At 40.2% G+C, this 72089-nt stretch overlaps 1 long non-coding RNA gene across 11 annotated transcripts; it reads left to right on the top strand.

Annotated features, from left to right (window-relative positions):
• Nucleotides 1–24152: 24152 nt before the first annotated feature.
• On the top strand, nucleotides 24153–53495 carry LOC109560576 (uncharacterized). Of its 11 annotated transcripts, none has more exons than XR_011567223.1 (6): nucleotides 24153–24366; nucleotides 26737–26909; nucleotides 32434–40215; nucleotides 43458–45052; nucleotides 47730–47914; nucleotides 50984–53495. It is a non-coding gene; the product is annotated as an uncharacterized lncRNA (long non-coding RNA). The 11 variants fall into 11 exon arrangements; XR_011567222.1 differs by having other exon boundaries at nucleotides 32434–40254; XR_011567227.1 differs by having other exon boundaries at nucleotides 26723–26909; nucleotides 32434–40254.
• The last annotated feature ends 18594 nt before the right edge of the window (nucleotides 53496–72089 follow it).

The raw sequence follows: 72089 nt of genomic DNA, 5'->3' as shown, positions 1-72089 counted from the left end.
GAGCAGGGGTTACTCTCTAGTGGCAGCGCTCAGGCTTCTCATTGTGGTGGCTTCTCTTGCTGTGAAGCATGGGCTCTAGGGACACAAGCTTCAGTAGTTGTGGCTCCCAGGTTCTAGAGCACAGGCTCAATAGTTGTGGCACACAGGCTTAATTGCTCCAGGTCATGTGGGATCTTCCCAGACCAGGGATCAAACCCATGTCTTCTGCATCAGCAGGTAGATTCTTTACCACCGAGCCACCAGGGAAGCCTGGATATGAAGTTCTTCAGTCAACTTTGAGGCTTTGGCCCACTGGTGGTCCAAGATTCGTGAATGGAGACTTTGAAACAGAAAGTAAAATTAGGGGTAGCCATAAGCGCACAATGGAGGCAGGAGCCAGTTCTGTGTTTTAATGCCCTTCCTGTTTTATATGCTGGGCTTCCCTTGTAGCTCAGTTGGTAAAGCATCTGCCTGCAATGTGGGAGAGACCTGGTTTCAATTCTTGGGTTGGGACGTTCCCCTGGAGAAGGAAATGGCAACCTACTCCAGTATTCTTGCCTGGAGAATCCCATGGACAGAGGAGTCTGGTAGGCTACAGTTCATGGGATTCCAAGAGTCAGACATAACTTAGCGCTATCTTCCTTTCCTTTCTTCTATTTTCTTCTTGCTCCTTTTTGATGTTTACCAAACTAACATTAGGATGGTGTGGAACATGGACTATATTGTTTCCTCTTTTCCAGAGTAAGGGTAGAGTTCTAAGGATGTTGTTGCAATTCTTGTTCAAGTGCCCTTTAATATTCTAAAAATCCTGAAACTTTACTGTCTATTTTCTTGTCTAACAAAGTCCAGTCCCAAGGCTGAGTTGCCCCAAAATAACACAGCGGTGGGGGGAGTGTTAATGAATAATAAAGGTGGAGGTTGGACTCCCTTCCATTTTCTTCTGCCTTAGAATGCCCATGGAGAGCTGGAGGTATGTATTTTTACAAAAAAAACAGAATTTTCACAGAAGATGACCTAAAAAGCTTGGGGGAACTCAAAAGAGTTATGCACCCTTATGACCAATTATTTCCCCATCCTCTCAATAAACACAGCCTGAAGGCATCTGTCCACTGTGCGTTTTCTCATTTATTCTGGAAGCTCAGTGTCTAGGTAATGTATTGTAAGCAACCCATTATAATGTAATATAAACATGATGTAAAATTCATGGTTCATTTTTGAATCTAACTAATGCTTTAGAAATCTTGTTGAAAATTCACTTAGCAGAGTAAGACTTCTAATTAAAATTAACAATGCCCTTAGGATTAATAATTCAAGTAACATCTAATTTGGCATGACTGTCTGAGAACACAAACCAGGTGAAAATTTCAATCATAAAAACTTAATAGGGACTTTCCTGGTGATCCAGAGGGTAATCCAAGCTTCTAATGCAAGGAGGCCCAGGTTCAATCCCTGGTCAGGGAACTAGAACCCACATGCCAAAACTAAGAGTTTGCATGCCACAACCTAAAGATCCTGCATGCTGCAACAGAGATCAAAGACCCAGCATGCTGCAACTAATAAATATTTTAAAAACTTAAGAATAAATTCTGCTAAAATGTAGCCAAAAAATAAATTTTAAGCCATTAATATTGCATAACTCATAAATTACATATCTTTATTTTGTATGCATGCTAACATGATTGGTACAATTACAGAACACCCAGGCTTGTGAAATAATAAAATTCAGTTATCTTTGCTATTTTATGGACTCTCATCATGTAAAATCCATAAGTTTTATTTACTTTTAAAATGCTTTTGGTATATATTTGCCAAGGTATATTTGTCAAGGTAGGAGGATAAAACTATTTTATTTAACATTCTGTTAACTTCTTTAGAAAGCTTCAAATATTTAGGCAGGGGAATGTGGGGCCTTCTTTGAACCTTCCCCCAAGACCCCACAATTATTAGAGATGGGCCCAAGTGTATAGATAATTTGGGGAAGGATTTCAAAAGTATCCTAGAGCAGATAATTGAAGAAATGAATTTTGGAAAAAAAGTTGAATATTATAGTCATGTATTTAAATTTGTGCTCATGTTGATGCCCCCTTAGAGGACTTATTGCTCTTTGGAAACAATATTTACTCATTTACATTTTTATTGACACAAAGTTCATTTTATAGTGCTTGGACTGCAACAGTGCTTAATGACTTGAAATAGGGCATTCTTGGGAAGGAAGAAGAACAGAAACAGATACGTTTTATTGGCTAAGACTTCAGATGAGAAAGTTATACTAAGGGATGTAATAAGTATCTATCTTTAAATATAATTTCTTGATCAATTATTAAGTGCTATTTTAACTATAATCAACTTTTGATGATATAATACAATAAGGCATTGTTGGGAAAAGCAGAATTGCTATCTTACTTTCAGTGATTCCTCAAAGTATCCTTAAAAACTTGTGCAATCAATGGGAGATGGACTTACTTTTTAGCTTTTTAAGAATCTAACCTACACTGTACACTTATCCTATATTAATTTGGCCTCATTTTAAGCATACCTCTTTTATAATTAAATTTAAAATGCTGGTTTGTTCCATTTATTGAAGTACTGCAAGTTGTAGAAATCTCAACAGCAGGAAGGAAGTTTATTTCCCAGTTTGCTCTTATTACTCAAGAGACATCACATTGCTCATAAATAAATAGCAGGACTGCAATTGCCATTTCCTGATGTGAGACTATCACAGTTAGGGCAGAATGTCTTGGGAATATGTTCTCAGACAGCTGTGCCTCATGTTCAGTTTAGGGAAGCAATGTGACTCTATTAAATAGAGGGGAATCCAGATCTTAGAACAAGGATGTGAAGTCAGAGGGTCTTGTCAAGTACGTCTTTGGTGCATAACTTTGGCTACAGCTTCTCATTGACTGGCATTGCCACAGGAAATGCTGTTTTGTGGTTTACATAACTTGTAGGAATCATGGCTCAGCAAACTAAAATATCAGCAAAATGAAATAGTATTGCGCAATGTGCTTTACTTAGAACACACAATATTGGGGGAAAAAAAATCAGCAGGACTCAGCCTGCAGCCTCATATTTGCTAACCTAGAGTCCACTAAAAGGAACAGAAATGAAATAAGAGGAGGAACAGTCTGATCTTGGCAGGAAAGGCATCAAGATGCCTACAGACTCAGGGTCATGTTGTTTATCCTCTTCTATTGTAACAGTGAAACCAAGCAGGACTCTGTGGAGCTCCTGGGCATGGAAGCCTTTCTGTGTCCTCCATTTCTTGTTTGTGAGAAATAGGCTTCAGCTTCCATGACCTTCACTCAGTTCCAAAGGGCAGGTTCAAACAGCGCTAATCAGGGATGGGGGTATAGAGACAAGGGAGGAATAGTCAAGAAACAATAGGGCAGAATTCCCTGGCTGTTCAGTGGTTACAACTTCCTGCTTTCACTGCCCAGAGCCTGGGTTCAATCCCTGGTTGAGAAACTAAGATCCTACAAGTGGTGCAGTGTGGCCAAAAAAGAAAAAAGAAACGACAGCGTAGCCGTGGGACAGGATCCTGGTTCTGTCTCAAAGAATACAATGTCTTCGAGCTCTTCTGCAAAACTAAAACTCCCAAAAAATGGAAGATGTTAATTGCTTGATGGTTTTCAGTCTGTCTGTCCTCTGATTATCTGCCCTCTGAATTCTTAAAAAGATGGGAATACCAGACTACCTGACTTGCCTTTTGAGAAATCTGTATGCAAGTCAAGAAGCAACAGTTAGGACTGGACATGGAACAATAGACTGGTTCCAAATCAGGAAAGGAGTATGTCAAGGCTGTATATTGTCACCCTTATTACTTAACTTAACCAAAATCACTGCAGATGGTGACTGCAGCCATGAAATTAGAAGACGCTTACTCCTTGGAAGAAAAGTTATGACCAACCTAGATAGCATATTCAAAAGCAGAGACATTACTTTGCCAACAAAGGTCCGTCTAGTCAAGGCTATGGTTTTTCCAGTGGTCATGTATGGATGTGAGAGTTGGACTGTGAAGAAAGCTGAGTGCCGAAGAATTGATGCTTTTGAACTGTGGTGTTGGAGAAGACTCTTGAGAGTCCCTTGGACTGCAAGGAGATCCAACAGTCCATTCTGAAGGAGATCAGCCCTGGGTGTTCTTTGGAAGGAATGATGCTAAAGCTGAAACTCCAGTACTTTGGCCACCTCATGTGAAGAGTTGACTCATTGGAAAAGACTCTGATGCTGGGAGGGATTGGGGCCAAGAGGAGAAGGGGATGACAGAGGATGAGATGGCTGGATGGCATCACCAACTCAATGGACATGAGTCTGAGTGAACCCCAGGAGTTGGTGATGGACAGGGAGGCCTGGCATGCTGCCACTCATGGGGTTGCAAAGAGTTGGACATGATTAAGCGACTGAACTGAACTGAACTGAACTGATGCAGAGTACATCATGAGAAATGCTGAACTGGATGAAGCACAAACTAGAATCATGATTGGCAGGAGAAATATCAGTAACCTCAGATATGCAGATGACACCACCATTATGGCAGAAAGTGAAGAACTAAAGAACCTCTTGATGAAAGTGAAAGACAAGAGTGAAAAATTTGGCTTGAAGTTTAACATTCAGAAAACTAAGATCATGGCATCCAGTCCCATCACTTCATGGCAAATAGATAGGGAAACAGTGGAAACAGTGACAGACTTTATTTTTTGGGACTCCAAAATCAGTTCAGATGGTGACTGCAGCCATGAAATTAAAAGACGCTTATTCCTTGGAAGAAAAGTTATGACCAACCTAGACATCATATTAAAAAGCAGACACATTACTTTGCCAACAAAGGTCCATCTAGTCAAGGCTATGGTTTTTCCAGTAGTCATGTATGGATGTGAGAGTTGGACTATAAAGAAAGCTGAGAGCCGAAGAATTGAGCTTTTGAACTGTTTTGTTGGAGAAGACTCTTGAGAGTCCCTTGGACTGCAAGGAGATCCAACTGGCCCATCCTAAAGGAAATCAGTCTTGAATATTCATTGGAAGGACTGATGCCAAAGCTGAAAATCCAATACATTGGCCACCTGATGTGAAGAGCTGGCTCATTTGAAAAGACCTTGATGCTGGGAAAGATTGAAAGTGGGAGGAGAAGGGGAGGACAGAGGATGAGATGGTTGGATGACATCACCGACTCAATGGACATGAATTTGAGTAAACTCCGGGAGTTGGTGATAGACAGGGAGGCTTGGTGTGCTCAGTCCATGGGGTCGCAAAGAGTCAGACACAACTGAGCAACTGAACTAAATTGAATTGCTTGATGAAGCATTCTTCATTCCACAGAGAGATCATGATTTGGTAACCTCAAGAACCACAGGAAACTGCCTGAGGCCAAGTTAAAGGAATGCAGGCCCTGCACACACCCTAATGTTATCAGAAGCCCCACCATTGAACCATTATTACGTACCTCCTCACCAACTCCTCTGGGTTGGGACACACAGTTTTGAGGGTATTAGCCATCTGCAGTCCCCTTTGCCTGCCAAAGCAATAAACCTATTCTTTTCTACCTCACCCAAGACTCTGTTCCCAAGATTCAATTTGGCACCAGGGCCCAGAGGCTGAACTTTGGCATCAATGGCAGGCCCGTGACAAATGTACACAAAAATAGCATGGAAAAAAATGTCTCCAAGACAACTTTGTTGCAAATATTTCCTTGATGTTCTTTGGCCTAGACTATGGATAATAGTTAACTTATTTTAGAGTCTAGCTCTTCCAGTTTTCCTCCAAGCTAGTGCATTCCACGAAGCACTGGGAGTGCGAGAGGCCAGAGGGCAGGGTGAGAATACAGGACAGTGACCCTAATACTCCATTCCTTTCTCCCCTCCTCCTACTAGAAAGTTAACTGGAGGAATAGTGATTGTCATCTGAACCAAGGAAGAGAGATGCCTGTCATGTGAGGTGTAAAACCACTTCACTCTACATAAGCCCCTACTCAAAAATCTCCTCTTGAAGAATAAGACATGTGCACTGACACCCCAGAGTAAAGCATAGTCATAGTTTCATTAAAAGAAAAACAGAAGAAGTGAATTTTCAGGTCATTGAAAAGTTATTATCCCAAGGGGATTATTTCCTGGCATTGCTTAGTATCATTGCTGAGCTCAAGTCAGCTCATCCCATTGTAAGAACTGAATGCTAAGTTGGTGATGCTGTTGTTTAGTCACTAAGTTGTGACTGACACTTTTGAGACCCCATGGACTGTACCCTGCCAGGCTCCTCTGTCCATGGGATTTTCCAGCTAGAATATTGCAATCGGTTGCCATTTCCTTCCCCAAGGGATCTTCTCCACCCAGGGAAGGTGGATTTTTAACCTCTGAGCCATCAGGGAAGTAGCAGTAATTCTGTTATCAGTTATTAATTCTTCATAGAATACATTGGGCCATGGGCAAAGGCTTATACCATGAAAATCAGCAAATGCTATAAATCTCAGCTTGTTTTTTGAAACTTACTTTACCAACGTGCTACTACATACATATATCCCCTCTCTGATCTGCATGAACATAATCCCCTATACATCTCCCTTCTATAGCCTCTGTCTTTTGCTCTAGGTCTTCTACTCACATCCTTTGGATATTTCTTATTTTCTTTAGCTCTCATTTCCTCTTTCAGTTTTGACTTTTTCCTAGGTTTTATCATCCAGATGACTTTCATGCACAGATGCTTGGAAGTTTGTTCTGGACTGATCGGAGAAAACCACTTTTTGTTATTGGCATAGGCAAAAAGCTCAGGAATGAAATGCTAGAAGATGAAGGATTTATTTCCCTGGGATCATAAACCTGTGCACCCTGCTTTCATGTCCTGTGGATGTTGAGTTCTGTTAGCCCCAAATTACTATTAATATTAATAGACGTGGAACAACCAACTGGTTCAAAATAGGGAAAGGAGTATGTTAAGACTGTACACTGTCACCCTGCTTATTTGCAGGGTACATCGGGATGCTTATATGCAGAGTACATCATGCGAAATGCTGGACTGGATGAAGCACAAGCTGGAGTCAAGATTGCTGGGAGAAATATCAATAACCTAAGATATGCAGGTGATACCACCCTTATAGAAGAAAGTGAAGAGGAACTAAGGAGCCTCTTGATGAAAGTGAAAGAGAAGAGTGAATTGGCTTAAAACTCAACCTCATAAAACTAAGATTGTGGCATCTGGTCCCATCACTTCATGGCAAATAAATGGGGAAATAATGGAAACAGTGACAAACTTTATTTCCTTGGGTCCCAGATGGTGACTGCAGCCATGAAATTAAAAGACAATTGCCCCTTGGAAGAAAAGTTATGACCAACCTAGACAGTATACTAAAAAGCAGAGACATTACTTTGCCAACTAGGTCCATCTAGTTAAAGCTATGGTTTTTCCAGTAGTCATGTATGGATGTGAGAGCTGGACCATAAAGAAAGCTGAGTATTGAAGAATTGATGCTTTTGAACTGTGGTGTTGGAGAAGACTCGAGAGTCCCTTGGACTGCAAGGAGATCCAACCAGTCTATCCTAAAGGAAATCAGTCCTGAATATTCACTGGAAGGATTGATACTGAAACTGAAGCTCCAATACTTTGGACCCCTGATGGGAAGAACTGACTCATTGGAAAAGATCCTGTTGCTAGGAAAGATTGAAGGCAGGAGGAGAAGGGGATGACAGAGGATGAGATGGTTGGATGGCATCACTGACTCAATGGACATGAGTTTGAGCAAGCTCTGGGAGTTGGTGATGCACAGGAAAGACTGGTGTGCTGCAGTCCATGGGACTGCAAAGTCAGACATGACTGAGCATCTGAACTGAGACACTAAGTTTGAATTCTCAATGACTAGCTCTCCCGATCAGCCTCAGTGCCAGACCATAATCATTTTTTCTAAGTAACAGCTAAAGTCTGTATGCCCTGGGTAGGGTAGGGGGAGGGGTAAAGTGTATATTTGTGGATGGCTTAAGTATTCCTAAGTGAATGTGGAGAGATAGTGTGTTTCAGAACTGAAGGAACCTTGAACATAATCTTGTCTAACTTGCTTTTTAATGTGGTGAGTAAACAGAGGCACAGAGAAATAGTGGTAGAACTAGAACTGGGATTCAGAACCCTAACTCCCACTTCTGGGAACTTTCAAATCTACAACAATGTCTATTTTTTTTAAATATTATAATTAGCACCAAGATAATGTTAGGGAAACCACTGACCAACACCTCCCACCTTGGTCAGGCAAGATAGTAACCACTTGCACAAATTATCTTACATCAGGAGGTCCTGGCAAGGAATGTGGAACTAACAAGCTACCACTAAACCGAAGAATTTATGAAAGGTCAAAAGGAGAGAGGAAGCTCCAGTCCATATGTCCTACCAATCTCCCAGAATCCTTCTCATAGGAACCCACCTTGGCTGAGCCATGTGTGCACAACCAGAAGGACCCTGAGTTAGAGTGATTGGCCAGAGAGAGCCCAGAAACTAACCCCCTCACCGCAAAACCCAAGACTTTGAGCCACATGCCAGAGCAGTTCTCCTGGGTTCCCTTACTGTGTTGTTCTCTGCCTGGGCACCCATTCCCAATAAAGTCTCTTGCTTTGTCAGGATGTGTGTCTCCTTACACAATTTATTTCCAAGTGTTAGACAACAGCTGACTCTTTGGCCATGGAAGGAATCCCCCTTCATGCAGCAATAATGTTCATTCTATTCAAGAAATGCTTTTTTGAACTATGAGATGTATATCTATGTGCACTTACTTATCCTAGGCATTGTACCAAGAGTTGGGGCTATAGACCAGTTCCCTACTTTCTTCTAAGAACCAAGATTATTTGTGTTAGCATGACTTAGTAACCCTGTGTTCCAGGAAATTCTTAACTTAGAAGAGAAAATTGCCATCTGATGGAGAACTTTATTGTTCACTTCAGGAAATTCTTGTAAGTTAGTTTATCTGGGTCAGTAATCTGCTTATCTCAGCAATTAGCCATTGAATTAGAAAATAGGCTGTTTATCAAGATTCCTGTCCAGACTCTCATCTCATTTGGCCAGCAATCTAAAATTATTATGTCAGCAAAGTTTGCCCAGTTCCAGGCAATTCCCTGCCATGAATAACATGTTTTAAACATTGTGATCCCTGTCCCCCTAATATCCTTCTTCTGAGACACTATGATTCTGTCAAAATGCTCTTTTCCATGTTGAATAAATCTAACACCTTTTTCTGATCAAAACATTTTTTTGTTGTTGGTATTTCTGAGGAGGTAACTGTGGATACATTCTACAGGAGGACAGGATGTACAAATGAGGAATATATATTTATCATGATCTGTTTGGGTATAGCAGAGACCTTCACTTGTCACATCCTTTAGCAAGGTATTTGCCCTGGAAATGTCTGGCTGGTTGTTGCTTTACAAATTTGTTAAGCATACATAGGTTTTTAACTGGCTATCCCAATTTTGTTTTAATCTACTCTTTAGTGCATATTTAGTATTGGATATTCTGCTCTCTGATTCTGAAACTTTGGTGCCAAAATTTATAGAAGAATGTAGAAATGGATGACTCTGAACACAAGTGAAAGAAAGGCAGTCACTGGAGGAACAACTCCAGGAGGCCACAGGACATTATCTCAAAGCACTGATAGATGTGAAAGTTTGTGACTTTATGTGATTCTAAAAATTATTGTTTTTATTTATTTTGCTTAGAGTTTACATCACTGTTTTCTCAAAATAGCATTTTTGTGTAAAATTCTGCCCCTTCTTACCACCCCATTGAAAATACTATCTGCAGCATGAGATATAGTAACCACAAGCAGTAAAATAGCAAGGGCAGGATTTACAGGACCCTAAGTTGGTCACAGGCCGAGAGGAGCAACCCCACATCCAAGGAGTGGTGGCTGTGCCGGCGCAGGAGAGCTGAGAGGAGCTACTCCACATTCAAGGTCAGGAGGGGTGGCGGTGAGGAGATCCCTTCGTCCAAGGTAAGGAGCAGCGGCTGTGCTTTGCTGGAGCAGCTGTGAAGAGATACCCCACGTCCAAGGTAGGAGAAACCCAAGTAAGACAGTAGGTGTTGTGAAAGGGCATCAGAGGGCAGACACACTGAAACCATAATCACAGAAAACTAGTCAATCTAATCACACGGACCACACCTTGTTGACATCACCAGATGGTCAACACCGAAATCAGATTGATTGTATTCTTTGCAGCCAAAGATGGAGAAGCTCTATACAGTCAGCAAAAACAAGACCAGGAGCTGACTGTGGCTCAGACCATGAACTCCTTATTGCCAAATTCAGACTTAAATTGAAGAAAGTAGGGAAAACCACTAGGCCATTCAGGTATGACCTAAATCAAATCCCTTATGATTATACAGAGGAATTGAGAAATAGATTTTAGGGACTATATCTGATAGATAGAGTGCCTGATGAACTATGGACGGAGGTTCGTGAAATTGTACAGGAGACAGGGATCAAGACCATCCCCATAGAAAAGAAATGCAAAAAAGCAAAATGGTTGTCTGGGGAGGCCTTACAAATAGCTGTGAAAAGAAGAGAAGTGAAAAGCAAAGGAGAAAAGGAAAGATATAATCATCTGAATGCAGAGTTCCAAAGAATAGCAAGGAGAGATAAGAAAGCCTTCCTCAGTGATCAATACAAAGAAATAGAGGAAAACAACAGAATGGGAAGGACTAGAGATCTCTTCAAGAAAATTAGAGCTACCAAGGGAACATTTCATGCAAAGATGGGCTCGATAAAGGATAGAAATGGTATGGACCTAACAGAAGGAGAAGATATTAAGAAGAGGTGGCAAGAATACACAGAAGAACTGTACAAAAAAGATCTTCATGACCAAGATAATCATGGTGTGATCACTGACCTAGAGCCAGACATCCTGGAATGTGAAGTCAAGTGGGCTTAGAAAGCATCACTACGAACAAAGCTAGTGGAGATGATGGAATTCCAGTTGAGCTCTTTCAAATTCTGAAAGATGATGCTGTGAAAGTGCTGCACTCAATATGCCAGCAAATTTGGAAAACTCAGCAGTGGCCACAGGACGAGAAAAGGTTAGTTTTCATTCCAATCCCAAAGAAAGGCAATGCCAAAGAATGCTCAAACTACTGCACAATTGCACTCATCTCACACAGTAGTAAAGTAAGGCTCAAAATTCTCCGAGCCAGGCTTCAGCAATACGTGAACCATGAGCTTTCGATGTTCAAGCTGGTTTTAGAAAAGGCAGAGGAAGCAGAGATCAAATTGCCAACATCTGCTGGATCATGGAAAAAGCAAGAGAGTTCCAGAAAAACATCTATTTCTGCTTTATTGACTATGCCAAAGCCTTTGACTGTGTGGATCACAATAAACTGTGGAAAATTCTGAAAGCAATGGGAATACCAGATCACCTGACCTGCCTCTTGAGAAACCTGTATGCAGGTCAGGAAGCAACAGTTAGAACTGGACATGGAACAACAGACTGGTTCTAAATAGGAAAAGGAGTACATCAAGGCTGTATATTGTCACCCTGCTTATTTAACTTATATGCAGAGTATATCATGAGAAACGCTGGACTGGAAGAAACACAAGCTGGAATCAAGATTGCCGGGAGAAATATTGATGACTTCAGATATGCAGATGACACCACTCTTATGGCAGAAAGTGAAGAACAACTAAAGAGCCTCTTGATGAAAGTAAAAGAGGACAGTAAAAAAGTTGGCTTAAAGCTCAACATTCAGAAAACTAACATCATGGCATCCGGTCCCATCTTTTCATGTCAAATAGATGGGGAAACAGTGGAAATAGTGTCAGACTTTATTTTTTTGGGCTCCAAAATCACTGCAGATATTGACTGCAGCTATGAAATGAAAAGACACTTACTCCTTGGAAGGAAAGTTATGACCAACCTAGATAGCATATTCAAAAGCAGAGACATTACTTTGCCAACAAAGGTCCATCTAGTCAAGGCTATGGTTTTCCCAGTGGTCATGTATGGATGTGAGAGTTGGACTGTGAAGAAAGCTGAGTGCCGAAGAATTGATGCTTTTGAACTGTGGTGTTGGAGAAGACTCTTGAGAATCCCTTGGACTGCAAGGAGATCCTACCAGTCCATTCTAAAGGAGATCAGTCCTGGATGTTCTTTGGAAAGAATGATGCTAAAGCTGAATCTCCAATACTTTGGCTACCTCATGCGAAGAGTTGACTCACTGGAAAAGACTCTGATGCTGGGAGGGATTGGGGGCAGGAGGAGAAGGGGATGACAGAGGATGAGATGGCTGGATGGCATCACCGACTCAATGGACGTGAGTTTGAGTGAACTCCAAGAGTTGGTGATGGACAGGAAGGCCTGGCGTGCTGCAGTTCATGACAGAGGATAAGATGGGTGGATGGCATCACCGAGTCGATGGACAGGAGTTTGAGTGAACTCTGGGAGTTGGTGATGGACAGGGAGGCCTGCAGTTCAATGGGTCGCAAAGAGTTGGACACGACTGAGAGACTGAACTCAACTGAGGTTGGTCACAAGGAGATGGTCTCTGAGAAACCTCATCATGGCCTGGATGGCACAGCCCTCAAAGCTTTCCACCTCCTTTGATTTTAAATGTCATCTGATCTTTAATTATTCAGGTATTTAGCAGAAAGAACCTTCTGGTTAGAGGATAGTAACATAGTGGTTAGATTAAGGTTACAATGAGTAGAAATATCAGTTTCTCAGAGAGGAATTATTTATTTATGTTTGTTTGTTTATTATGCACCTGCTGGGCTTTAGCATTGTGCTACATACACTTGCCTTCAAAAACAAGGTCCAGCTTTTGTTCCAGAGTTTAAATGTAGGTAGGAAACCAAGTGACACCTCAGCTGACGCCTGACAGAAATTCCAGATAGAGTGTCTTAAGTGGGGCAAGAATTCAGACTAAGTCCTCACCACACAGCTGCCCAAAGTTTCCTTGTGAGGCCAGAAGTCAGCATTTCATTCTTATTAAGCAGAATTCATTCATTTAACAAGTATATATTGAGCATCTACTATGTCCCAGGTAGTATTATAGGAACTTTGGACCGATGAGTGAATAAGACAGACAGCAATCCCTGTCCTCATGGAGCTTACATCCTGGTAGGAGTTTGGTTTATCTGCTTTGGTACTGGGTTTGAGTTCCCCACACATGGCTATGTCCCATGATGTTTTGCAGCACTCAAGCAGAATGGTTGAAGCAAGCAGGATGAGTCACCAGAACCCATTCTGAGAAAAGTAAGGAACAAAATAAGGAAACAGAAATTATTTCCTCTTTTAACTTTACATCTTACCTCAAGCATGTCCTTGAAAATTTCCAGTCTGAAGTAATAATTCATGGACCCAGGACACTCTCCATTTCTATAAAAAGTCCTGCTTGTTGGGAGTACCAGCTGGAAGCTATATGACAGGATCTGTGGGGAGAGTGGAGAATGAGGGGCTCTGCTAAACCTAGAGTCTGGAAAACTGGGTCCATGGTCTCCCCCCTGTAATGAATTGAACTGTGTAATGAATTGACCACAGGAAATGGGTTAGCATCTCTGTTACCCGTGACAGATCATTCTGAAAACTCTGAAGTGTTTCACAAATGTGTGAGATCATTGATATTCATATTAATGTCTAGATTGACAGATCCTAAAGCCATAGTAGAGGTCACAATAAAGAACAACAGCTTGGCTGCCAATAGAGAGGGGATTAAAATGTCAATTAAGTATATTCCTCAGTGTGCTTCAGGGAACTGGACTTTTCCTGTGGATTAGTTTGATTCTCACCCCAGCCTTGAAGCAGAAAATGGCTTTTGTATCTGATCTGATCTGATCTGATCCCAACACAGAAGTAAATCTAGCAGTCAGAGTTTTGGGTGAAGTGGAAAAGAATAGTTTTACTGCTTTGCTGGGCAAATTGGGCCACAGTGGCCTATTGCCCTCACAACTGTGTGTCCCAAACTGGAGGTTAGTGAAGAGTTTCAGAAAGAGTGTGATTAGCTCATGGACATTCTTCTGATTGGTTGGTGTTTAGGTAAATGGGAGTCTTCTTACTCCAGGCAGTCTAGGGTCTACAGTTGTGGGCAGCATACAGTTCTCCTGCCTGGTGGGGGTTTCAGTATCTGCAAAACAGCTCAAAGATTTATATTCCTTGATGAGGAACCAGAATCTTGCCCCAAGGCTGCACTATCGCTTTTCTTTTTTGGCCACAGCACGAGAGAAGCGTGCTGAACTTTCCCATCTGGGGATTAACCCTACATCCCAGCAGTGGAAGCAGTGGAGTCTTAACCACTGGACCACCAGGAAAGCCCTATTGTTTCTCTTGGCTGTTTCTCCCTTATTTCCGCAACCCCTCCCGTCCCTAAATAGCAACTGTTCGAACCTACTCATTGGAACTCGGGAAAGGTCATAGATGCTGAATGAAGCTTATCTCCTGTAATTTCCTGTAATCAAGAAGTGGGGGACACCTTAAGCCCCACTTTGATCTCTGCATCAGGAAAGCAGATGTGTAGGCACAGTAAGTACAGGGATATTTCTAGAAGCTTGTCTTATGCCAGGATAGGAAAAACAGAACCATTCACAATGTAACCATGAACCAGTAAAATATATATCACTAAATCTAAACTTAACCATCCTTGGCTCAACTTCTCAGCCACATCTCAAAGGCACAGCTATATCAATAGCATCCAGTATAAGCAGAAGTGTAAAGAAGGAAAGTGGGAGTGAAAAAATTAGCAGTTATAACCAATTTGGTTAAAATACATGACTTCAGCAAATTTTATAAAAATATATGACTCTTGTTAGCCCCCAACACCTAAACACTGAAAAAAGACTAAACTAGTGAGGGTCCTAGAACTTCAACTAATTAGCTTTGTAATACATCTGCCTATGGCTGTGATGAATTTCTTATCTATCTGAATGTTATCATTGCTTACAACATGTAAAATGTTCATCCTTATATTTAGGTTAGTAAATATGACCTTACTAACTAGTAACAGTGATAAATATATGAGGATTCTGTTGTATGGTCAAAACGGTGAATCAGATCCAAGTCACTGAAATATTTTCATAAATATTTCATAAACTTACATAAGGGTAGGATTAAAGAGATCTTTTTTTGAACTAGTCACAAAGGTTTCTTTCTGTCTTTCTGAATGTCCACCCAAACCACTCACATCCATTATATTAAAATTTGCATATTAAATTTTAACTTATCAAATTCACAAACTAACTCTCACTTGGTTTCCTCTTTTGTAATTCCTAATAGCAAAGTTAATGTAGGAGATTTTTTCAGTGGCTGATTTACCCTCAATGTAACAATGCCCTATTACTCTTTTTCTGGAGGTGCCTATGATAGAAATGTGGAGGGAAAGGGATTTTAAAGGGAGATTCTGAAATCGTTGGGAAATTCCATAACTGTTCTTTGTAGCCATGTCAACAAATGATATTGTCCCAGATCCATGATTCATGTGCCAGGCATGCTGTTGTTGGAATGGAGTCAACAGAAGGAAGTTAGCTTCAGACACAGGGACTCAGCTGCTGAGCTAGAATGGCTATGAAAGATTTCTATTTTCATCAGACTTTTCTTGAACCTTCACTCTGTGTGAGGTGGGTGGGGTTCAAATTCAGCTCCCACGGTTAAGAGGAAAGAAACCAGGAAGTCACTTAGGAAGAGGTACGGTTTGGGCTATAGGAAGGCTCAGAGGTAGGAGAGGACAAACCTTGAGATCTTAACTCTTATGGGTGAGGTGGAGATTGAAAGAATGAGCTCTTAGGAAGTGCCCAAACAGTGGTGTGACCTGGCTTGAATTTCAAAGGTTGCATTGATTTTGTCATGTAAAAGGGGGAAAGACACTCCAAACAGAGAAAACAGTATGGGCAAAAGGTACAAGGTACAAGAATTTAAAAGACTGAAGCTAAAGATGGGAGGAGAGAGAAATCGAGAGAGGAGACTGGGGAGGTCTGACAGAGTCAAGCAGAGAAAAACTTCCATCAGGTCAAGAATGTGAACTATCCTGAAGACCATGGCAAGTGGTAGACACTGATGATTAAGCCTGAGAAAAGATATGGCCAGATTCATGTTTTTGAAAGTTCTCTTGGTAGAAGCAAGTGAATGGTGAGGGAAAAGGCTTGGGTTAGGCCATTTAGGAGATTTCTATGGAATCTGGGGAAGAGAAAGGAGGACCAGTCTATTATAGTGAAGATAGGAAGAGGGAAGAAATTTACTAAGAAATTATTTGAAAATTTTAAAAGACTAGGAACCATTACATGTTGGAATACTTCAGAGATGCAAGTAGAACTAATGGCCAGACAACTGTGACATAGAAGTACTGATTGATATAAGGAAGTGCTGACAACACAAGAGAAGGTGCAATAACCAAGATATAAAGTCATGGCATACACAACACACAAGATTAAAATGAAATATATCAAAATCTTAAAAGCCATAATCTCTGGATAGTGAAATGATAGCTTATTGTTCTCTTTTGTTTTATATTTTTATATACTCAAAGTGAATCATATTTGTGATATAGAACTATGACAAAAGTTAAGGAGAAAATAAGGATGAAAGGAAGTAAGTGAAAAAAGGGAAAAGAATGAAAGGAGAAAGATTTTATGTTAAAGAGATACACTCAGTGGTAAATGGGAAGTAAAACTGGCTGAATAGAAAGATACAGTTATGATTTCTACATGGGCATCTTTCTGTTCAGATCAGTTCAGTTCAGTCACTCAGTCGTGTCTGACCCTTTGCGATCCCATGAATTGCAGCACGCCAGGCCTCCCTGTCCATCACCAACTCCCGGAATTCACTCAGACTCACGTCCATTGAGTCAGTCCCCTTCTCCTCCTGCCCCCAATCCCTCCCAGCATCAGAGTCTTTTCCAAGGAGTCAACTCTTCACATGAGGTGGCCAAAGTACTGGAGCTGCAGCTTCAGCATCATTCCCTCCAAAGAAATCCCAGGGCTGATCTCTTTCAGAATGGACTGGTTGGATCTCCTTGCAGTCCAAGGGACTCTCAAGAGTCTTCTCCAACACCACAGTTCAAAAGCATCAATTATTTGGCACTCAGCCTTCTTCACAGTCCAACTCTCACATCCATACATGACCACTGGAAAAACCATAGCCTTGACTAGATGGACTGTTGTTGGCAAAGTAATGTCTCTGCTTTTCAATATGCTATCTAGATTGGTCATAACTTTCCTTCCAAGTAGTAAGTGTCTTTTAATCTCATGGCTGCAGTCACCATCTGCAGTGATTTTGGAGCCCAGAAAAATAAAGTCTGACACTGTTTCCCCATCTACTTCCCATGAAGTGGTGGGACCGGATGCCATGATCTTCGTTTTCTGAATGTTGAGCTTTAAGCCAACTTTTTCACTCTCCGCTTTCACTTTCATCAAGAGGCTTTTGAGTTCCTCTTCACTTTCTGCCATAAGGGTGGTGTCATCTGCATATCTGAGGTTATTGATATTTTTCCCGGCAATCTTGATTTCAGCTTGTGCTTCTTCCAGCCCAGCATTTCTCATGATGTACTCTGCATAAAAGTTAAATAAGCAGGGTGGCAATATACAGCCTTGACGTACTCCTTTTCCTATTTGGAACCAGTCTGTTGATTCATGTCCAGTTCTAACTGTTGCTTCCTGACCTGCATACAGGTTTCTCAAGAGACAGGTCAGGTGTTCTGGTATTCCCATCTCAGAATTTTCCACAGTTTATTGTGATCCACACAAAGGCTTTGGCATAGTCAATAAAGCAGAAACAGATGTTTTTCTGGAACTCTCTTGCTTTTTCCATGATCCAGTGAATGTTGGCAATTTGATCTCTGGTTCCTCTGACTTTTCTAAAACCAGCTTGAACATCGGGAAGTTCACAGTTCACGTATTGCTGAAGCCTGGCTTGGAGAATTTTGAGTATTACTTTTCTAGCATGTGAGATGAGTGCAATTGTGCAGTAGTTTGAGCATTCTTTGGCATTGCCTTTCTTTGGGAATGGAATGAAAACTGACCTTTTCCAGTCCTGTGGCCACTGCTGAGTTTTCCAAATTTGCTGGCATATTGAGTGCAGCACTTTCACAGCATCATCTTTCAGGATTTGAAAGAGCTCAACTGGAATTCCATCACCTCCACTAGCTTTATTCGTAGTGATGTTTTCTAAGCCCACTTGACTTCACATTCCAGGATGTCTGGCTCTAGGTCAGTGATCACACCATCGTGATTATCTTGGTCATGAAGATCTTTTTTGTACAGTTCTTCTGTGTATTCTTGCTGCCTCTTCTTAATATCTTCTGCTTCTGTTAGGTCCATACCATTTCTGTCTTTTATCGAGCCCATCTTTGCATGAAATGTTCCCTTGGTATCTCTGATTTTCTTGAAGAAATCTCTAGTCTTTCCCATTCTGTTGTTTTCCTCTATTTCTTTGCATTGATTGTTGAGGAAGCCTTTCTTATCTCTTCTTGCTATTCTTTGGAACTCTGCATTCAGATGCTTATATCTTTCCTTTTCTCCTTTGCTTTTCGCTTCTCTTCTTTTCGCAGCTATTTGTAAGGCCTCCCCAGACAGCCATTTTGCTTTTTTTGCATTTTTTTTCTATGGGGATGGTCTTGATCCCTGTCTCCTGTACAATGTCACGAACCTCATTCCATAGTTCATCAGACACTCTACCTATCAGATATAGTCCCTAAAATCTACTTCTCACTTCCACTGTAAAATCATAAGGGATTTGATTTGGGTCATACCTGAATGGTCTAGCGGTTTTCCCTACTTTCTTCAATTTAAGTCTGAATTTGGTAATCAGGAGTTCATGATCTGAGCCACAGTCAGCTCCTGGTCTTGTTTTTGCTGACTGTATAGAGCTTCTCCATCTTTGGCTGCAAAGAATATAATCAGTCTGATTTCAGTGTTGACCATCTGGTGATGTCCATGTATAGAGTCTTCTCTTGTGTTGTTGGAAGAGGGTGTTTGCTATGACCAGTGCATTTTCTTGGCAAAACTCTATTAATAGTCTTTTCCCTGCTTCATTCCATATTCCAAGGCCAAATTTGCCTGTTACTTCAGGTGTTTCTTGACTTCCTACTTTTGCATTCCAGTCCCCTATAATGAAAAGGACATCTTTTTTGGGTGTTAGTTCTAAAAGGTCTTGGAGGTCTTCATAGAACCGTTCAACTTCAGCTTCTTCAGCATTACTGGTTGGGGCATAGACTTGGATTACTGTGATATTGAATGGTTTGCCTTGGAAATGAACAGAGATCATTCTGTCATTTTTGAGATTGCAGCCAAGTACTGCATTTTGGACTCTTTTGTTGACCATGATGGCCACTCCATTTCTTCTGAGGGATTCCTGCCCTCAGTAGTAGATATAATGGTCACCTGAGTTAAATTCACCCATTTCAGTCCATTTCAGTTCGCTGATTCCTGGAATGTCGACATTCACTCTTGCCATCTCTTGTTTGACTACTTCCAATTTGCCTTGATTCATGGACCTGACATTCCAGGTTCCTATGCAATATTGCTCTTTACAGCATCAGACCTTGCTTCTATCACCAGTCACATCCACAGCTGGGTATTCTTTTTGCTTTGGCTCCATCCCTTCATTCTTTCTGGAGTTATTTCTACACTGATCTCCAATAGCATACTGGGCATCTACTGACCTGGGGAGTTTCTCTTTCAGTATCCTATCATTTTGCCTTTTCATAGTGTTCATGAGGTTCTCAAGGCAAGAATACTGAAGTGGTTTGCCATTCCCTTCTCCAGTGGACCACATTCTGTCAGATCTCTCCACCATGACCCACCTGTCTTGGGTTCCCCCACGGGCATGGCTTAGTTTCTTTGAGTTAGACAAGGCTGTGGTCCTAGTGTGATTAGATTGACTAGTTTTCTGTGAGTATGGTTTCAGTGTGTCTGCCTTCTGATGCCCTCTTGCAACACCTACCATCTTACTTGGATTTTTCTTACCTTGGGCGTGGGGTATCTCTTCACAGCTGCTCCAGCAAAGTGCAGCCACTGCTCTTTACCTTGGACGAGGGGTATCTCCTCACTGCTGCCCTTCCTGACCTTCAAGGTGAGATTCCTTCTCTAGGCCCTCCTGTGCCCGGGCAGCCACCGCTCCTAGGACGTGGGGTTGGTCCTCCCAGCCGCTGCCCTTGGCCTCGGGCGTGGGGCATGGGGTACCTCCTCCCCGCCGCCGCCCCTGCCCTCGGACGTGGGGTAACTCCTCCCAGCCGCCACCCCTGACCTCGGACGTGGGGTAGCTCCTCTTGGACGGCGCTTAGGCCGCCGCTGCGCTTAGTGCGCCGGTCACAGCCGTTGCCGCGCTTAGAAAGAAGTTTCTACAAAGCAAGCGTTATAGCCTAAAGGACTATAGTTTCTTTGAGAGGTGATTAGTTCATGAGGGTGGAGCCTTTGCTCCACCAGGATTATAAGCATACCTTGGAGATATGTGGGTTCTGTTCTAGAAAATCCCAATAAAGTGACTATCTCAATAAAACGAGTCACACTATTTTTTTGGTTTCCTATTGCATATAAAACTTATGTTCCCAATTTGCTATAGTATACTAATTGTGCCACAGCATTATGTCTTAAAAAAATACAATGTACATAACTTATATTAAAAAACACTTTATTGCTAAAAAATGTTAACTGACATCTGAACCTTTGCAGATCCTAAACGTTTGGCTGGTAGAAGGTCTTGCCTCAATCTTGATAGCTGCTGACTGAATAGGGTTGAGGTTGCTGAAGGTTTGGCTCTAGCAATTTCATAAAATAACTGTGAAGTTTGCATCATCATTTGACTCTTCCTTTCACAAACAATTTCTCTGCACCATACAATGCTATTTGACAACATTTTACTCACAGTAGAACTTCTCTTCAAAACTGAAGTCAATCTTTTCAAACCTTGCCACTTCTTTATTAACTGAGTTTACATATATTCTAAATTCTTAGTTGTCATTTCAACACTCCCCAAAGCATCTTCCCTAGGAATAGATTCCTTCTCAAGAAGCCATTTTCTTTGTTCACCGTAAGAAGCAAGTCCTCATCCATTAAAATTTTATCATGAGATAGTTGAAATTTAGTCACAACTCCAGGCTGCACTTTAAATTCTAGTTCTTTTGCTATTTCTAACACATCTGCAGTTACTTCCTCCACTGAAGTCTTGAGCCCTCAAAGTCACCCATGAAGGTTGGAATCAACTTCTTTCAAACTCCTATTAATGCTGATAGTTTGATCTCTTCCCATGAGTCACGGAAGTTCTTAATGGCATCTAGAATGGTGAATTTTTTCCAGAAGCTTTTCAATTGGCTTTGCCCAAATCTACCAGAAGAATCACTATCTATGAATAAAGATAAAGCCTTATGAAATATATTTCTTATAGAATAAGACTTGAAAGTTGGAATGACTCCTTGATCTGTGAGCCACAGAATGGATGGTTCTGTTAGCAGGCACAAAAAAATAACATTAATTCCATCATACATGTCATCAGATGTCTGAGTGCATTGTTGATGAGCATTAACATTTTGAAAGTATTCTTTTTTTCCTGAGTAATGGATCTCAAGGTGATTTGAACACATTCAGTAAACCGTGTTGTAAACAAATATACTGTCATCCATACTTTGTTATTCTATTTACAGAGCTCAGGCAGAGTAGATTTAGCATAATTCTAAGGGCCCTAGGATTTTCAGAATGGTAAATGAGCATTGGCTTAGAGTTATCAGCCAACTTAGAGTCATCAGCTGCATTGCCATTAGACTCAAGAGTCAAACTGTCCTTTGTTTTCTTTTTCTTCCATCTTATTTATTTTTATATTTTATTTTATTTTTTAACTTTACAATATTGTATTGGTTTTGCCATATATCAAAATGAATCCACCACAGGTATACATGTGTTCCCCATCCTGAGCCCTTCTCCTTCCTCCATCCCCATACCATCCCTCTGGGTTGTCCCAGTGCACCAGCCCCAAGCATCCAGTATCGTGCATTGAACTTGGACTGGCAACTCATTTCATATATGATATTTTATATGTTTCAATGCCATTCTCCCAAATCATCCCACCCGCGCCCCCTCGCACAGACTCCAAAAGACTGTTCTATACATCAGTGTCTCTTTTGCTGTCTCGTATACAGGATTATTGTTACCATCTTTCTAAATTCCATATATATGCATTAGTATACTGTATTGGTGTTTTTCTTTCTGGCTTACTTAACTCTGTATAATAGGCTCCAGTTTCATCCACCTCGTTAGAACTGATTCAAATGTATTCTTTTTAATGGCTGAGTAATACTCCATTGTGTATATGTACCATAGCTTTCTTATCCATTCATCTGCTGGTGGACATCTAGGTTGCTTCAGACTGTCCTTTGAAACTTTGAAGCCAGGCATTGACTTGTCTCTAGCAGTGATGGTCTTAGATGGCATCTCAATAGAATCCTGTCTCATCTACACTGAAAATCTGTGAGGATGGTGTTAGAGTGCATGCATGCATGTTCAGTCGACTCAGTCATGCCTGATTCTTTTCGACTCTATGGACTGTAGCCCACTAGGCTCCTCTGTCCATGGAAATCTCCAGGCAAGAATACTGAAGCGGGTTGCCATACCCTTCTCCAGGGGAATCTTCCTGACCCAGGGATCAAACCCAGGTCTCCTGCACTGCAGGCAGATTCTTAACCAATGAGCCACCAGGGAAGTCTGGTGTTAGTGTAACTGCCATTTATCTTAGCTAGATCTTCTGGATAAGTTACTGCAGCTTCTACATGAGCACCTGCTGTTTCACTTTGCACTTTTATGTTATGGAGACAGCTGCTTTCATTAAACCTCATGAAACCCCTGCTAGCTTCACCTTTCCTCTGCAGCTTCTTCACCTCTCTCAGCCTTTAGAGACTGAGGAGAGTTGGGGCTTTGCTCTGGATAGGCTTCAGCTTAAGGGAATATTGTGGCTAGTTTAATCACCTATCTAGACACTATAACTTTCTCCATATCAGTAATAAGACTGTTTCACTTTCTTATCATTTGTGTGTTCACTGGAGTAGCACTTTTAATTTCCTTCTCTTTTTCTTTGCATTTACAATTTGGCTAAGTGTTTGGCACAAGAAGCTCAGCTTTCAACCTACCTTAGCTTTCAACATGCTTTCTTCCCTGAACTGAACTCTTCTCTAAATTTAATCATTCCTGGTTTATGATTTAAAGTGAGAGATGAACACTTGGAGGTATTGTAAGGTTATTAATTGACCTAATTTCAATGTTGTTGTGTCTCAGGGAATAGAGAGGCCCAAGGAGAGGGAGAGAGATGGGGGAATAGTGTTTGGTGAAGCAGTTAGAACACATATTTATTGATTAAACTCAATTTTATATGGACAGAGTTCATGATGTCCCAAAACAATTACAATAATTAAATCAAAGATCACTGATCACAGATCACCATAGCAAATCAACATGTACACTTTGCTATATTTAAAATGGATAACCAGCAAGGACCTAATGTATAGCACATGGAACTCTGCTCAATGTTATGTGGCAGCCTGGATAGGAAAGGAGCTTGGGGGAGGATGTACACATGTATATGTATGGCTGAGTCCCTTCCGCTGTTCACCTAAAATGATCACAATATTGTTAATTGGCTATACCCCAGTAAAAATAAAATTTTTAAAGCAATTGAATAATAATGAAAAAGTTGGAAAATTACCAAAATTACCAAAATATGATACAGAGACGCAAATCAAGAAAATGCTATTGGAAAAATGATGCCAATAGTCTTGCTTGATGTAGGGTTGCCACAAACTTTCAATTTATATTAAAAAAATGCAATGTCTGCAAATAAGCAAAGCACAGTAAAATGAGGTATGCCTGTAGAGTGCTTACAAAAGAGATCCTAGATAGCTTCATCACCCTTCCTTGCCTTAGGAAGACACAGTGAGAAGAAGGCTGCTTACAACCAGGAAATGGGTTCTTACCAGACACCTAATCTGCTGGCTCCTTGATCCTGGAATTCTTTGTCTTCAGAACTCTGAGAAATAAGTGATTCTTGTTTAAGCCACAAGCCTATATGCTATTTTTGCTACAGCAGCCCTAACAGATAAAGACCTGGACATTAAACAAAAAAGCTCTTATACCAAATCAATTAAACTTTAAGCATGTGGAAAATTTGTGGAGACCTACGAGTGTTTGCCTCTCTCAAGGTTAGTTTCAAAGTGCAGGGAGACAGACTGGATTTTGTGTAATTTCCAGTAATGTAGTACCTGATGAGAACCCATGTACCTTTAGTGTTGCAATAATATAAAAAGCCTCAGGAGCACCCCAGCCAACACAAGTCCTCAGAGACAGTCAAGCAAATGGTGTCTGGGGCTGCAGAAACCTGCAAAGAGAGGATCCAGGGTAAACATGACTTCCAAGCTGACCATTGCTCTTTTGCTTTCTTGGCAGTTTCATGCTCTCTGTAGCATCAGGCAAAGGTAGGTACATACTTCTGATTACTAGAGCTTTCTTTTATCTAATTATGATCCTCAGAAAGTAAGGCTTTGAGAACAAAATGCTTTAAGAACAAACATTTATTTTCAAAACAAAAAAAATTTCATTTAATGTGAACAAGGATGAAAAATGACTTCCAGAGTCCTTGGACAACTTTACCTTTACTAACACTTTCTTTGGCTCTAAAGATGTATGTTTTCTTTTGATTTTAAAAGAAATTGAAATATTTTCACAGGCCTCTAAAATTATTGTGGTGCCTAGGCACTGCGTCTATTATGCTACATGCATAAGTCAGCTGTGATTGAATCAGAGTTTGAATTATTTAGGCTCTATCTCTATTCCTCTAAGGAAGTTGTGATATTTGGATTGGTATAAACATTTGGTTGCTAAAAATAAAATCTTGTTTTATAACACATTTATTTGCATGTCTGAATATAAGTTGAATTTTATAGACCAATGTATGGGACTTCCCTATAGCTCAGATGGTAAAGAATCTGCCTGCAATGCAGAAGATCTGGGTTCAATTCCTGGGTCAGGAAGATCCTCTGGAGAAAGGAACGGCAACCCACTCCAGTATTCTTGCCTGGAGAAGCCCACGGACAGAGGAGCCTGGTGGGCTACAGTGCATAGCATCACAAAGAGTTGGACACAACTGAGCGACTAACATTACTACTGTCACTATATATAAATACATATGTACCCAAACCCAGTTACAATTTGTATTATATTCCTTGGGATCCAGAGTTGATAAATATTGTTCATTAACATTGAGCTAGGTAACCCATATGTTTTAATTATCATTCTGTTGATGAAGATTCAGACAATAATCATTTCCTATCTGTTTTGAAGACCCCATGAGGGATCCTAGACCCTTCTGAGAATCTGTTCTACAGCAAGTAACATCTTGTTTTTAACATGTGGTTTCTGCACTTGAATTTTTTCTTTCATCTTTCATTAGCATTAAATAATTTTTTAAAAACACATCTCTGTGAAATAGACATAAGTTTCTATTCTTTCTAAAGATGGTTTATTTGTTGATGTTATTATAGCTGACCTCTTGGAAATATCACTATGGTTTCACAAAGGATTCTGCAAAATCAAGTGGAAAGAAAAGTGTCATATGGAGGTTCAACATTAATTTTAAAAACTATAAATATTAGTCTTCACATAGAAAGTTACTCAAAGCAGTCAGCAAAAACATTTTCAGTTCAGTTCAGTTGCTCAGTCATGTCTGACTCTTTGCGACCCCATGAACTCCAGCACTCCAGACCTCCCTGAAAGAAAGCAAATGGAAGTCAAAGTAAAAGTGAAGTTGCTCAGTCGTGTCCGACTCTTTGAGACCCCATGGACTGTAGCCTACCAGACTTCTCCATCCACGGGATTTTCCAGGCAAGAATACTGGAATGGGTTGCCATTTCCTTCTCCAGGGATCGAACCCAGGTCTCCCGCATTGTAGACAGACATTTTACCCTCTGAGCCACCAATGGAAGTCAAAGGATACCCAAAAAGTAGTCTTATTTGCAGCAATCTTCTTCTTAAAATTAAGACTTTTGTGTGTGTGTGATCCTTAACTCATCATGTTAGAGTTTAAAGAGATGCAGCAGAGTTCTTCCTTTTAATGAAACCAGTGCCTATTCCTTTATTATTTTCACTGCTTCCATTGTGCCAAGTCTGAGCGCACTGCTTCAGTGCCAGTGGATGATAACATGTTCCATTCCTTTCCATTTAAAATGTGTCATATAATGAAGAATGGTTCAGAATAGATTACACTGTAAAAGTTTAGAAATCATGTAATTGCTTTTAAAAGTGCTGAGTTATTTTGCATCTGCCAATGAAGAGTAACAGGGTTCTGGGTGTTCAGTGGTAAACAAAAATAAGAAATATCTCTGTCTTTATGAAACTTAATGTGGTGCAGATGTCTGTTTGGTTTTGGCTCGTGTTCCCTAGCTTCCAAATCCTAGAGCAGTAATTCCACTTACTTGATATAAACAGATTCTGAATCACCGCCTGGGGAGCTGGCTAACTTTAATCCTTTAAAGTAATTAGAGAAGCAGGACAGAGTTTCTGAAATAATAAGTTTAAATGGGAATGTTATGGCTTCCCTGGTTACTCAGCAGTAAAGAATGCAGGAGAATTGCTAAAGACACAGGTTCAATCCTTGAGTTGGGAAGATCCTCTGGAGAAGGAAATGGCAACTCACTCCAGTATTCTTGCCTGGAAGTCCCCATGGACAGAGGAGCCTGGCAGGCTACAGTCCATGGGGTCACAAAGAGTGGGACATGAATGACTGAACAACAGTAGTGATTAAAGCAACTCTTGGTTCATCCTGGTTAACTTTAGCAACCTGCCTCCAGATTACCCAGGAATTCCCTTTACTGTGACTTCTGGGTCCAATGGCCTTTGGCAACATAAGTGAAGTGCTGCCGTGGTTACTGGAAAATTGTGAAGAAATCCTGTTGGGACCATTTCAATTAACCACTGAACTCAAAGGACCATGATTTCAATGCCAAAGAATACCTAAAAACAGGTAAATAAAGCATCTCCCCGGAGAAGGCGATGACACCCCACTCCAGTACTCTTGCTTGGAAAATCCCATGGACAGAGGAACCTGGTAGGCTGCAGTCCATGGGGTCGTGAAGAGCCGGACACAACTGAGCGACTTCACTTTCACTTTTCACTTTCATGCATTGGAAAAGGAAATGGCAACCCACTCCAGTGTTCTTGCCTGGAGAATCCCAGGGACAGTGGGGGGCCTCGTGGGCTGCCATCTCTGGGGTCACACAGAGTCAGACACGACTGAAGCAACTTAGCAGCAGCAGCAGCAAAGCATCTCCCAATTTTTTTTTTTTTAGCTCATTCACCAAGAGACCTCTCCTGAGACTTTAGAAAAAGTGGGTGCAGACAGTAGTTATACAGATAGTTTTGAGAAAAGTTGGTTTGATTTTTCGCAATTAAAATTTTCATTTATCATGGAACTACTAAGGAAAACTCAGAAAACTCAGCTCCTCAATTACCTGATGGAATATTACTAACTCCAACCTGCCACCTTTTCTGTTGCTGCTGCTTAAATGATTACTTTTTCATTTGTTTGCCTCTTCAGTGAAAGAAAAAAACAGCAAAAGCAATTTCGCTTTTTTAATTACTGAAAATGTAGAGTAAAACAGTAAACTTAATACTATTAATTTCTCAAAAAAAAAAAAGGCACAATGAAAAAGTTTCTTTGCTCTTACCTAATTCAATGCTGAGTGCCAAAGAATTGATGCTTTTGAACTGTGGTGTTGGAGAAGACTCTTGAGAGTCCCTTGGACTGCAAGGAGATCCAACCAGTCCATTCTGAAGGAGATCAGCCCTGGGATTTCTTTGGAAGGAATGATGCTAAAGCTGAAACTCCAGTACTTTGGCCACCTCATTCGAAGAGTTGACTCATTGGAAAAGACTCTGATACTGGGAGGGGTTGGGGGCAGGAGGAGAAGGGGACGACAGAGGATGAGATAGCTGGATGGCATCATCAACTCGATGGACGTGAGTCTGAGTGAACTCCAGGAGTTGGTGATGGACAGGGAGGCCTGGCGTGCTTCAATTCATGGGGTCGCAAAGAGTCGGACATGATTGAGCGACTGAACTGAACTGAATTCAATGTTATCAACAGCTTTGAAGGATGAGAAAAATAAACGATAAAAAAGGATAATTTTTCCATTATTTCCAAAAACTTCTCAGTAGATGTGCTAACTTCAACTAAATAAAATCAGAGTTCTAGCCAGATTGGCACCCATACCACCCTATCCTTACTACTCACTGTATTTAGTCTTTCAGGGCCCTCTGGCCATCAATCCACTACACCAGCAGAACAGAAGACTGGAAATACTGGGTAATTAATAGGCCTGGAAGCAACCTTTAATGACTCACCAGTTCAGTTCAGTTCAGTTCAGTTGCTCAGTCATGTCTGACTCTTTTCGATCCATGAACTGTAGCACGCCAGGCCTCCCTGTCCATTACCAACTCCCAGAGTCCACCCAAACCCATATCCATTGTGTCGGTGACGCCATCCAACTCTCTCATCCTCTGTTGTCCCCTTCACCTCCTGCCCTCAGTCTTTCCCAGCATCAGGGTCTTTTCAAGTGAGTCAGCTCTCCACATCAGGTGGCCAAAGTATTGGAGTTTCAGCTTCAACATCAGTCCCTCCAATGAACACCCAGGACTGATCTCCTTTAGGATAGGCTGGTTGGATCTCCTTGCAGTCCAAGGGACTCTCAAGAGTCTTCTCCAACACCACAGTTCAAAAGCATCAATCCTTCGGCACTCAGCTTTCTTCACAGTCCAACTCTCACATCTATACATGGCTACTGGAAAAATCATAGCCTTGACTAGATGAACCTTTGTTGGCAAAGTAATGTCTCTGTTTTTGAATATGCTATCTAGGTTGGTCATAACTTTCCTTCCAAGGAGAAAGTGTCTTTTCATTCATGGCTGCAATCACCATTTGCAGTGATTTTGGAGCCCAGAAAAATAAAGTCAGCAACTGTTTCCCCATCTATTTGCCATGAAGTGATGGGACCAAATTCCATGATCTTAGTTTTCTGAATGTTGAGCTTTAAGCCAACTTTTTCCACTCTCCTCTTTCACTTTCATCAAGAGGCTCTTTAATTCTTCTTCACTTTCTGCCATAAGGGTGGTGTCATCTGCATATCTGAGTTGATATGCAGATTGACATTTCTCCCAGCAACCTTGATTCCAGCTTGTGCTTCCTCCAGCCTAGTGTTTCTCATGATGTACTCTGCATATAAGTTAAATGAGCAGTGTGATAATATACAGCCTTGATGTACTCCTTTTCCTATTTGGAACCAGTCTGTTGTTCCATGTCCAGTTCTAACTGTTGCTTCCTGACCTGCAAACAGATTTCTCAAGAGGCAGGTCAGGTGGTGTGGTAATGACTCACCAGATCAGATCAGATCAGTCCCTCAGTCGTGTCCGACCCTTTGTGACCCCATGAATCGCAGCACGCCAGGCCTCCCTGTCCATCACCTACTCCCGGAGTTCACTCAGACTCACGTCCATTGAGTCAGTGATGCCATCCAGCCATCTCATCCTCTGTCGTCCCCTTCTCCTCCTGCCCCCAATCCCTCCCAGCATCAGAGTCTTTTCCAAGGAGTCAACTCTTCACATGAGGTGGCCAAAGTACTGGAGTTTCAGCTTCAGCATCATTCCTTCCAAAGAAATCCCAGGGCTGATCTCCTTCAGAATGGACTGGTTGGATCTCCTTGCAGTCCAAGGGACTCTCAAGAGTCTTTTCCAACACCACAGTTCAAAAGCATCAATTCTTCAGCGCTCATCCTTCTTCACAGTCCAACTCTCATATCCATACATGACCACTGGAAAAACCATAGCCTTGACCAGACACACCTTTTTTGGTCATAACTTTCCTTCCAAGGGGTAAGCGTCTTTTAATTTCATGGCTGCAGTCACCATCTGCAGTGATTTTGGAGCCCAGAAAAATAAAGTCTGACACTGTTTCCACTGTTTCCCCATCTATTTCCCATGAAGTGGTGGGACCGGATGCCATGATCTTTGTTTTCTGAATGTTGAGCTTTAAGCCCACTTTTTCACTCTCCACTTTCACTTTCATCAAAAGGCTTTTGAGTTCCTCTTCACTTTCTGCCATAAGGGTGGTGTCATCTGCATATCTGAGGTTATTGATATTTCTCCCGGCAATCTTGATTCCAGCTTGTGTTTCTTCCAGTCTAGCGTTTCTCATGATGTACTCTGCATATAAGTTAAATAAACAGGATGACAATATACAGCCTTGACAAACTCCTTTTCCTATTTGGAACCAGCTTGTTGTTCCATGTCCGGTTCTAACTGTTGCTTCCTGACCTGCATACAAATTTCTCAAGAGGCAGATCGGGTAGTCTGGTATTCCCATCTCTTGAAGAATTTTCCACAGTTTATTGTGATCCACACAGTCAAAGGCTTTGGCATAGTCAATAAAGCAGAAATAGATGTTTTACTGGACCTCTCTTGCTTTTTCCATGATCCATCAGATGTTGGCAATTTGATCTCTGGTTCCTCTGCCTTTTCTAAAACCAGCTTGAACATCAGGAAGTTCACGGTTCACATATTGCTGAAGCCTGGCCTGGAGAATTTTGAGCATTACTTTACTAGCGTGTGAGATGAGTGCATTTGTGTGGTAGTTTGAGCATTCTTTGGCATTGCCTTTCTTTGGGATTGAAATGAAAACTGACCTTTTCCAGTCCTGTGGCCACTGCTGAGTTTTCCAAATTTGCTGGCATATTGACTCACCAGAGTAGCATGTAAATAGCTCAACTCCCTTGCCCCTCAGGTGGATAACTCCAAAGCATGTTTTACATGGTTTCCAGGAAAGCTCTGGGATTCCCAGGTGACTCAGTGGTAAAAATCTGCCTGCCAGTGCAGGATACTCAGGTTCAATTTCTTGGTTGAGAAGATCCCCTTGAGGAGGGCATGGCAACCTACTTCTTCTTTTTTTTTTTTTCTTTGTGTTCCTTTTAGATTTTTGTTTTCTTTTTTTTTTATTATTTTATTTTATTTTTAAACTTTACATAATTGTATTAGTTTTGCCAAATATCAAAATGAATCTGCCACAGGTATACATGTGTTCCCCATCCTGAACCCTCCTCCCTCCTCCCTCCCCATACCATCCCTCTGGGTCGTCCCAGTGCACTAGCCCTAAGCATCCAGTATCGTGCATCGAACCTGGACTGGCAACTCGTTTCTTACATGATATTTTACATGTTTCAATGCCATTCTCCCAAATCTTCCCACCCTCTCCCTCTCCCACAGAGTCCATAAGACTGTTCTATACATCAGTGTCTCTTTTGCTGTCTTGTACACTGGGTTATTGTTACCATCTTTCTAAATTCCATATGTATGCATTAGTATACTGTATTGGTGTTTGTCCTTCTGGCTTACTTCACTCTGTATAATAGGCTCCAGTTTCATCCATCTCATTAGAACTGATTCAAATGTATTCTTTTTAATGGCTGAGTAATACTCCATTGTGTATATGTACCATATCTTTCTTATCCATTCATCTGCTGATGGACATCTAGGTTGCTTCCATGTCCTGGCTATTATAAACAGTGCTGCAATGAACACTGGGGTACACGTGTCTCTTTTGAAAATTCCTTGGACAGAAGAGTCTGGTGGGCTGCAGTTCATGGGGTTGCAAAGAGTCGGACTGAAGTGATTTAGCACACACACAGGTAGTGAAGCTCCAATTAACCCATAACTATAAATTACACTTCATTGATTACCTTTTTTTTTATTCACTATTGTCTCCACTTCACCCACTTTGTTCACTGGAATCACTTCCAAAATAAACTACTGAAACTTGAATTCACAACTGAGTGATAGCTTTTGGGACAACCAGTCTTGAGACAGTAGCTTTGAATACTATGCAAGGCTGGAAACTAACCTTTGTGTTTAGTTTCTTCTTAATTTCTAAAGTGGGTAAAATTATGCCATTTCCTATCACCAAGAGAATTTAAGGACATGTAAAATTCCTATAACTTTTAAAATAGTCAAATAAAATAATATTTTCAAATGTAATCTAGTTCAAATATAATAAAACATATGTACATAGATAGATTAACTAAATGTTCACACAATTATAAGGTAAAAATATTAAGAGAATACTATAATGGCCTGTGCGTGCTAAGTCACTTCAGTCATGTCTGACTCTGTGAGACCCTGTGGACTATGGCCTGCCAGGCTCCTCTCTCCATGAGATTCTCCAGACAAGAACACTGGAATGGCTTGCCATTGCCTTCCCCAGAGGATCTTTCCAATGCAGGGATCGAACTCTGGCATTTGATGCTTCCACTCTCATCTTTTCTGCTGGCAGCACCCTGCTTATATTGCTTTCATGTTTACTCATTATTCTTGAACCATGAGACTAGTGTTAGAGCAAAATTGCTATAATTTCATTATATTGAACAACAAAATAGCAAGGATTTACCTGACATTATATTCAGTGTCATTGTTTATTAGTCAGAATGATTTACTTTGTACCATAGGTTGTCATTGTACAGGAGACTGGGATCAAGACCTTCCCCAAGAAAAAGAAATGCAAAAAAGCAAAATAGGTGCCTGAGGAGGCCTTACAAATAGCTGTGAGAAGAAGAGAAGTGAAAAGCAAAGGAGAAAAGGAAAGATATACCCATTTGAAGGCAGAGTTCCAAAGAATAGCAAGAAGAGATAAGAAAGCCTTCCTCAGCAATCAATGCAAAGAAATAGAGGAAAACAACAGAATGGGAAAGACTAGAGATCTCTTTAAGAAAATTAGAGCTACCAAGGGAACATTTCATGCAAAGATGGGCTCGATAAAGGACAGAAATGGTATGGACCTAACAGAAGCAGAAGATATTAAGAAGAGGTGGCTCAGTGGTAAAGAATCTGGCTGTCAGTGCAGGAGACTCAGATTCAATTCCTTGGTTGAGAAGATCCCCCTGAGGAGGGCATGGCAACCCACTTCTTGCCTGGAAAATAGACAAACTATATAAAAAAGGTCTTCATGACCCAGACAAACTGTATAAAAAAGATCTTCATGACCCAGATAAGCACGATGGTGTGATCACTCATCTAGAGCCAGACATCCTGGAGTGTGAAGTCAAGTGGGCCTTAGGAAGCATCACTACGAACAAAGCTAGTGGAGGTGATGGAATTCCAGTGGAGCTATTTCAAATCCTAAAAGATGATGCTGTGAAAGTGCTGGACTCAATACGCCAGCAAATTTGAAAAATTAAGCAGTGGCCACAGGACTGGAAAAGGTCAGTTTTCATTCCAATCCCAAAGCAATGCCAAAGAATGCTTAAACTACCGCACAATTGCACTCATCTCTTACTCTGGTAAAGTAATGCTCAGAATTCTCCAAGCCAGGCTTCAGCAATACCACGAACCATTAACCGTGAACTTCCAGATGCTCAAGCTGGATTTAGAGAAGGCAGAGGAACCAGAGATCAAATTGCCAACATCCGTTGGATCAGTGAAAAAGCAAGAGAGTTCCAGAAAAACATCTATTTCTGCTTTATTGACTATGCCAAAGCCTTTGACTGAGTGGATCACAATAAACTGTGGAAAATTCTGAAAGAGTTGGGAATACTAGACCACCTGACCTGCCTCTTGAGAAACTTGTATGCAGGTCAGGAAGCAACAGTTAGAACTGGATATGGAATGACAGACTGGTTCCAAATCGGGAAAGGAGTACTTCAAGGCTGTATATTGTCACCCTGATTATTTAACTTATATGTAGAGTGCATCATGAGAAATGCTGGACTGGAGGAAGCACAAATTAGAATCAAGATTGCCTGGAGAAATATTTATGACTTCAGATATGCGGATGACACCACCCTTATGGCAGAAAGTGAAGAACGACTAAAGAGCCTCCTGATGAAAGTTAAACATGTGACTTCTGCTAACAACTGGGCTTCAAACAAATGGCTTCTTCTTCCTTAGGTCCAGTTTCTCTTAATTTTGAATCTACAGTGCATCCAAAGCTAGCCATACTGTCCGATTGCAGTGATTATTAGCATTAAGAGAGGGTCTGATTATTATCCATTTTCTCCCAGGTAAAAGACTGTCTTGACAAGTGAGTTGGCAGTAGACAATAAGAGGAATATCTATTTTAATAATTGCTTTCAGAAGCCAAAATGCTTTTCTTCATAAACGCTTTCCATATCCTGATGAGAAATGAACTTTTTTCCAGGGTTATAAGAGTGAATAAAGCCGTACTGTGAGGAAATAAGGCACACAACCATGGTCTTGAAACATAAATCTATAGACTTCTGTTTCCATCAAACGGAATAGGTAGCTAGATTGACTCCTAAAGATAATTTTCAAAGCTGTATTAAATATTATTTTAAACGACCTTTGAATCTGTCAATAAACTGCTAAAAACATAAGGCAAACAAGCAAGAGAATGAGTAGAAGAAGTTGGAATGCTCTTTGTGTATTATGTACTTTTGTCTAATTATCATTGTTCTATATCTTGTCTGCATATGTGCAATCCTCATAATAACTCAAAATAGGTAGTGTCATTTTAAAATTTCACAGATGAGGAAACCAAGGCACAGAGAAGTTAAGTGATATGCTTGTGGTTACATAGCTAGGAGGCTCAAGGCTGGATAAAAATTTAGGTATTCTTATATGTCTACAGACTTACAGGCACATAAGAGTTGATGAGAGTAGTCTGGTGCAATAGTTAGGAGAAAGATTGAAAACTCTGAAAAAAGGTGGAGCAGATTGAAAATTATTCCTATTAAGACCTAGTAAAGTCAGAGATAATTTAGGTGCATCTGAAATGTGGAACATCAATTTAAAACATGATAAAAATTTTGTTTTTCCACAATGAGTTTTCAGCTTATTCAATTAATTAAAGCAAGAAGAAAAAGACCATCTATTACAAAATGTGGGAGAATAAATTTAAGTGAGGAGATGCTAATGCTTTCTGCCTAACAGAAATGCAAATTAGACCACAATGTGGTACTAAGAAACAATATATCAAACAACTCTGAGCATTAGTATCTGGAAAAAGGTGAACACATACATTGCCCAAAGAGAAATTTAAATTCATATAACCACTTTGCAGATGATTAAGTAGCTTTCTAAATTACTTTCTACCAGCAACAGATCATCTGGATACATAGACAAGATATATTTGACAGAGAATGAGGGGTCCTGGGCTTCATGGGAACTGTCTAAGGTGGTAAGAAGTTGACATCTATGAATGCTTACTTTCAAAGTACTTTTAAAAAGATTGTATTATCCTGAATCTAGAAGCTAGAATTTGCAACTGTGTGATAATGTACATGTTATAACTTCTGAGGTCCCCAAAACAAGGTGTATTATTGACAAGATAAAATTCCTTGAATAGTCTATAGAATTAAAGAAAGAGATCTGGTGACTCTGGTCATACAGATCTAAAATTTACAGTAGAAGAAGGTACATTGACAAGACTATTTTTACTCTCTTTAAAGTACAGGTATATTAGTGCCATAGCATGCTAATGCAAACTATCTCAATAGAAGGGAGAGATGGGGGAAAAATAAAGCATACTCCTTTTCTCTCCTGGGTGTCATAGAAAACCCCATGATTTGGATCTAAAAAGCTTTTATTTAGGAGAAGCTCAAGTAATCAGCAAATAGAAGGATATACTAGAGGGGAAGATTTGTGCTAGGGTTTAGGTATACTCTGTAGATGAAAAGTATAATGGATATATGAAAGGGAAGCAAGTAATGGTAATGTTGAGTAACTGAAGTCTATTAAACAATTTTGGATAATTATTTTTGGTAGAGACCAATGGTCTAAGAACCTCTATTAAAGAAAAGTTGACCAACACAATTACTTTGAAATCTCATCATATATACATTTCGAGTTGTCATAGTAAAAAAGAGTCCCAGGAAAAACTTGACTGACAGTGGATTTCTATACTTTTATTGGTCAACAAAGGTTGGTTGTTAAGTATTTGTTTGCCAAACCCTGTTATGAACTGTTTAGCTTGTTGTGAAGCCCTGGTTTCATAGTGAGATTGTGAGATGGTAAGACTAGGTACCAAAACCTGTTGAAAGGAAGAAAAAAACCACATTTTCCTCCTCAAAAAGATTTTTTTTCTTTTTTTAAAATATAAATTTATTCATTTTAATTGGAGGCTAATTACTTTACAATATTGTATTGGTTTTGCCATACATCAACATGAATCCACCATGGGTGTACATGTGCTCCCCATCCTGAACCCCACTCCCACCTCCCTCCCCGTACCATCCCTCTGGGTCATCCCAGTGCACCAGCCCCAAGAATCCAGTATCCTGCATCGAACCTGGACTGGCAATTCATTTCATATATGATATTATACATGTTTCAATGCCATTCTCCCAAATCATCCCACCCTCTCCCTCTCCCACGGAGTCCAAAAGACTGTTCTATACATCTGTGTCTCCTTTGCTGTCTCGCATACAGGGTTATCATTACCATGTTTCTAAATTCCATATATATGCGTTAGTATACTGTATTGGTATTTCAGGCTTATTTCACTCTGTATAATAGGCTCCAGTTTCATCTACCTCATTAGAACCGATTCAAATGTATTTTTAATGAACTTTAATAGATGCTTCTGGGCTGATCTGAGGACTCCCAATAGGGTTTAGTACCTAAGAAGATGATCTGTGTTGAAACTCACCCGGAAGAGCTAATGTAACTCTGGCTATGGGTGGTAGCAGAAGAAGCAGGTGCCTCTCTTTTCAGATGCAGCACCAGAAACACTTTCATTAGAGCAATCATTGTTTTAGGAGTTCAGGGGATCAGTGATGCAATCTGTGGTGTTCCTATCCAGTGAGGAATAGTTATGTTGCCTTTGCCAGCTTCATTCTATTGTGAAATTCAGTTGACATTTTTTCCCAGCTATGAGTCCTCTGGGCCAGACTTTCTGGCACCTGAGGAAATTCTTTGAGATAACCAATTTCCATCTCTCTTTGCAACTTTAATGAAGCATACTTTTCCTACAAAAACTACATATTTGAAATGAACAACTTTATGGTCTTTGGTATACATATATGTTTACAAAATCCTCACCAGATTGTTTCATCATCAAAAACATTCATCTTAGTAATTAAGCCCTCAAAAGTTTCCTCATTCCTCATCTGTCCCCCTAACCCTACCTCTCAAGTCCTGAGGAAAACACTAGTCTGCTCAGAGACTCCTAAGAAGAGTGGTCCTATGGATTAAGGGGAAGCTGCAAGATCTAGCTCATAAGTCATGCCGTATCACTTGTGTCACATCCTATTTGTCAAGGAAGTCACCGATGTCAACTCAGATTCAGAGGAGGGTAATTACATTCTGCCTCTCAATGGAAGAAGTAGCAAAAAAATTCTTAGCCACCTTTAAATTACTGCAACAGGACTGAAAACCACTACAAGAGGCTAACCTATTGTAGTGTTACCAAAGCACATTGGTACTTCGGTAGAGTCACCAAAGTACAAAGTTTCAATGTGACATCAACTTTGAGTAAACTCTAAAATCCCAAATAGGATGCTCAGGACTGAAAACTTTGAGTCAAAAACTTTGTTAGATACCTGCACCATTGTTTTGGCCTCTCAATAAAAATAATTTCGATGTGACATCAACTTTGAGTAAACTCTAAAATCCCAAATAGGATGCTCAGGACTGAAAACTTTGAGTCAAAAACTTTGTTAGATACCTGCACCATTGTTTTGGCCTCTCAATAAAAATAATTACCTTTCACTGTCTTCTTAAAACTTCCCAGGAGAAAGTCTTCCAATTTTTATCCACTTCTTATGCAGGCTAGAGAAAGGAAAAACACAATCTTCAAGGTGCATGGCAAACATTCACAGACCCCATTTTAAAGAGATGTGATCATTACAGATACTCTACATTATGTGGTTTCCGCCATCTTTCAGTCTCACAATTTCATATTGCAAACCTGTTTAGGATATTACCAAGAAAGAAGAACTACACTTCAAAACATCCTGAAAAGATTTAGATCATTAGAGAAAGTGTGGTCACGGATTAACTTCTCAGGAAGCAGATATTTATGAAAAAGTCTCGATGTCTATTAACAACAAAGTGCATGTAGTTAACACTACTGTACTGTACACTCAAGCGTGTTAAGGGAGTAAAACTGATGTCATGTGCTTTTTATCACAATTAAAAAAAACAGGAGACAAATTCCAAGATGATTTTGGAGTCTAAGACATACATTAAGGATCAAAACCTAAGAAAAAAGGGGGAAGGAGCAGAACTGGACAGAAGAAAACAGTTGAATTGTTCTGAAAGCCCTACATAGACTTGCTGCTGCTGCTGCTAAGTTGCTTCAGTCGTGTCCTACTCTGTGCGACCCCATAGACGGCAGCCCACTGGGCTCCCCCGTTCCTGGGATTCTCCAGGCAAGAACACTGGAGTGGGTTGCCATTTTCTTCTCCAATGCAGGAAAGTGAAAAGTGAAAGTGAAGTCGCTCAATCATGTCCGACTCAGCGATCCCACGGACTGCAGCCTACCAGGCTCCTCCGTCAATGGGATTTTCCAAACAAGAGTACTGGAGTGGGGTGCCATCGCCTTCTCCGACACAGACTTAGCCCAGAGCAAATAATGTCACCCCACCTGGAGCAAAATAATGTCATCCCACCCCAGAGCAAGTAATGTCACCCCACCTGGAGATGAGATGACCCACCTTTGTACTCTCATTGAGCCACTGAATGCAGGCTGACCCAGGAAGGCCATGATCTTGGTCAAAGCAGCTCCCTGCCCCCAGACTGCAAAGTTCTTCCATGAAGTGGGGATCGGGTTATGGAATCCCATGTCTACGTCAACAATGGAGATAGGAAATTCAAACAACATGGGAGAAAGTAGTGTTTCTACTTTTGAGGATGTTGTCTGTGATCCCTGAAGGAAAAATATAGGATGCATAATACAGTGAAAATTCCAGCACACTGTAAATAGAATTCAAGAGTATTTAGCACTAATTTTAGCTTGAAAAATATGTGCTCCTTAGTTTCACACACACATACACACACACAAATTATCTTTTAACATGACTGAAAGATCAAAAATAGATCATAGGGGAATAAGTACCAGGCATGTCATTATTTATGCTTTGTAATTTCTATACTGTTGAGTTTGTTCATAATATTATCAGTTTTTTGGTTTTCTTCCAGGATTATTGCCTTTTTATGTTATTTTGTGCATTTATAAATACAGAGTCTCTAATCCAAAATATCCTAATAACATACAATTCGAAGCTTTAAAATGTTCCTAAACGGTGATTTACTTCATGTCATTTTTCACTTTCACATAGAACAGCTTTTTTTTCATATCTTCAGCCAGAATATTTTGAGGCTTCTTAAGACCTCACTTGCTCTCTGCAGGAACTTAGATAAATTATTTATTCCTTCTAAACCTTGGCTGCCTCATCTGTAAAGTGGTGATATGATGGCATTTACTTCATAGGATTCTTGTGAGCATAAAATGATTTACTATGTTAATATATATATGTTTATGGCAGTGGCTGGGACATAAAAACAAGTCAACTTAGTCTAACACTGGTAATCATTCTTTCATTAGTAAAAATCACCCATTACCACATGCAACCCCTTTGCAAAATATATTTGTTGAAAGGTAGCAATTTAGTAACTGAAATAAAATTTCTGACCCTAGGCGCCAGCCTCCAGGACTTTTCTAAATCCGTCACAAGGTGGCCCCAAATCCATATCCCTTCAGGGCTCTGTAGTCATAGAAAATGAATCAAACAGTAAGAATTTACTACAGCAAAATTTATGGTAATAATAATAATTGAAAGTGTAGGTGGTCTCCTTAATAATCAATTGCCCACTGGTTGGAAGAAGATAGAAAAGCAAGCCTCATATGTTTGAAATGGTCAAGAAGGCTGTTAAATGTGTCTATATATTTTTCTTCAAGGCTAGTCTCAATAAAAGTGGTTAATAAATTATACTTGACATTGAACACTTCAAATAGTGCATGGCCTAGCCTGCTTGGATGAGAAAATCTCTAATCTTTACTTTTTTCCTCTTTTATAAGTTGGTTAGTTAGCAATTATTTATTTTTTGGTTTTTACCAAAAATACTTGCAAAGCCATTTCAGAACCCTTTCCTCTTTATTTTCTTCTACCTGAAACACAGAGAAAAGCTATAAATTATAAATCATGTAAGATCCTGTCAGGAAAACCACAGATTAAAGGTTTTATAAGATCATGACTAATTCATTATTTCTTTCTCTTATTTCCTTAAGATCTTAAGACGGACCCTCAAAGACGCTTTCCAGGCTAGATAATGTAATTCTAGGAGAAATGCTTGGCAATTGATTGCAACTGGTAGATATTTGAATAAATTGTAAAATAATTAATACAGTGACCATTTAAGAACTACTTTGGGCTTCCATGGTGGCTCAGACAGTAAAACGTCTGCCTGCAATGAGGGAGACCTAGGCTTGATCCCTGGAGAAGGAAATGGCAACCCACTCCAGTACTCTTGCCTGGAAAATTCCATGGATGGAGGAGCCTGGTAGGTTACAGTCCATGGGATCACAAAGAGTCAGACATGACTAAGCAACTTCACTGATTCACTGGTTACTGTGGTATAGAGGTTAAAAATATCCATCACCCTCAAAAGTTATAGATAAGAGTCAGAAGTTTGGTATTCTAGTTTAATTCAGTAGTGGCATAGCTTGAATAAGTCACTTCAAGATAATCAAACCTTCTTCATAGAGGTTTTTATGAGATTTGAAGTAGGTCACATGTGCTTGTAAAGTGCTGAACATTTTGCCTAGAATATGAAAGAAAAAGTGAAAATGTTTAGTCAGTCAATCATGTCCAACTCTTTGTGATCCCATGAACTGTGGCCCACCTGGCTCCTCTGTCCATGGAATTCTCCAGGCAAGAATACTGGAATCGGTTGCCATTTCCTTCTTCAGGAGATCTTCCTGACCCAGGGATTGAAACCGGGTCTCCTGCACTGCAGGCAGATTCTCTACTGTCTGAGCCACCAGGGAAGCCCTGCCTGGAACATGGTTAGGACATAATAGTACTTCTGGTTACCATCGCTGCTTTCACTCTTGATACCATGGGATAATGGAAAGAATTAACTTAATCTTCAATGGAAAGATCCAAACACATCTCCGATGGTATTTCTCAACTGATTCTGAATTCAGCTTCAAAATCCAGCTCTAAATGGTGCACCATCTTCCATGTTTGTTGGTTTGGTTTTGCAGAGCAAGGGGCCAGCAGGGTAGATAGCCCAGCATTGCTAGGGATTGTGCAGCCCAGAATTTAGCAAGGTGGTCTGAGTATACACTTTAGATAAAAATATAGAAAACTATATTTTCTTGAGTGAGCTTATAGACTTTTCAGAATAATCGAGAAAGACTTGATGTGCATGCTCTACTACGTATTTGATTTTTGTCTCAGGAAAATAAGCAGAAATAAGATTAAACTGTTGAACTTACTAATCTACAGAAGTTTTTTCCTTTATCCTGTAAGAAAGTAATTTAGACAGTCTAGTTGTAGTGTAGATAAATAACAATTAATAATTAAATGTGACTCACCATATGCCCAGGATTTCCAACTAAATGTTTTATGTGAGTTGTTAAAATTATATTCTTAATTGCTTTATGGCTAGTGCTTGCAGGCAGTCATCAAGACAAAGACATTAAACAGCATTTGCAATACTATATGGAGGACACATGTTTCATATTCTCTTTATACTTTGGAGAAAGCTGTTCAGTTAAGACATGGTCACTTTCATCAAAAATGTACTTGTACACCTAAAGCATTTCAAGATGAACTCAAATGCAATATTCATACATAATCTTTTGAAACTTACCAAAACTAAAGTGTACCTTCAAAGACCGATTTTAAAATTGGAACAAAGATTAGCATAAATGGTTATATATGTTGCACACATATACCAAGCATTCTGTTGCATATTTCATCTAATTGAAATGATAATTTTATAAGTATTATTTTGATTTAACATGTAAGGTAACCAAGGGCTTGATATACTAGATTAGTAGTTTCCAAAATGTTGACTATATGCTATTTTATTATGCAACAATTAATAAATAAAAAGAAATATTTACAAAAGATGAAAAATATAAAGCATTAGGAAAAGCATAACAAAAACACTCATGAATGCACACTGTGAGCAGCAAAGCCAGAACCTTGTCACTAATACTAAATCTTTGTGCTTCTTCACTGATCTGTCCCTCTGTTTCCCATCAAAGTCAGTTATAATCCTAAACTTTGATTCATTCTTACAGCTAGAAGTGTAACTATTTTCTGAAACTAGTCTAGGCATTAATTCATTTATAGATTCTTTTGGTTTGTGTAAAACTGCAGCAATGTTCAGGCAGTAATAAATTTATTGTAAACATGGTAACCATAATTTTCAGATTTTGTCCTTTCTACTTAGGATTCATCTGTTGGTTTTGTGGTTTCAATTTAGTACTTACACACGCTTTCTGGACAATCACTTACTTTACAATGATTTGATCAGAAAACTCAATTTACCATTGTCCTTTAAAACAGCTTTTTTAAAATTGTTCAGATTTGAGGCTGAACAAGAGTAGCATCAAATGCACCTTTTCATGATTTCTTTGACTTGTTTATTATGTTGTCAAAGGGAATGTTGAGAATGAGGTAAACCAAAATAATTATTTTCTGTTATGTGCCAGAACCATCAGATTACAGAAATAGCTCAGCTTTTCCTTTGGTTGCTCTCATAGTGTACCTTCTATTTGCCAGGCATTGGCTACAGGCCTTAGGCATATTATGGCATTTAATATTTCTGTCTGAATTGCTAATAATGTTGATAAGATGGACCTTTCTTCCTTCCTCTGATCACATATTTATTAAGAATCTACCAAGTGGTGAAAGCTATACTGAAATCTGGAGATTCAAATATGAAAGGATATGATCCAGGATGGAAGAGACGACACAATACTAAGAGGATATGAATATGTTTATTTTTAAATTCATTTAATAAATCATTTACAAAAACCAATGGAATCTGGAATATAATGGAGTCCTAAAGAAATGTATGCAGGCACTATGGGTGTCTGGAATTCTGGATTGTGACCTTTGGTGATAGGCAGCTGCTGCTTTGAGCAAGTGTCAGCGGAAGGGAGGATGGTGGACACCTCCTCTGTCCCATGTCATCACCAGCAATACTCACACACTGAATTATAAGGGGGTAGTTGCAGAGCACTTTAACGAAGGCTTGACAGCAACCAAAGGGAAAGTATGAGGTAAGCCTGAAATAGCCTCTCAAACTAGATAGTAAGGAGATGTTCAGAAGCTGAGAGGCATATGTTACAGGAATCATTTCTTCATGTACTGTATGATAATTATAAAGGATCAATATTTTAGGATTTGAATCCTAATATTTTTAATATACTGGTAATTAAATATGGAGAGGGGGATGTGTTCAAACATTCATGTGTGTGTTTGAGTACATAGTAATATAGAGAGTTTTTCTTTTTTACAGCTTTTTAAATTAACCTTTTTCTGTCTTTTTCTAGGCGGGGACCAGACTCTACTGGGAAAACTGGGATGAGCTGATGGGAGGAATTTTGTCATCTTTGTGCTAACCTAGACACATCATTGTGAGTTCATCAAGGAAAATTGCAAAGTCATGATTGTTAAGCAGTTTTTCTTTTTGGTACCATCCCACCTTCATTCCCAAGCTTCTTTGCTTCTCCCTTGTTCTTGCATCTTGGCACCTACAGCTTTATCAATGCTCTCTGGCAAACCAGAGCCTGCTCTCCAGAGCCTCCTGTCTCTCCTTCCAAATGAAAATTACCTCCACTCCTCCCCCATATCCACCCCTTCTTCAGTGTTGCAGATAAAATAGTTATTAATCTGATTATGGTGCTTGATGATAAGATAAATGAACGGGCTGTAGCTTTTATCAATGAACATTAAAGAGAATTTGCAGAACTATAAGCCATCTCTATTACAAAAATGTGCTCAATCATTAAGTCATGTCTGACTTTTGTGACCCCATGGACTGTACCCACTAGGCTCCTCTGTCCATGGGATTCTCCAGGCAAAAATACTGGAGTGGGTTGCCATTTCCTCCTCCAGCGGATCTTCCCACCCGCTCCTCCCCCAGCCACCAGGGATGGAACCCATGTCTCCCCCCCACTCCACACATACACTCCCATGCTGAAAGTAAAATGAAAGAAAGGAGCTTTTCCATCACATGCAATTCCTTGCTTCCACTCCTCTCCCTTCTGCAACCTATATTTTCATGCACAGAGTTTTAGTGTGGGAGAGGTTTGTGCGTATGTTCTAACAGAGTACTCTTAAATGCCAAGCTCCACTTCCCAGAAGTGTCCTGTAGATTGATGCATTGTTTTATGCAAAGGAATGAAACCTTGCTATTAGAAGGGAATATGATATTGATTTGACCAGGATGAGGTTTAGAAAATAATGTAAAGAACTAATATGTTATTCAGTATTTTAAATGTTTTTGTTTCTCTCAGTTATAAATAATCACCCTGCATCAGAATTCAACTACTAAACAGAAGGATGAAACATCACTCTTACTTCTTTTGTAGTCAGAGCATATTTCCAACCACATCAAAATAAAACAACTTACAGAAATACTTTTGATTTTAAACACAGGATGGTGCAGTAGAATTAGCTTAATTCTAATTTAAGCTTCTGAAAGGCTCCTAGAACTAACTCTGTCACTCTTAGTCTGGCATACAGTTGGGTGGCTCCATTACAGACGGAAAAACTGCCCAGAAAGGGTAGGAGGTTACTCAACATATTAAGTAGAATCATAAAAAAGAACTAAGGGTCTCTGACTCACAGTCCAGTGTTTTCTAAAGGCAGACCATACTTAGATCTTTAGATTCATTGCCAACAAACACAACTAACCATAGGGACTGAGATCAGGCCACTTGGGAAAAGTGTACAAGAGTTGTAACCTCTTGAGCAAGCATAAAGCGTATCCCAGAAATATGGTGACTCACTTTGTTTGGCTTCCCAGGTGGCTCAGTGGTAAACAATCTGCCTACCAATGCAGAAGATGCAGGAGAATCCGCCTGCCAATGCAGGAGATACAGGAGACGTGGGTTTGATCCCTGGATCAAGAAGATCCCCTGGAGTAAGAAATGGCAACCCACTCCTGTATTTTTGCCTGGGAAATCCCATGGACAGGGGGGACTGGTGGGCTATAGTCCATGGGTCACAAAAGAGTCAGACACTATTGAGTGACTGAGCACGCACAGGCACAAATCTGTTCATTGCAACATAACACTAAGGGGAGGTGAGGGGCAGAGCATCAGGGGTTGCATTATCACCATCCTGCAACCAAACTAGGATGCAGGGTGTTGATGGTTGTGTCCAAAAAGAGAAAACAACATAAGATGAAAGGAATGCAAACCAAGGAACTTTAATGTGGACAACTGGGCTATGGAAAGATAAATAATTTTACAATCTATTGAACTCCCAGAGTGTTTCTTTTCTTTATGTGTTTTTTTTAACTTTTTATTTAATATTGGAATATAGTCAATTTGCAAAGTTGTGATAGTTTCAAGTGCAGAGAAGAGCAGCTGAACTGTATACGTATTCATTCTGCCCCAAACTCTCTTCCCATCCAGCCTGCCACATAACACTGGGCAGAGTTCCATGTGCTATACAGTAGGTCCTTGTTGGTTATCCATTGTAAGTATAACAGTGTATACATGTGGATGAAAGAGATGTATTTTTGTAGACAAAATAATTAAAAATTTTTTTTCTCTCTCTCTTTTTAAAAGAACTGCCTTAGTTTTTACTTTCCTAAGATCAGAAACTAAACAAGGCTTTGGGTCCTGGTAGTTCATCTGTGGAGAGATTCAGGACACCAGAGAAAAGAAACAGAGAAATGGAACAGGGAAGTGTGTAAAGTCAGTGTAAGCAAGCATTCCTCATTGAGTTGCTGCTGTGGACAACAGGATCTCTATTTCCCTGGAGTTTCCAGGAAGCAGACAATGTTGGGGGATTAATATTCTCCTTTAGAGGTCTGGAGTCTGGAGTAGATAACCGTCAGTTCTCCTCATCCAGCCAGTGGTTGAGGATGGCTCCCAGGGGCACAGGGGCATTATCCTGCCTTCCTCCCCCAACTCCTCAGCCCCCAGTTCCGGGCCAGCTGTTCTTGCACACTAGTCAGGCACACTCCCACTACCTTAGTGAAAGCTGTGAAAGTGGAATGCAGAAAGATGCCAGCTCTTGATGTGGAAGTTCCCAGTGCAAGACTGCTGAGATTATTGTCCGGCGCTCTTCCCCACTGCAGTGACCAAAATCAGAGGAACACCGAGGCGTATGTGACCTAGAAAACAATAGAGGTATACGCCTCCCAGCTCTCAACCTAAGATGTTTTCTTCCTTCGGAGGGTAGTTGGAATAATAGGGTTGTAAACAAGATCAGGAGAATGGGACAGAGACTGACTTGATCTCAAAGAAGCATCTAGGAATTTGAACTAAATTATTTTTGATTGGCTATTCTCTATTATTTTGAGTTGCTATTCTCTGTTTTATCAGAACATTAGCAAATTTTCACTATGAATAAGTCAAAGCTCATTATCCTAATTCTCTCTGAACATTTTTTACTTTGAAACTTTCTACTGCCAATAGCCAGATCCAAAGCATTGACTATTAAAATAGTTCTATAGGTCATCAGGGCTTCCCTGATAGCTCAGTTGGTAAAGAATCCACTTACAATGCAGGAAACCTCAGTTCGATTCCTGGGTCAGGAAGATATGCTGGATAAGGGACAGTATTCTTGGGTTTCCCTTATGGCTCAGCTGGTAAAGAATTCACCTGCAATGTGGGAGACCTAGGTTCCATCCCTGGGTTGGGAAGATCCCCTGGAGAAGGGAAAGGCTACCTACTCCAGTATTCTGCCTGGAGAATTCCATGGACTCTGTAGTCCATGGGGTTACAAAGCACTGGACACGACTGAAAGACTTTCACTTACTTACTGACTTTATAGGTCATCATGGTTGCCCAATAGAAAGAACTTCCAGGTGATTCTGCACATTTCATCATCAAATTCAAAATAGGGGCAACTCCTAGAGATGCATTCGAGGAGCATCTACAGGGACTTCAACTGTGGTATAATTTTTTATTTCCTAAAGCAGAACAACTATTTACTAGATTATTTTTACATCATTCTTAACTTCCAAAATATTTTATAATAATTTTAAGCTACTGGGTTGAAAAGAAAGAAAGGATTGTACACTTCTTTATGATTATTTACCTGTCAAGACAGAGAATGTTTTATTAGCTCTACAGCCACTGACATGACTTAGCAGCAGCAGCACCTATAAATGATAATCACTAAAACAATAGAATAGATCATGCAGAGATTTCATGCAAGTTCTTTTGTTCATTTACTTAATGGGAAAGAATAATTACATGATTGAGAGGCAATGATGAATATTCTTCTAAAAGAAGTTTTTGCAGAATATATGACCTCTCTTTAAACGTCTGCCTGGCTGAGACCCTACACCATACTTTTCTTCACAAAGTAGATGCACATATCTCTCCTTCCAGGGTAGGTCATCAACCTACCTTTGGCTTTCCCTTGGTATTTTCCTTTTTCCTTCTTATTTACTAATCAGTTCAATTCAGTTGCTCAGTCATGTCTGACACTTTGTGACCCCACGGACTGCAGCACATCAGGCTTCCCTGTCCATCACTATTTACTAATAGTCAAAGCTTTTTTTTCTTTTTAACATATGTTAAAATTTATTTTATTTTTGGCTATGCTGGGTCTTCAGTGCTGTGTGGGCTTTGCTCTAGTTGCAGTGAGCAGGAGTTCCTCTTGGTTGCAGTGCGTTGGCTCTTCAATGGATGGCTTCTCTTGTTTCCGAGCACCGGCTGTAAGTGCCTGGGCTTCAGTAGTTGTGGCGCACGGACCCAATCGCTCTGCAGCATGTGGAATCCCCCCAGACCAGGGATCTAAACTGTGTCCCCTCCATTGGCAGGTGGGTTCTTATCCACTGTACCACCAGGGCATTCTGAATTTGTATTTTTAGATTGCCAGGAGATGGGTGCTTATATTCAATATGATATTGTCTTTGTTAATATGCTCATAACCTTACCAGTCAACTTGACTTGCCTCCAGTTATGTCCTATAAATCATAATCTTTTGCTCATATGTTCAGCACTGTCTAATTTCTGAGCATTCACTAATTCACTAATCTCTGAGAATTCACTTTAGAAGGTGGAACTGATGCTCTAGAATTTGCAGTACTACTGCCTACATAGCTTCTTTTGAAATTTTCAGGAGGGTGATGCATTAATTTTGAAGCATTCTAACATGACATAGATATTTTATATCATAGATATAAATAGATATATAAATAAATATCATAGATATTTTGTAACCTCTCACTCACTGTGTCCTCAACATTTCTATTATAGTGTTGGATCAATATTTGACTAACATTTACTTCAAAGTTATGTGAGACTCTTGAAACAACTCTGCAGGGAGAAAGAGATAAAAACATTAACAGGGCCCGCAAATAGCAATCAATATTGCTCTTTTAAAAAAATTGCATGCTTATTTCCAAGGAGATGGCAACCATTAGTATAGGTAGTTGCATCTTTAAATAAGTATCATCTTGTATTACTGGTGAGTAAAATTTAAAAGGAAATTATGGGCTTTTCAAACTTCTCCATGTCCCTATTGGAATATAAAAGCATATTCCTGAACAACCATAGGATTTCCATAAGCTGATGAAAAGATTACTCAGGAGGTGAAATACTCTAGACCACAAACCACTTACATATGACTGCGTTAAAATTAGGTAAATGTCCTATTTTAAAAGCACTCATATCATCAAGAAAATAAATTTATTGTGCAAAAGTCATTTAATCCCTGACTCTTCCCTGAAATGTCTGCAGGCAATTCATTGAATTCAATTTCATGAAATACTGTTCTGAAGGAGATTTGTAGATTTCAAACAGATTTATTATAATGACTGTAAACATTCTTTTGGATTCATTTTCTTTGCTGTCCTCATGCAGAAAAGAATTATATATCAATATAAGGACTTTTTGCTAGTGTGCATTCCACTGATTGCTTGCAGTTCTTTGATGAGCAAATCCCAGTGTATCTGACTCCAGCCATGTTTGTGGCCACTTAACCAGACTCTGTAGATTGCAACCTGGTCCCTGGTTATTTATATGGTCTAAAGACTGGTCCAACCAACCACACTTGGTTCCATTAATTATGTGGACACAGGCCTTGAGCAAAGAGTATTACCAGATGAAATGAATGGACTATATGGTGGTTGACTTGGTGGGCCCAGCAGAAGGTGATGAAAACACTGAATTGGCAACAGATCTCCAAAAGCAGCAGTATACAGCACTCCACCCTGGATAACATCTCTGTTGAGCTATTACTCAATACAAACTGGTGAATGATCTTGACAATTACCATAAAACTCTGATCTTTAAATGTGCAAATATGTATTGTGAATGACAAAGATGCAATTAGTCCATTCTTTTGTGAAAGTGAAAGTTGTTCAGTTGTGTCTGACTCTTTGCAACTGTATAGTCCATGGAATTCTCTAAGCCAGAATACTGGAGTGGGTAGCCTTTCCTTTCTCCAGGGTTTTTTCCCAACCCAGGGATGGAACCCAGGTCTCCCACATTGCAGGTGGATTCTTTACTAGCTGAGCCAGGAGTGAAGCCCAAGAATACTGGAGTGGGTAGCCTTTCCCATCTCCAGCGTATCTTCCTGACCCTGGCTTATAGAAATCCTACCAGGGTCTCCTGCATTGCAGGAGGATTCTTTACCAACTGAGCTATCAGGGAAGCCCATTCATTCCTTTGGAGCTCCTAAAATCTTAAATGAAATTAATTTCTGTGCTGAACACAGTACTTAGTGCTTAGTTCCCAATCTCAGAGGCAAATAGCTTAACCTTAGAATACTATAAACCAGGAAAAAACTGGGAATACAAAGATCTACTTTTTGTCATTGAAGAGTTCATAAGCTAGAGCAAGATAGATATTTTATAATATAGATATTAATAGAGTTGCAAGGAGCTTCAGAGTGCATATCATGCTATCTAAAAACAGAGAAAAGTTAATATTATATAAATTAATATTGGGTAAATTGATAATATTATCCAACTCTAAAGGCTGTTATGAGGACTAACTGCAGACTGATAGGAAGACTGTTCAAAATAATTCTTGGTACATGTTATATGCTAGCAATTATTTTCACTTGTTATCATTATGGAAATTCCACACTTCCTTGTGTTTAGTCCCTGTATGGTAGCAGCTATCATTCAATGGATGCCTACTACATACCATATATCTTATTCCAAATAATAATTGTTAATCCTTTTAATAACTCTCTGAAGTATCTGTCATAGATCCTGATTTTTAAATGGAAAATTCAACATTCTGAAATTAAATAATTTTCCCAATTTTAGCTGCAGTAAATCTGGATTGAAAATTCAGCCTCTACTTTTCTACTAAACTACACAGTCCGGTGGATAGAGATCACTAATGGAGAATTGGGATTAAACTGCTTAGTTCTCTGGCAGTTCTGTTCTCTGAGGGATTGGCTTTCTTTAAACGTTATTTATTTACTGTATTTGTTTTTGGCCATGCTGGGTCTTTGTTGCTGCACATCAGCTTTCTCTAGTTGCATTGAGCAGGGGCAGCCCTCTGTTGTGGAGCGCCGGCTTCTCATTGCTGTGGTTTCTCTCGCTATGGAGCATAGGGAAGCTCCGGGTGTACGGGCTTCAGTAACTGCAGCACGCAGGCTCGGCACTTGCAGCTTGTGGGCTGAGTTACTCTGCAGCACGTGGGATATCCCTGGACTAGGGATCAAAACCATGTCCACTGCACTGGTAGATGGATTCTTAACCACTGAACCACTGGGAAGTCTGGGATTATCTCTTTGAATCCACCCTTTGTTCCTTTTTGAAGCAAAGACAGACACTTGAGATAGTGAACTATTATAACGTATAGGGAACTGGCAAATATATACAAACTAAACTCAGTACATTTTTCTAGCACTTCCTCTCTTTTTACAGGTGGCCTGTAAAGAAGATGGAGTCTGTAATCCTCCATGAGTGGGAAAAAAAGCATTTGAACATTACACTTCCACATCCAATGGTTTGTAGGAAAATCTATATTTCTAGGTATATCATGTCATGTTCATAAGACAGGATTAATAATCTCAGTTCATCCCAAAGCACTGAGCAATCAGGAGAGAACTGGATAAACATGATCCATGAGGAATAGAGCTGAATGAAGCCGTAGGGAAGAGGCATGCTTTTCTTAGGCAGGACTTGCACTGATGATCTGACCAGCCTACTCTTTGTCTGTTTCCGTGCTATGTCCTTCTCAAAGTAAACTAAGTAAGCAAAATAAGCTGTGATTAAACTGGGTATTTAACAATACTCAGCTGTCTTTTAGAATGGGCAGCTGTGTTTATTTTCAAGTTTTAAAACTTAGATATGTATGTGTGTGCGTGTGCATATGCACATTTTCCTTTTTTTAAAGGTAATAAATGGTTAAAATTTATTAAAATGGTAACTGTGTGTCAGGACTGTCTATTGCTTTACATTATTTCATTTAATCTTTGCAACAGTTCTATTAGTTAAGTATTATTATTCCATTTTCACAGATGAGGAAACTGAGGCCCAAAATAACAAGGCCTGGTAGTGTATATGAGATCATAAAGCTAGTAAAAATTACAAGCTAGACAGCCAAATGCAGACCTGGAGGTTTTGTGTGTGATGTTAGACCACTTGCTGTGTTCCTCAGAATATTTGAAAAATAATTGAGAAATAAATGTCACATAATTGCATTGCTAAGATATATGCCAAAGCCTTTGACTGTGTGGATCACAATAAACTGGAAAATTCTGAAAGAGATGGGAATACCAGCCACCTGACCTGCCTCTTGAGAAACCTGTATGCAGGTCAGGAAGCAACAGTTAGAACTGGACATAGAACAACAGACTGGTTCCAAATAGGAAAAGGAGTACATCAAGGCTGTATATTGTCACCCTGCTTATTTAACTTCTATGCAGAGTACATCATGAGAAACGCTGGGTTGGAGGAAGCACAAGCTGGAATCAAGATTGTTGGGAGAAATATCAATAACCTCAGATATGCAGAAGACACCGCCCTTATGGCAGAAAATGAAGAGGAACTAAAGAGCCTCTTGATGAAAGTGAAAGAGGAGAGTGAAAAAGTTGGCTTAAAACTCAACATTCAGAAAACTAAGATCATGGCATCTGGTCCCATCACTTCATAGCAAATAGATGGGGAAACAGTGGAAATAGTGGCTGACTTTATTTTTCTGGGCTCCAAAATCACTGCAGGTCATGATTGCAGCCATGAAACTAAAAGACACTTACTCCTTGGAAGGAAAGTTATGACCAACCTGCTGCTGCTGCTAAGTCGCTTCAGTCGTGTCCGACTCTGTGCGATCCCATAGATGGCAGCCCATCAGGCTCCCCCATCCCTGGGATTCTCCAGGCAAGAACACTGGAGTGGGTTGCCATTTCCTTCTCCAATGCATGAAAGTGAAAAGTGAAAGTGAAGTCACTCAGTCGTGTCCGACTCTTTGTGACCCCGTGGACTGCAGCCTACCAGGCTCCTCCGTCTATGGGATTTTCCAGGCAAGAATACTGGAATGGGGTGCCATCGCCTTCTCCGATGACCAACCTAGACAGCATATTAAAAAGCAGAGACGTTACTTTGCCAACAAAGGTCCATCTAGTCAAGGCTATGGCTTTTCCAGTAGTCATGTATGGATGTGAGAGTTGAACTATAAAGAAAGCTGAGCGCCGAAGCATTGATGCTTTTGAACTATGGTGTTGGAGAAGACTCTTGAGAGTCCCTTGGACTGCAAGGAGATCCAACCAGTCCATCCTAAAGGAGATCAGTCCTGGGTGTTCATTGGAAGGACTGATGTTGAAGCTGAAACTCCAATACTTTGGCTACCTGATGTGAAGAGCTGACTCATTTGAAAAGACCCTGGTGGTGGGAAAAATTGAGGGCAGGAGAAGGGGACGACAGAGGATGAGATGGTTGGATGGCATCACTGACTTGATGGACATGGGTTTGGGTGGACTCCAGGAGTTGGTGATGGACAGGGAGGCCTGGCGTGCTGTGATCACAAGCAGTCGGACATGACTGAGTGACTGAACTGAATTGAAGAGACAGTCAGTCTGTATTTTGAAGCTTTTGTGTACATAGCGAATACTTTGCCAATTCAAAGTTTTCACATTTTTCACTTGATGCATCATAATGTACAATTTAAGCTATTTTAAATTGTTTGAACATGATTTTTTCTTCATTTACCATGAAGAAAATCATTTATTTTACAACTTCCATGTTTTTAAGAATTTATGGTACCTTCATTTTTCTCATAAAAATCTTACATTGATATCTTTGTGTTTCAAGTTTCTAATGCAGTTATGTAAGATTAAATTTTAGGATGTATTTTTGGAAGTCTAATTCCTATCCCAAAGACATGATTTTTGTTTTAATGCTCCAGATTTTTTTTAATAAAAAATAATTTAAAACTTCCCATGAGACTTTCTGTCTGTTCTTTTTGTTGACCCCTTATTTGCCCTTTTGCAATGGCTTTACCTCCCAAAGAATTTCAAATGTCTAATCATTTAGAGTTAGAAGACAAGTTCATTTCAAAATAAAGGCCACTGTTTAGCTGATATTAATTTAACAAGTTAGTGTTTGCAATTCTTGAAATGTATTTTCTCCCAAGTAATTTTACTCATTAAATGCAGGCTTTGTTTTCTTGAGTACTTCTGGATCAAGCGCTGACTATGCTGCCACTTACCCCAGTAAGTCTGGCTTTCCAGTCTCTCTCTTCCAAGCTTTCACATTCTGACTGTCTCACAATATTACTCAACCGTGACTTCTATCTTGGTTCAAGCTAGATCTACTGCTTTCTTAGCTTTTCTGGTGGCTGAAGGCTTGCTTTCAGTGGGACAGAGGTCTGGACAAATAGGCTTTGCATTTGAGGGTGTCTGCTTGTCCTCCCAAGTCCTCTGACTTCCCCTGCGGGTTGGGCTGTGTGGTCAGACTTTTACTTGGAGTTGTTCTGTAACATATCATGTCTAGGCAGGTGGGAAAGGAAAAATCTTCCAACCCACAAAATGTCTCATAAGCATGACCAGAGCATAATTCAAAAGCCTGGAGATAAGTAGAACTATTATTATTCTCAATACCATAATTCAGCACTTAACAAATTCACCATGAAGAGATAAGCTCCACAAAGAATCCGCAATTGCAGGCAGATTCTTTACCATCTAAGCCACCAGGGAAGCCCTTTCAATTGCACACTTAGTGCTAAATCCACATTGCCAACAAAAGATAGAATAACACAAGTTAACTGGCAAATAAGTCTAAACCTTTTAATAAAAGGACCGGGAAAAGCTCAAAAAGTTGCAAAGATGATGGCCATGGGAGCTTGCAGAAGATCATTAGAGACTAACCGTACTGTCCATGACAGCTTCCTGTTTAGATATTGGTATCAGCCTTATAGAAATAGAGATCAGAAGGAGTAGAATCCTGTGAAACAAGCTCAGGACTAGGAGATAAGAATTAGAAAACCTGGGGTCTAATCCTAGCCTTGACTATTACTTTATTTATTTGAACAAATTATTTAACTTTTGTTTCTCAATAACAAGTGCTAACTATGAGAGAAATTACAATAACAAGTACTAACTATAAGAAAAATGACAAAGCAATCCTTTCAAGTAAAATTCTTGATCTGAAGAAGATGTAGGAATAGAAGTCACTGTTCAGCTTTCAGTTCATATCATCTTTTAAATGTGTGTACATGTTTTAATGTCAATATTGACAAAGCTTTATGAAAAAATGGAAACGGTTGCCACATTCCAGTATTTAACAGTTTAAATCATTCTAAAATGTTGGCCAACTGGCGGAGGCGTTAACAGAGATCAAAGCCTCATGAAGGTATTAACTGAGCTTCACATGTCTTCAATTATTCATTTCCCAAAAGAAGGAAAATACAGACTCATTTTATTAAACAGATGTTGACAAATTTTTGGAACCATAGAAAAGGAAATAGACAATCTTTTTCAAAACACTTTTAGACATTTATCTGTAATTCTTGGTGAAAATTCTTAGCACAAAAAGTATCCTGGCTGAGGCATGGGAGGTCAGGGAACATAGTAGAGAGGTAATGGAATAATCTAGGGATAGACAGCCAAGAGCTTGGAAGACTTACAAATTCACTGAAGCAAATATGGCTTGAGTGTCTCTGACCAAAATCTTGATCTTAGATAGGAAAACTAGAAAATAAAATGGAATACAGTGTGGAATGCATATTCATTTAAAGCCAAACAGTCTAAGTAAAATATAAACCCCATTTTGTAATGGGTATATAGCAAAAAGTTCCTCCGAAACTAATGCATTATACAACTTAGCAGAGAAGCATGTTATTATTATTTTTTGTTTTGTTTTTTGGCCACATGGTGCAGCCATGGCCCACATGGTATCCTAGTTCCCCAACCAGGGTTTGAACCATGCCCCCTGAAGTGGAAATGCAGAGTCTTAACCGATAGACCTTCAGGAAAGTCTCAGAAGTCTGTTATTATTGATAAAGGGGATCCTTTCATTTCTAGCACAATTATTTATTCTAAAGTGAGAGAGAAAAATAGACCTATATTAGTATATCTCCAAGGATCTCATCAATCAGTACTTGGAAAACTATGCTGAAAAGGAAATCGACATCTTTTTGCTTGACAGAAAAATAAGATAGTAAAATGCTAGGCTGGAGGCCCATATTTATATTTTCTGTCATCAGTTTGCAATTTATAAGTGGGTTATATTCTAAAATTTTGCATCCAAGTTGGGTTGTTAGTATTTGACATGTTTTCTGTCTAGAAATAACGTGCTGAATGCTGGATTGCTTCACAGAATAATCCCTTTTCTGACACAGCATCAACACACACGCACATGCATATACACATAAATCCATAACCTTTCTAATCCCAAATATGAGGCAGTATGATATAGCACAGATTTTAGTGATGGAACACAATAACACCCACCAGTAATCACTTGGGGGTAAATTAGTGGCCTTAAGAAATATGTTTAATTTCTGTTAATTTTATTTTACTCATTTTGAAAATGGAAATCATAAACTTCCTCATAGAGTGGTTAGTTGTCAGCCTTAAGTAAGGCAAGGTAAGCAAAAGTTCTTTTTACATTGCATTATCCTCCAAAATGTTAATTATTAATGTTCTCTAGTACTCTATGGTTTAGCTCCTCTTTGGATTTAATCACCCTTGGTAAACAAAGTTGATAACTAAGCACTATTTATAATGTCTCCATAGAGAAAAGTGCATTGTGTGCCTAGAAGGGGCCGCAGCAGGTTATGAAGTATGGTGTCCCCAGCTGTGGTGCTGCCAGTCAGCCATCTGGCCTGTAGAAATATTTTTTCACTTTACCCTTTCCTTTTCTTGGCTCTAATGATCGCTGTTTCCCAGAAAGCAATGTATATCTATTCTCATCCCTCTGGTGGGCCCATGTCCTGTGTTTACCATATTCTTCTTTTTTTTTTTTCAAAATTGCCTTGGCTCTAGCTGTTCCATGCATCTGAGATTTATTTCTATAGATGGGGAAACAGTGGAAACAGTGTCAGACCTTATTTTTGGGGGCTCCAAAATCACTGCAGATGGTGATTGCAGCCATGAAATTAAAAGATGCTTACTCCTTGGAAGAAAAGTTATGACCAACCTAGATAGCATATTCAAAAGCAGAGACATTACTTTGCCAACAAAGGTCCGTCTAGTCAAGGCTATGGTTTTTCCAGTGGTCATGTATGGATGTGAGAGTTGGACTGTGAAGAAAGCTGAGTGCAGAAGAATTGATGCTTTTGAACTGTGGTGTTGGAGAAGACTCCTGAGAGTCCCTTGGACTGCAAGGAGATTCAACCAGTCCATTCTGAAGGAGATCAGCCCTGGGTGTTCTTTGGAGGGAATGATGCTAAAGCTGAAGCTCTAGTACTTTGGCCACCTCATGTGAATAGTTGACTCATTGGAAAAGACTCTGATGCTGGGGGGGATTGGGGGCAGGAGGAGAAGGGGACGACAGAGGATGAAATGGCTGGATGGCATCACTGACTCAATGGACATGAGTTTGGGTGAACTCCGGGAGTTGGTGATGGACAGGGAGGCCTGGGGTGCTGCAATTCATGGGGTCGCAGAGAGTCGGACATGACTGAGCGACTGAACTGAACTGAAACTGTTAGGAGGCACGACCCATATTTTGCACCTGTACACTCAGGGTACCTAGCACAACTTTAGGAACAAAACTAGCACTTGACCAATGCCAAGTAGAGACCAGGAGGGCACCTTCTAGGTAAAGTTAATGCTATCATAGAGCAAGAAGGTGAAAACAGCCCTGTTGTCTCCAAGAAGTGTTGGGTTGGCCAAAAGTTTGTTTGGGTTTTTCTGTAAGATGGTATGGAAAAACCCAAATGAAAAATTTGGCCAACCCAGTATTATACAGATTGAAGGAAAGGCAATAAATCCAAACCACATGGCAGAGTGGTAGTGATGCATAAAAGATTTATGAGCCATGGCCAAGCCTGAAGATATTTGAGAAGCAAATCACTTAGTAAAAATGCTTAGTAAGAGTATTTACTCTAGAAACAGAGAAGTTCCTGAGATCCAGAAATTTAGAAAGATAATTTTTTAATGGGAAAAGAAAAAAGAATTTATTAGGAAGTCATTTTCAGGGGAATCAATTTAGGTTCATTCTATACTGACTAAATCTAAGAAATTATATCATTCAGGCTATAAAGTAGGTATCTAACTCTGACTTGTCATCTGTACCACCTACAACAGATAGATAATTACCTCTCCTTTACATATTTTGAGCTGTGTTGACTTAACTAAAAGCTTAAATCATAAATACAATAGTTAATATTTTAAACACATGCTGCTTTGAGCCAAGACTATTTCACCTGCTTTGTATGGATTATGATATTTTATCATTGCATGAATGTAATGATTTAGGCACCACTGAGGAAACTGTTGCACGTTTGATCCCTGGGTTGGGAAGATCTCCTGGAAAAGAAAATGGCCACCCACTCCAGTATTCTTGCCTGGAGAATCCCATGGACAGAGGAGCCTGGTGGGTTACAGTCCATGGGGGCACAAGGAGTCGGACACAACTGAAGTGACTTAGCACTGCATGAGGAAACTGCAGCTGAGAAATTTTAAATATCTTGCCAAGGCTGAACAAGTGGTGAAACCAGGGTTGAACTCAATAATCCATATTTCCAAACCACCTTTCTCATCCACTATGACATAACACCATCCAAATATGAAGAACCCTTACTTACTTAGGTGTGCTTATTCTGTGTTTTGATGGGGAAAAAAAATCTCACCTCCCTCTATGTTAATGCATATGTTGTCCTCTGCTCCAGATGCATTACAGTCATCCTTTATATTGGATTGGCTTGTAAGTTTGTTCAGAGTTTTCCATAACATGTAACTGAAAAACGCAAAAGAACTTTTTGGCCAACCTAATACGTTTAACTCCCAACTGCCCTGTCTGTTGGTCTTTCCTTCTTGCCTCATTTCCCACACTTTATCCAGTTGAAAACATTGCACAAGGGCTCATCTGCCCATTGGTGGTCTGTGGCTAGTCTGGGTTATGTGTTAGTGGGAGACAGAGAGCAAGCGGTCTGGCAAGTAAAGGAGTTGGTTTAGTTTCATTCTAGTCTTGTCCTTTTCTAAAACCCTTAAGTCATGATCCAAAACAGTGCCTAATCCTCTGCCTGGCTTCTCACCAAGACTGTCTTCGAGACTAGGTGTACCGAGGCTGAGGTCAGGGTGTGTGACTTTTCATCTTTCACAGCAGATGTAAGGAGGAGCTCGTAACTGATGGGGAAGCAACTTCTACTGTGTGTTCACTTTGTACCAGTCTAGCTACTCTATATAAACTGTTTCCTGTGACCTTTACAACAGCCTTTGGGAGTGGGAAGTACTCTAATTATCTCAGAGGGAAACGAAGTGGTCCTAGTTCTAGAAAAATGTCCGCATTTACAGCACCGTTTAAATACTTATTTATCAGCTGCACTGGGTCTTCATTGAGGCACACAGGCTTTTTCTACTTTTGGCGCATGGGAGCTTCTCTCTAGTTGCAGCAGGTGGGCTTCTTGTTATAGCGTGCAGGCTTCCCTTGTTGCAGAGCACGATCTCTTTAGTCATGGTGTATGTGGGTTTAGTTGTTTCCTGGCATGTGGGATCTTAATTCCCCAACCAGGGATCAAATCCAGATCCCCTGCATTGGAAATCAGATCCTCAGCCACTGGACCACCAGGGAAGTCCCTCACACCACTTTAAATGGCAGAACAAGAATCAAGCTTACTTGATTCCCAAGCCTGTCCTCTTTTTCGCTATGTCAGTTACATCCCCAGGGCTGGGAGTTATCCAAGGGTAAAGAGTTATGGGATTACAAGCTCCCTGCATGAGTGAAGTGAAGTGAAGTGAAGTTGTGTCCGACTCTTTGCGACCCCATGGACACTAGCCTACCAGGTTCCGTCATCCATGGGATTTTCCAGGCAAGAATACTGGAGTGGACTGCTATTTCCTTCTCCAGGGGATCTTCCTGACCCAGGGATCAAACCTGGGTCTCCTGCATTGCAGACAGACGCTTTACTGTCTGAGCCACAAGGGAAGAGTAGCTTTTAATAATAAAACCTACCCTTTTGTGAGCAATTGCTAAGTACCAGGCTCTTTGCTGAGAGCTTTGCATGTGTCTGCTTAATTTAATACCTCACAACTCTATGAAATAGATACTGTCATGCTTATTAAGTATCAGGCACTGTTCTAAAATCTTGATAGGAATTACTTCATTTAATCTTCATGACAACCCTATAAAGTAGCCATCATTATCCTGTTTTACAGAAGAGGAAAATAAGGCACCGAGTGAGTGAATCACTTGCTCAGTATCACACAACGATGAAAGAGTAGGATGCACTGTGGAGACCACACTTCTGTGCTCACTGAGCTCAGCTGCCTCTTACCATTTGTGTTGTCACCAGAGCCCTCTTCCTAAAATGTGGATCCAGTTGTGTCTATCCTCCTCCTAAAGATCTGCAATCATTTCCCATTATTTTGAGATAAATTTCAAAAATATTTGCTCAGGCTCCTAAAGATCTGCAATCATTTCCCATTATTTTGAGATAAATTTCAAAAATATTTGCTCAGGCTCCTAAAGATCTGCAATCATTTCCCATTATTTTGAAATAAATTTCAAAAATATTTGCTCAGGCTCCTAAAGATCTGCAATCATTTCCCATTATTTTGAAATAAATTTCAAAAATATTTGCTCAGGCTCCTAAAACTTTGACTTGCTATATTCTATTCTATTTCTCCTTCTTTTGATTAGCTGTTCCATCTACTCTAGACTAACTGCCACTCCTAAACTAGCCAGCCATACTCAGAAATTTGTGATTTTTTTTTTTTTCCACAGACTGGAAGACTCTTCTTCAGGTTGCAGAATCCAAATCAATATTCAAGCTTCCCATAATGCCTTCCTTGTTTCTTTTCACAGAGCAACCCCCTCCTTCTGCACTTATGTATACCTACATAATATCATGTCTTTGACCCTGCTCTGCATTATATTGTAATGTTTGTTCCTCTCCCATTCTTATGAGATCCTGTATCTCTTGAGGTCAAGGACTGTGTCTTATTCACATCCCAGTGTCTAGCATTTATATAGATTGTTGACATTCATGAACATTCTTGAATGAACAAGTGTATGAGCAAGTGAATGAAGGTCTGAATATGTTTTTAACTTTGAGAGAAAAAAAGAAGTTCTAAGTGTTATTGAAGTAAAATTCAGAGTAAGTAAACAAAAATTACTTCTGTATTGTGTGTGTGTTACTGATAAGAGTGCAGCATATTTTATCTTTTTGATAAAATTGGCACATCAGAAGTATTCACTTGTTCAACAAGATTTTGATGCAAAGGAGTTTTTCCTTAGTTGGAGAGATGAATAAAGGGGGCCCTATGATATTAGAGGACTTCCCTGGTGGCTCAGATGGTAAAATGTCTGCCTACAATGCGGGAGATCTGGATTCAATCCCTGGGTTGGGAAGCTCTCCTGGAGAAGGAAATGGCAACCCACTCCAGTATTCTTGCCTGGAAAATCCCATGGACGGTGGAACCTGGTAGGCTACAGTCCATGGGGTCCCAAAGAGTCAGATACCACTGAGAAACTTTACTTTTTATGATCTTAGATGAAGACAGAGAGCACTGTTTTCTCAAACAGTTTTGAACATAACTCAAGGAACTGATATTACATCTTAACTCCATGAATTTTTGTTGTTGTTATAATACTTCCTATCTGTATTACTGGGCTTCCCTGGTGGCTCAGATGGTAAAGAATCCCGCTGTGATGCAGGAGACCTGGGTTTGGTCCCTGGGTTGGAACGATTCCCTGGAAGAGGAAATGTCAACCCACTCCGGTGTTTCCTGGAGAATTCCCATCGACAGAGGAGCCTGGTGGGCTACAGTCCATGTGGTCACAAAGAGTCTGACACGACTGAGCAACTAAGCACAACACACAGCTGTAATAACGGTGCAGAATTTCTCCTTGGGGGCCAGGCAAATTCTCTTTCTGACCATGTTTTAAACCACAGTCCTTGCACTCTTGGAATTTACCCTGAAATTTCCTGGCTCCTTGCCTTTGCTTTTGTTCTGTACAAATGCCCGTCTTCCTTCCTATGACTCCACCTGTCACCTCGCACCCAAATTCTTTGCCACAGAGGTCCATCTAAAATGTCCCATTCGCCACAAACTCCTGAGGAAAAGCAATGTCCTCATTCTCTGCTACCAATGCATGGTGTTTATTTGTGTTTATAATAGCATTAATCACGTTTGCTTATTTCTGTCTCTCCTGAAAGAAAATGAAAGTCTCTCAATAGTGCCTGACTCCTTTCAACTTCATGGACTGTGGCCCGCCAGGTTCTTCTGCCCATGGAATTCTCCAGGTAAAATACTAGAGTGGGTAGCCATTCCCTTGTCCAGGGGATCTTCCCGACCCAGATCAAACTTGGGTCTCCTTCATTGCGGAAGAAATTTTTTACTGCCTGAGCCACCAAGAAAGTCATGGTCTGTGCCTCCTAGTGGATTATAAATTGATTGCAGAAGAGGATTCTGGCACTTAGCCTCATGTTCACACCACTTTCCCTAATCCACCCTAGTCTCCACTTGGTTCCTTTAGTGTGCCAAGCTCTTTCCCATATTACAGCTTTGGGTTTCCTCTGCCTGTGTGGTAGACATAAATTGTAGAAACCACAATCAATTTTCCCTTTTACTCAGAATATGACTGTCTTGTGAGAGACAAATTTCCTAGTTGCCCTTTCATCTAGCTGTAGCCTTATAACAAGCCATCTGACATCAGTAGCATATGAGTGCAAGGGATTATCTCATTTAACTCTCTCAACAACATATAGACAAGGCAGTAATATTATCATTATGTGACTTCACAAAGAAGAAATAGGCTTAGAAAGTTTCAGAAACTCGGTCAATTAAAAATGTATACTTCTAAGGATGCCCTTGTATGCTTGTATATCTCTTGTGAGTTTGGTTTGGAAGAATCAGGTGCACAAAATCCACACTGCTCTAGAATTTCTCTAACTGGGATCCAGGTCCTAGTGAATGACAATGATCGCACTGAGGCAGGTTAGTTCAGTAATAGCCTATCTGAACATCCAGATGACCTTTCCTTTAAGTGCAATATTCAGGTCATTTGTTTAAAGTTCTCCCTATATATCCATCTCCCTTCCCTTCCTGCTGGCTGGAAATGATAATGGGGAGCAACTCTGAACATCACAATGAGAAGACAGAGTTGCCTTTCTAGCCTGGATCCCCAGGTTACTTTACAGAGCAGAGCCTGACCACCCATCCTGTACTAAAATGTGACGGAGAAATGAGCTTCTGTCTTGTTTAGTCATTGAATTTAAGCCTATTTATTAACCATTATCCTGAACTGACACGCCTTGAAACATCTTTCAACCAGTAAATCCTACTGGTATTTCAGATGTCAGTTTAAATATAGTTTACATCAAGAGGTCTTTCTGGGCCTCTCCATCTAAACGGTTTTCTCTATTGATGACTCAGTTATTCTCTTAGAAAGTTTAGCACCAGCTAGAACTCCTCTTTATTTATGTAATTGTTCGTCCCTCTCCCTTACTAGATGTAAACTCCATGACGCTGACACTCTGTCCAGCACATCATTGGCTCTCTAATATGGCTATTAGCTGTATTTACATAGCACATCTTCTATGTGCTATGTAAATACAGCTAATAGCCATAATTTGGGCAACAACTGCCACTTGTTGAATATTTACAGTTTTTAGGAGTTGTATGAAGTGTTTTATGTACATTAGCTCATTTAATTCTCTTAATTAATATTATCATTACCCTATGTTCCTTGGGAAAAAGTAGGCTTAGAGAGATTTAGTAACTCATACAGTCACATAATTCAAAGCTTATATTATCAAGCTAATTCTGTGATTAGTAAGAGCCAGGTGCACAATATCCAGGCAGTTCTACTAATTGAGAAATCCAGGATTTCTGCTCATTGAGATCCAGATGCTAGTGAATGATGACCACACCAAAGCAGGCCAGTTTAACAATAACATGTCTGAACACTCAGCTAACCTTGTGTAACCAAGCATGGACATTCCTGTGTCTGTGCAACTGCAACACAAACAAAGCCCCAAACATTGTTTATAATTTAAAAACTATCATCTGAAGCCTATATAGTTAATTCAAGATGAAGCACGAATAAACATTATTTTGAAGTCTGCGTAACTCAAAGGGGCAACTACAAGCTTTAGAACATTTTTTTTATTTTTTAGAGTCAAAGATTTGAGTTGGAATTTATTCACATTTCAGAGGTACACGGGAGAATTCTGTCATTGCATGTTTGTTGTTAAATATTCCTTTATATACCAGATAAACCAAGCCAAGAGTTTGATAGTTAGCAGAAGGAAAAACTGTAAAAATACTTGTATAAAAGACTGGTAAGTAAGTAAGTGTTAGTCATTTCAGTCACATCTGACTCTTTGCAACCCCCTGGACCATAGCACACCAGGCTCCTTTGTCCATGGGATTCTCCAAGCAAGAATCCTGGAATAGGTTGCCATTTCTTTCTCCAGGGGATCCTCTCAACCAGAGATCAAACCTGGGTCACTGCACCGCAGGTTCTTTACATCTGAGGCACCAGGGAAGCTAAGAAAGTATTAAATCAGGAGTCAGGGAACTGATGGTCTATGTCTGCACTGCCCAATATGATAGCCATCACTCACAGAGGCAATTTACATTTAAATTTAAACTCAAAAAATTTAAAACTCAGTTCTTTAGTTGCACCAGCCACTAGCCACATCTTAGGTGTCATCAGTCTCATATGCCTAATGGCTATTATCTGAGACAGTGCAGTTTGATAGAATATTTCCATTGTGCTGCGCTGCGTGCTGTGCTAAGTTGCTTCAGTCATGTCCAGCTCTTTGTGACCTTTTGGACTGTAGCCTGCCAGGTGCCTCTGTCCATGGGATTCTCCAGGCAAGAATACTGGAATGGGTTGCCATACCCTCCTCCAGAAGACCTTCCTGACTCAGAGACTGAACTCACATCTCTTACATCTCCTGGACTGAGGGCGGGTTCTTTACCACTAGTGCCATCTATGGAAGTTCCATATATTTCCATTATGGCATTAAATTCTACTGGACAGCATTGTTCCAGAACTGTAAATTTTTGGTTTCAAGATACTTTTAAACTGTTAAAATTATTGAGGGTCCTAAACTACTGATGCTAAAGCTGAAACTCCAATACTTTGGCCACCTCATGTGAAGAGTTGACTCATTGGAAAAGACTCTGATGCTGGGAGGGATTGGGAGCAGGAGAAGAAGGGGATGACAGAGGATGAGATGGCTGGATGGCATCACCGACTCAATGGACATGGGTTTGGGTGAACTCCGGGAGTTGGTGATGGACAGGGAGGCCTGGCGTGCTGCAATTCATGGGGTCGCAAAGAGTCAGACACGACTGAGCGACTAACTGAACTGAGCTAAAGAGTTTTCTTTAAGATATGGATTATAGCCATTGATATTTACTGTATTAGAAATTAAAACAGAAAGTTTAAAATACCAACTCATATTCCATTAGCCACCAGAGCAATGATATCATCACATATCACATAGTCACTGAAACTTCCACTGAACACTCAGAGAGAATTGGTGGGAGGGTTGTGAGGCATACACATTCTAATGTTATGAAGTCTTGTGACCTCACAGTCACCCTGGCAGTGTTTCAAGATCTCCTAAGTGTCTCCAGACCATATGTGGAAAACCACTGGTCTAGACCCCACTCTAGTGACCCTACTTTGTCACTACCTAGGTTCTTATTATGTCCAGTCAATAGTCAGGGTTGTGCCAAATACTAAGCATTTGGCTGACCAAGGTCTGTATAGTCAAAGTTATGGTTTTTCCAGTAGTCATGTATGGATGTGGGAGTTGGACCATAAACAAGGCTGAGTGTCAAAGAATTGATGCTTTCGAATTGTGGTGCTGGAGAAGACTCTTGAGAGTCCCTTGGACTACAATGAGATCAAACCAGTCAATCTTAAAGGAAACAAAACCTGAATATTTATTGGAAGGACTGATGTTGAAGCTGAAACTAATACTTTTGCCACCTGATGCAAAAAGCCAACTCATTGGAAAAGACCGTAATGTTGGGAAAGATTGAGGGCAAGAGGAGAAGGGGATGACAGAGGTTGAGATGGTTGGATGGCATCACCGACTCAATGGACATGGGTTTGGGTGAACTCTGGGAGTTGGTGATGGACAGGGAGGCCTGGCGTGCTGCAGTCCATGGGGTTGCAAACAGTCGGACATGACTGAGTTACTGAACCACAACAAAGAAGTAAAATAGAACTAACCTGAATTTTTTGTCAAACTAGGCTTTTTTGAGGGGAAGGAAATGAAGACACTCTCATCCAGAGACTATTTCTGGCTGAACTGAGGCCTAACTGCCTCCTCTAATGAGTACATTAGGGTTTGAAGTGATTTTTCTGCTTTGGTTCCAGTAGGTTTTCCACTGTGGTAAGAAGTCACAGTGGTTCAGGTTGCATAGCCTCAGTCAACAACTTGATATTTACACTTCCAATTCTCCCAATACCTTTTGTGTTCATCGTAGTGTCACTGTGTTAGAAAGGATCTCTTAAAAGATCATTATGATGTTGCAAATAAATACAATTATGGAATTATTATGCTGAATACCTGAAACAATATAATGTTTAATATAATATATATAAACAATATAATAGGTCAATTATTCAATTTAAAAAGATCAGCATGCAGTACAAATGATAAGTTCAAAAAGTATCAAAGTCCTGAATCTGACCTCAGCACTATTGAAATTATTTCAGAGAATTTGGTTTTAGACTAAGTAGTCATGGGTCCTTCCCACCCGGTCCTAAAGTGTGAAAATGTTCCACAATGCTATTCCACATCTTGAACTTCAGAGCTGATACTTTCTCTGCAAAGGCACTATTTCTAAAAGTAAAAATTGATTTGCTGATAAAACACACTGTAGTTGGTTAACCATAATAGAATTTTCAAAAATGCATCTAGTGAGAATATGGCTCTTTGCTGGGAATTCATAAATGTCCTCTCTGGTAATTATCTGAATTTTAATGATTTTAATGACAAAACTCAAGAAAGATTCCATATATTTTATTACTATCAAGATCCAATTTACCCCTTTCTAGAGTGTCTTTTTAGAAGGTGCATGATGTTTGAAATACATAGTGAATGAGACAGGAATGGAAGAATTCCCATTGCAGTAGACCCAACTTGGTGAAATACTTCATCAAAGGAAATTGTTGCCTCTTCTCTTCTGAAGATTCTTTGCTAGTCATTGGCAACAGAAGTAACTCACAAATAATCTCTTTATTCTGTGAGTGACAAAATCCTATTTCTTCTTTCTAGGTCAAATTATTTCATCCTTCAAACTTTCAAAAAAATAAAAAAATATTTTTTTTTCTTCAGTGAATCCAATGTATACCTTAAGCAAGTGTGACCCCTGAGGCCACCAAAGCAAAGATTCTGAGTGATTCTATTTGGCTGGGATACTAGATTGATCTGCTTTTATTCCAACTCCTTTCAGTATTTAAACCAGGTCTACAACTGAAGGCAGTGATTGATATAAGGAGGATCTTTGTCATATATAACCCAAAGAAAGAGAAGTTACCTCAGCAGATTCATAACAGCCTGACTCCTTCTCCACTGTAAGCCTGAACTTAGAAAGAAAGAGAAAAAAAAAAAAAAAAACAGGAATGGGCACAATTCCATTATTGTTTTTGTTCTGTACTCAGTGAATTGCTTCTCCAGCTTTACTTTGGAAATGTCTCACTTATAAACATCTAACAAATACATAATCTGTAATTGTGTTGGAAACACATTGGGCTTGGCATAATGTGCTAGTTTGATCATCTTGATTTGAAAAAAGAGAAGAGGCTTTGTAAAATAAGTTCTCTCTCTTTAGTCACTAAGTCGTGTCTGACTCTAGTGACCCCATGGACTGTAGCCTGCCAGGCTCCTCTGTCCATGGGATTCTCCAGGCAAGAATACTGGAGTGGGTTGCCATTTCCTTCTCCAGGGGATCTTCCTGACCCAGGAATCAAACCCAGCTCTCCTGCATTGTAGGCAGACTCTTTACCAACTGAGCTATGAGGGAAACCCAAGTTATCTATATTTAATAACTGTATCACTGCAAATTGTAATGTCTATGTAGAATGTTGTAAAGGATTAGATCTGTTAGGTAGGTAGAATAGGGAAAAGGAGTCCAAAATGGCGGTGGCTAAAAGACAAGGAAGGTCCGAGGATCAGAGTGAAGACTTCAGGCAGAACAAACAGAACAAACAGCACTCCTGGCTAAGCCCAATTTGCATAGGGCAGGCCCAGGTGGAGGAAAAAACATATAAAAGGAGGAGCCAAAGCGCTTTCTCTCGGACTCTCTCTCCCGCGTGCATGCACGCTCTCTCTCTTTCTCTCTCTCTCTCTTTCTCCCTCCCCACGCACTTCTCCACTCTCTTCTCTTCCGGTCTTGGATTCTCCTCCTATCTTATAAATAAAATAGAGCTGTAACACTGATTTGCCTAGGAGCTGTAGCACGGTTTGTCCAAGACCTGAGAGCTGTGACGCGCCGAGGGCTTCAATGTCCGTCGCTCCAAATCTTTGTTGTGACGAGACAAAGAACTGAGAAACATACACTCGCATGACAGATCTATCCAAAATACTGTAAGTCTTCCAAAGAACTCTAAAATAGTATTTTTTAAATCATTATGAGTAGCGTTGGCCTTAAGGTTAAAATTTGTATTCACTGAGCACCAAGTCTCACTTTTGCTTCTTGACTTCATTCTTGCTTTCTTTCTAATGGGTGATCGTAAACTCTCTTTCTGTTAAGAGATCATTATCAATTTCTTCCTTTAGGGCCAGTGCCTTTCTCTTGCAAGGGTGGAATGTCAAGGTGTAGTACAAACTTGTTTGACCATTGCCCTCTGCATTGCTCCAAACTCACTAGCTCAAAATTATCCTTTTGAGGAAGTTCATGTTGTATCATACATCTTATCTTTAGGGATGGAAACTCTACAATTCACTCCAGGTGCAGAGACAGTGATCATACCCAAAGAAATGTGCCTCAGTATTATCTGCCTTAGGGATAGAAGGGGAGAAATTTTACCCTCCAGTATTGCCCAATACCCACCAAGAGGGTTAACTGCCTTTCACTTCTAGATGCTCCTGTGTCAGAGAAGTTCCAGGATACAAATTGAGAGACATGGTATATATAGCCAAAGCCAAGTGCTATCAGGTTATACCTGTGTAGAGCTGTCTGCTGCATAAATGGTGGGCCAGGGGAAATGAGGCAGGACACAACTGAACAAAATAATTACAAATTGTTATAAGTAACATGAAAGTCAGTGGAATGTATGGGGATAGTTTCCTTTGATGCAAAAAAAAAAAAAAATGCAAGTATTGTGGCTGAATTTTCTTGGAAAAAAATACAATTTACTTGCTTGGTACAGAATCTATACAAGGAAATAAGATGAGCATAGAGCTGGGAAACATTATGCTCATCCAATGTCCTGGCTACCCTCAGATCTCAACTTCTTGATATTCCTTCATAGCTACACATAGTCCTAGCTTGTTGGGTTCTGAGAATGTGACCAAGCAAAGTAGGTTGTGGTTTTGTTTGTAGAGTTCCTTATGCTCCTAATTTGATGGCTCACAGTGAGTCAATATATGGTCTTTGCTGTCAGCTCAATAGACTGCAGCTGCCTGCCCTTTTGTTGGTTTGGATTAGTTCCTGGGTTCCTTTTGTTCACTAATGGCAAAGAGAGGACAGCCAAGATCATCACAGGCCAGAGATAAAGCTTTAGATAGTGCTAATGATGGGAGGAGGCTGAGAGAAGCCAGAGAAGAGGGAGAAGAAAGGAGTGGCCCCCCTCTGCAGCAGATAAGAAAGAGCACACTCAGATGTGGGCTGGGGTTGTATTCATGACTGTGTCAACAGGGTGAGAAAGGGAAGGCTACATAATGAACTGAATCTCCCAATGACATTTTTTTTTTTTTTAAGTATTTATTTTTATTTGTTGGGTTGCAACAGGTCTTAGTTGCTGCACATGGGATCTTTAGTGGCAGCATGTAGGGTCTAGTTTCCTGACCAGGAATCAGACCCAAGCCCTTCATTGGGAGCACTGAGTCTTAGCCACTGGACCACCAGGGAAGTCCATCCCAATGACATCTTGAACACGCAGCCTTCATCATCATTTCTGTATTGTAATACAGAGGCATGCCTGCTCATCAGAGCCAAGAGCATGTATGATAGTTCTTTTAGGGGACTTACAAATAATACCTCATTAAAACTTCCTGAATTATGTCTTGATCCAATTAAGAAAATGGATGTTAGATAAGAGACCAAAATATCACCTTTACTATTAATAAAACTAGTGTTAGAGATAATGGGTAGGTGAACTGGTCCCCAGAACCAGGCAGATGTACCTACCCAGTCACAAATTGGGCTGGAAAATCTCAGCCATCCCTTGTGGGATGACATTCACCTGTGGCAGAGACAGGGCAGATCCTTTCCTGTAGGTGGCTCCCCTGAGAAAGGTGAAAGGGAGATGTTATGTCATCTCTCTCTCTCTATCTCTGTAGTCCTTAAGTTGTGTCTGACTCTTGCGACCCCATGTACTGTAGCCTGCCAAGCTCCTCTGTCCATGAGATTCTCCATGTGGAGAGTGGGTTGCCATTTCCTTCTCCAAGGGATCTTCCCGACCCAGGAATCGAACCCAACTCTCCTGCATTACAGGCAGATTCTTTACCAACTGAGCTATGAGGGAAGCCCTTATGTCAAATAAACCCTGTTAATTTATTACAAACTCACCCATTTAAATAAGTCAATTTTCCTCTCAGAAGCAGAGAGGTCAGATTAGCTAGCTTTCCAATATCCTTTCTTCTCCACAGGTAGATACATGATGAGAAGGGTAAGCGAGTTTACAGGTAAAATGCCTGCTTTTCCTGAGCTGTACAACCTACAGCGCAACTGGCAAACCTCTGGTGATCTGTTCTTTGGGGGTAGGTTTAGTGCCAGAAGCCCAAGCTGGAATCAAGATTGCCAGGAGAAATATCAATCACCTCAGATATGCAGATGACACCACCCTTATGGCAGAAAATGAAGAAGAACTAAAAAGCCTCTTGATGAAAGTGAAAGAGGAGAGTGAAAAAGTTGGCTTAAAGCTCAACATTCAGGAAACTAACATGGCATCCAGTCCCATCACTTCATGGGAAATAGATGGAGAAACAGTGGAAACAGTGGCAGACTTTATTTTTTTGGGCTCCAAAATCACTGCAGATGGTGATTGCAGCCATGAAATTAAAAGACACTTACTCCTTGGAAGGAAAGTTATGACCAACCTAGATAGCATATTCAAAAGCAGAGACATTACTTTGCCAACAAAGGTCTGTCTGGTCAAGGCTATGGTTTTTCCAGTGGTCATGTATGGATGTGAGAGTTGGACTGTGAAGAAAGCTGAGCGCCAAAGAATTGATGCTTTTGAACTGTGGTGTTGGAGAAGACTCTTGAGCGTCCTTTGGACTGCAAGGAGATCCAACCAGTCCATTCTGAAGGAGATCAGCCCTGGGTGTTCTTTGGAAGGAATGATGCTAAAGCTGAAACTCCAATACTTTGGCCACCTCATGAGAAGAGTTGACTCATTGGAAAAGACTCTGATGCTGGGAGGGATTGGGGGCAGGAGGAGAAACAGCTCAGGAAAAGCAGGCATTTTACCTGTAAACTTGCTTACCCTTCTCTGATGCTGGGAGGGATTGGGGGCAGGAGGAGAAGGGGATGACAGAGGATGAGATGGCTGGATGGCATCACTGACTCGATGGACATGAGTTTGGGTGAACTCTGGGAGTTGGTGTTGGACAGGGAGGCCTGGCGTGCTGCGATTCATGGGGTCGCCAAGAGTCGGACACGACTGAGTGACTGAACTTAGTGCCAGATTCTTTATCTTTAGGCTATGACTGATTCTGTTGCTATAGATTTTGACTCTTTTGTGTCAGTATTGAGATTAATAAAGAAAACATAACAAGAAAAGTAATATTTACATAGAAAATAATTTTTAGAATATAATATAAACTTGGTTGATAAAATGGCAGAAGGATTTTTTACTTGGAGTATAGTTGATTTGAAGAAAGTATTTTTATACCTATTTGCTCACTGAATATAAAAATGGAGCTTTAAAGATGTTAAGATCTGTGTGTGTGTGTGTGTGTGTGTGTGTGTGCGCACACTCAGTCGTGCCCAACTCTCTGTGGTCCCATGGACTGTAGCCCACCAGACTCCTTTGTCTATGGGATTTTCCAGGCAAGAATATTCGACTGGGTTGCCATGCCCTCCTCCAGGGGATCTTCCTGACCCAGGGATCGAACCTGTGTCTCTTGCATCTCCTGCATTGGCAGGTGGGTTCTTTATCACTAGCACCAGCTGGGAAGCCACTCTAAGATCTATACTATACTCCAACGATTCTGAGACACCTCTTT

This window comes from Bos indicus, chromosome 6 (genome assembly GCF_029378745.1).
Source record: "Bos indicus isolate NIAB-ARS_2022 breed Sahiwal x Tharparkar chromosome 6, NIAB-ARS_B.indTharparkar_mat_pri_1.0, whole genome shotgun sequence".
NCBI lineage: Eukaryota > Metazoa > Chordata > Mammalia > Artiodactyla > Bovidae > Bos > Bos indicus.
This window is presented reverse-complemented; position numbering and strand designations above follow the sequence as displayed.